Below are 71,864 nucleotides of genomic sequence, written 5' to 3'. Positions count from 1 at the left end.
TTGATGCTGCTAAGTCTTGATTCAAATATAAATTCGAGTCACTGATTGTTGATGCTGCTAAGTCTTGATTCAAATATAAGGATGATGTAGTGGTTATGTGGAAACCCGGGTTCAGTTCTGTTTCTTTTATAACTATAATGTTTATATAGGTTACACTAAGTTAGATTGGATACGTCGAAACACACGTTTTCATATGATTAACGCATCACATAACGTGTCATTAGCTATAAACAACGGCAACGTTGCCTCCAAAAGAGGGACATGTCATTAGGACTAAGATAATCTCTTAAAAAACCCAAAGTGCAAAAATCATCAAATGATACATAAAAAATGAGTTAGAGTCAAGTGATTCTTTCTTGTCTATTTATTTCTTTCACTTCCTTAGTTTCTTTCTTTATTTTACTTATTAAAAACCTTTTCTCAAAATTTGGTTAGATTAGACGTTGATAATATTCCGGCACTAAAAGCTCTTGTGTCCTTGGATGACCTCGGTATCTTACCATCACTATACTACGCCAACAATGGGTGCACTTGCCCTAGCATGTTGTAGAGAGTGATAGTGTTATATCGTGTTTTATAAATTTAAAACTTGATAAAAGAGTAAAAAATACTTAAAAATATACACACCCTCGCTCATGTCATCTTCTTTTTTAGTTAAATTTGCTCTTGCTTCAACCAATATTAATATAACACCTACTTTTATCAATCAAAAATAGACACATGGCAATTTAAAGAATTAAATAACTAATAGTTATCCCACACGTGAGACTTTTGTTATATTAACTAACATTAGGGTGAGATGGGTGGGTACGGGCAATCATGCGGTGACCCGTTTGCCTAGCGGTAACACCGTCGCCGTCAATATATTTGCCGCGCAATGGGTAGATTTTCAGTGACTACTTGCAATGTTTGAATGTTGAGGAGGCAACGACTAGATTTAGAATAGAGAGGGGTGTCCAATCAATCATAATATTCATGATGGCATAAAACTGTGTAGTTAATAATATTAATAGTTAATGTTTTATTAATTTTACCACCAAAAGAATATGTATTAGATCTCCTTGGTATTTAACTACTCAAAAGCATGTACATTGAAAAGGTAAAATAAAGCTAAGGTTTAACTTTTAGTCCATTAATTAATAATAATATTATGTAACAGTGTGTTTGTGTTCTAAATTAAATGAACGATTTGGTTCTTTATTAGTATAAACCCATGAGATTGGTTGCTTGAGTTTGAAGCGTCGTTGTCCGCTTTATGGAATTTATTCTCATCTTCTCGATGAATATATTCTCATTCGATGTTAAACTTTTGGTTGGTCACGTACCACTTATAGATGGACAGTTGAGATTTATGTACCTTTTCAACTCAAAGCCCTCCCTAATCAAACGATCATAATTTAACTCATTTACTTACTAAAATTGGATTTTCAATTTTGTAAATTCTTTTATGGTTTTTAATTTTGTAAACACTTTTTGTAATGTATATAAAACATTTATTTTCCGAATATAAACCATTCCTTTATAAAATTTTTGAAGTCTTTGAAAACTATTGACAATTATTAGATCTTGATATGTTCTTGAACATACAATTACGTCACAAGTTTTTATTTAGTAAATCTAAGAATGTAAAAAAATCTTTAAAAAAGCCAAGAAAAATGACGCCAAAATATATAATTGTGAAAATAAATTATCAACTGAAACACATGTTTTTATCCTTAAAACATTAAAAAAAACGTTAAAAATGATAACGAAATTGATATAATTAAGAATCTAAACTCCACAGCTTTTGAAATTGAAGATAAAATAAGAATATTTCAAAAGACACTAGTAAGGAGGGAAGAGATGGTGATTGATAGTAGTTGGGATCTTTGTAGTGTGAGGAGTAACGGGACTATGGTGGTCGTTTAGTCAAACCAATAATACTGAATTGTCTACGGTGATTACCGACGCATTTCACAAAATGCTAAAAAGAAAAAAAAAATAACTTTTAATTGTCGTCGTCTGGAGATGTGTCAGTGAATAACGACTAAATATTGATGGATCACCCAACTTTCAAAAAAGAAAAAAAATAACTAAAGTTGGAAATTGCATTGGAGATAAGCATTGTGCTTGTTAAGATTAGGTTGTTAAAACTGCTCGACGATCGATCGCTCGAAAAATGCCTGAAAAATGCTTGTTCGATTCTCGCTCAGTTTGTAAATGAGCCGCTCGGATCGGTTCGATTCAAATTCAATCCAAGCATAAGCAAAGGTCCGTTCGCTCGTCGATCGCTAGGTTTCGCTCGAACTATTTTTATTAATAATATATATATTATAGATTTTAAAGATTAAAAGCCCAAAATATATACTAGCCCAACTTAATAGTTAATATCAAAATCTAACCCTAAAAATTGTTATGTAATGTGTAGAAGTTGATGGTTTTGTTTAATGCTTGTTTATAGGTTATATGTTGATTTGAAATTGAATTTTGTGGATGGAGATGATCAAGCTTAAAGAAGAAGTTTATGGCTTTTGAGCTAAATGACAATTTGTATTTCGCACTTTATTTTGTGCTTTTTGATATGTTAAGAACATTTTTAGAATCATGATTTTAGTTATGTATTGCTTTTGTTAATAAGGTGTTGGATATGTTTTAATTAAGTTAAGATTTGTTTTTGTTGTTGAATGCAGCCTTATAATTCAATCGAGCGAAAACGATCCGCTCGATTTTAGTTAGGATTTGAGAAAAACCAAGCAAAACCGAGCGAAAACGATCCGCTCGATTCAAATTCAATCAGAGCATGAGCATCACTTTTGTGCCCGGTTTTGCAAATTCGATCAGATCGGATCGGTTGTAATTCAATTCGAGCATGAACAAACCCTCGATCGGATCGGATCGGCTCATGAACACCCCTAGTTCCAATCTTGAACTTTAATCTCTTTTTATTGCATGTATTCAAGTTGAATATTTTTATTTATTTATTATTTTTTTTGAACGGCTATCTGGTTTCCACGTGTAAACTCACCTTTTTGGAGCTATGTCCAAAGGCCGACTACTCGACCACCACTAGAAAGCGTAGCATACCCCAGATGCACAGAAACCCCGTGGAATAGGTAAAACCGCGCCCCCCTTCGGACTCGAACCCAGGTAAAACCCTGGGCCAAGCCCTCACCGAGATGTCCAATACCCAGCATCAGTCAGGGACGGACCGGCGCCTCAAATAGAGACAACCGGCCAACCAACCAACTGAACTGGGGTAATGGACAATGAATATTTTTATTTAGTTGCATGTAATCAAGATGAATAACAAAAGTCATTGCTTCTTTTAATTACATGTGCGAACGTTTGATAGACAACCACCAATCCTTGCAGTATATGTTTCGGTTGCAACCCTCGAGAAGAAAGTTCTAGAAAGAGTTCATTTGGAGCTTTAAGAATCCCAATTGCTAATGTGAAAAGATATGGATAACTTTTTAAACTTCTTCCGTCACTTCTAAAATAGCTAAAATTCAATCTTGTTTTTGTTTTTTTTATTATTGTTGAACTATATTTTTTGCGTGTTATTTGATCCCTTTTATGGTGTTCATCGTTTATCATAACAATTGATAACTTGGTAGCTCAAGTTTAATAAACTGGCTATAAGCACAATATAGCTTAAAGGGTTGAAAGGTAAAAGGGTTCGGAAGACGACCAGCTGCTGTCACACCCCCAAAATCCACACGCGGAGTTCCACCGCTTGAAGGCGTGACATGACCAGGATCAAGCCACCAATCATATCGAACATGTAATTAATAACAAGTAATAGTAAATGCAAACCAATCATTCAATACGATAGGTGTTCAAAACGTAAGTATAGTTTCAAAGTGTAGCGGAAGCATAGCATAAAACCAAAGCAAGTAATAAGTTTCTAATGTTTAAGTTTATAACATGGCATCCACGATCCATGTCCCACAACGACCTGCTCCTTCCTGTGCAAGCTCCATAAGTACCTAAGGTCCTGCAAGGCATGCAGCAGAGAGTCAACAACTAGTTGAGCGAGTTCACAGTTAATAGTTCAGTAATTGTAATAGTAGGATAAGCTTTATGTTCGTTCGTTAACTCATATATCGTATTAGTTTGCATCGCGGTCTCCAAGACATGTGTGCGAAGATTAGGGGAAATTTTTCCAAGTATTCTAGACTAGGTATATTTGTATCGCAGCCACCCGGCATGTGTGCGAAGTTTTAGTGTATGGTTCGCAGCCATCCCAGGCATGTGTGCGAAGATTAGTCATATTATCGCAGCCAAACCGCGGCGTGTATGCGAAGATCAGTTCTATTAGTATCACTAGTCTAGTGGTATCTTATCAATAACCTTCCTCACCCGAGGACCATATCATTAAATTCCATTAGCTAAGTAAGTACAAGTAAATCATCTAATCCCATTCCCACCCTGGGAACCCCATGCCTTGGCTGTGTGAACTCACCTTGGTTTGCTCGGTATGCTAAGTATGTGCTCACAGTTAATCAATCACGTCCTAAGGTACGCACGTACACATAATCAGTTCATGTTCATGTAGTTCACGTATAAGCACAATCAATGTTCACCAAGTAGTACACATCACTAAGCAACATCGTACAAGTCATGCATAGTATTTAACAGCAGTTAGTTAACTCAGTTAAGTTTAACAGAATAGTTAAGTTACTGTGCAGGTTATCCAGATCGGCGAAACACCCCTTTGTTTCGCCGTGAGCCCCTTTGACGAAACACTTTGATTTCGTCGTTCACATCCTTGGCGAAACACATCTTGTTTCGTCGTTCAATCCTTTGGCGAAACACAGTCTTGTTTCGTCAATTACCCTTGGCGAAAACCCCCTCCTGTTTCGCCGTAACTTCCGTTTCGTGAACCAGTAGTTACGTCAATTAATTAGTTACAGTTTACTGGAAACCCTAATCAGCCGTCAATCATCACACGAAGATCATACAGTCATCATCATGCAGAAATCATACAGTAATCATTCAGAAATCACGACATTCATTGATTATTAATCATAACATAATCATGGATTCACTTTAGATCATTCTAGCATATGATTTAACCCTAGCATGAGAGCATATTCCTAGATTCAATAGTATCCACATTTAAATCTAATCATCAACAGTAAACAACACACATCTCGATACACGGAAATTGTAACCGATAGCATATATCCTAGTGATCTCGATCTATCAAGCAAACATGTACACAAACCACTATTGAACATCAAATCCCACCATTTTCAAGCAAAACAGTTAGTAAAGATATAACTCAAATAATAATGTAACGCCCTGCTTTTTCATACTTTCCATAATTAGAAAGCTCGCCTTGTAATGCTATTTTTGGAAATCTTGTATTATTGTAGTCGTCTTTTCGTTGTAAAACCCGAGACTTGGATCATAAATAAAATTCGTATTTCTTTAAATTCACCATCTACATATTCATACATGTTCATACGTTCGAATTCATTGTACATCGAATCCTTATTTGTAATTCATACTTATACGATACTTATTCACGATGCATGTCCATGCTTGTCCTTAAATTTTTGATACCTAAAAACCCCTAATAATATGCTTATTTATACAACGGTTAATCATCTAATATGTGACATATACTTGTCACTTACAAACATGTTACATACTTGTACATTACACTTTTTACCTAGTTAAATCATGTTTTATTTCATATTTCACCTTGTTACAAGTTAGGGGAAACATTGTTGCATATTATTACACAACTTAATTAACAAAATTACTCATTATAATGTTTTAAAAAAATAAAAAAATAAAGAAATATGGCAGCCTCAATTCAGCAAAATTCAGCCCCATATAGTTGGGTTTTGTGGGCTAGTTTCAAGGTGTAACCCCTTCTAAACACTTCCAAAGCCCAACCCATTGAAACCCTAATCCTTCCCCCTATAAATACCACTTATAACCAGCCTCCCTACCACTTTTGCAACACTAAAAACTCTCAAAACATCCTCCAAACCGTAGCTGAAAGCAACGGTTCGAGCAGATTGACACCCCTTCACGAAAATGAGCATAACTCACTCAATTCTTTTCCGATTCACTCGATTCTTTTTCCTACTACTTTGTATTGACCTTATCTACGTTTCCATGGGTTTTTCACAGTAAATAAGTCCCTGAAATGTCCCCAAATAGGCTCCAAAGTGGGCTGTTCGTTTCTGTTTTTATCTAAACTTTGTTAAACTCATCCAACTTGTGTCTAACACATCTCACACCTATGTCCTAATGCTTACAACCTCACTTATGGTTGGTTAAGCTTAAAAACAAGGTTGAGACACTATAAATCAGAGGTTAAAACCTCAAATACTTTCTGTTTTGTTAGGGTATTTAACCCACAAATCATGTCAAGCTTAGATCTTGATGAATGAGTGATTATGGAACAACTTGGGTTGTCCTACATACAATCCTCACATGATTTGGTGATTTCTCTATAGTTTGGTTGTTTATGTTATTGTGCTAAACCTAGTTCGTGACCCTCCTTGGTTGTTTTTACATCAAGTGAAGTGGTGAACATTCAAGGGGTTCCTAAATGGAAGCATGTTCTTCCTACCCCATACATGACATCTATGATAACACGAGGTGCCTAAATGAAGATCCTAATCTTCTACCTCCTACTTGAATTATTGGACTAAATAATATGTAGTACTTAACCTAGATATATATATACACTCATTCGAACCTTTGATGTTGAACTTATGTTTATATGTTAAAGTAGTAGAACATCACCTAAGACCTAAACCTTGTTGTGATTCTTATGGGTGTTCAACTCATGAAAACATTATCATAACCCTTGTGGTTACCAAGTGTCATACAAGTGTTAAGTGTCGAAGATGATTATTTTCACATGCTATTCTCATATCTTACTTTAATGTTGTTTTAAATACCGAATCTCGACTCTAAGCATACTTGAACTTTAACCCTACACATTCAATCTTCTAACCTCATCAACTCGTCAATAATTGGATAATTGGAAAGCATATGCAAACTTTGTGAGTATACTCGTATTCCCCTTTTTGCTTTTACCACTTTTGGGGTGTAACATGTTTATCTATCAACAAACTTACACATGAACATTTTGCTTAAACACATGAACATTCCTATAACATGCTTGTATACGTGATGGCTTGATGCTTTAAACTTGGATTAATCTTATGTGTTGAATTTATCATTAACTTCGTACGAGCCAAACCGTGACATATTGATGACTGTCGTCAGGGTCAATCAAAAACCTAATTAAACTACGTAGATAGCGTAAGTAGGGTATCGTATCCACGGGGAATTTGTGGTTAGCGTAAAAGAAATTAATTAAAACTAAACTATCTAAATTGGGGGTTTGTTTGTTTAATTGTAAAGAAAACACAATTTGTCACGAAAAGTGTTATCAAGATGAGAAGAAGTAACCTCCACCCGGAATCCCGAATACCCATTTTAATATAAAAATCCGTTTTCTGATTCAAAACACCAGATAGACATGGCCTCGGAATTAATGAATTTGATTAGTTAATAGGGATAGTTTTTAAGATTCACTATGCAACCTAATAACCCGTTTGTTTGTATCAATTACCCACCGATTTACTATACGCTTAATAAACGACAAGTAATTCAAACACAAGAAACGTTTACCAAGAATCCAACACAAGTGGTCAAGCTGTACCAGTTTACAAGAATCAGAAAAACAGAAAATTATATCAAACCGTGTAAACGTTCATCCGGGCAGAAGTCACGGGAAGTTTAGCCGCTCATGGTCGTCTTCACCGCATCAGTTGTCATCCCGAATTGATCCGACTTCATTGATTGGCTTGAATAATAATGTGGAATGATGATGAAAACTGTCCCTCCGTTCGATATGTTGACGGCTGTTATCTCTTTTGTTATCAAAATTAATTCCCTCTTATGAATATCTCGGCCCAATCCATGTATACGTGTGTCTTTTCTGCCGTCAAAAACAAGTCCGAGCCCATCGATGATTCTTATTGTTCACGTGGCTTGCCTCTTCAATTCATATATGTTGGCCCAATATGCATAATGATGATGAGTGACTTTTCTTCAGAACCCCTTCACGTGATTGATGATATTTTATGAGGTATATATTCATAATAATAATGCACTACAACTCCCAATTTTGTCCCACATGTACACGTGCCACTTGTGATAATTCAATCCCACATAGTACGTGAATATTGATGATGATGGATGATGTGTGCGGCTCACTTTTTGGGTTTTAAGAAAACCTTGTTTAATTCCCTCACAAACAACCAACGTGTTGCCTTTATAATTATGCCGTAACCGTAACCTTTTGACTCGTAACGGCTCACAAACAATGTGTGTCTCGTTTATCAACCTGTCGAACCCGCTTTTAACTCGTTATCACTCGTTTACTTGTTTTAATACCTGTTAATTACAAAAACACTACAACACGATAAATATATAAAACATATGAATTAACATATTTAATACGCTAAAACCCGACACAATTTATTATATAATACTACATATTTTGATCTAACATCACATCCCCACACTTATCTTTTTTCGTCCTGAAAAAATTATTCGCAATGGAATCACAATCAAAACAAATGGCTTTCAATATATTCATTATTTTATTAAAACAAATCACATCACACGTTAACCAAGATTGTGAATATACGGTCCACTTAAACCCAACCGCCGGTTTCGAAGCCCTTATTTTCGATCTATTAAGTTCAAGTAATTTATAGTCATCTATGGATCCCACACTTAAAAGACTACGACTCCACCTAATCCTGTTTCAAGCTTATGAGATTGAAAGATTTATAATCTACCGCCTTATATAAAAAACTCTTATGTTATTCCGATTAAACTTTATGATGGATAGATGGATGATATTGTGAGCTTACATGCTTTTGTATACGATGAGTTCAGCGGACATACGCCACACGAGTCACTATCCCCATGGTTAATGCCATAAACTTCACGGTTTTTTTTACATGTGCTCAAATGGATGGATGGAATTTTTTCGGGCGCCACACTGTTTCGGATTTGTTTTCACAAAAAGAAACAGGTGTGCCAATTTAATCGGAAAAACTTATAAGTTTTTTACTTATGACGTACCCCTTATACTCTCTACAGTTTCAGTTTTACCATAGCTCCTAAGGCGGGAACCCACAAGACTCCTATTTTAAGTTATTTTATATCAAATCTAAGGAACCTTTCAACCGGCTGGGCCTACCCACATATCCTAAGTTAGACGTGTGACCGACTGTTTCGTTATCTCATATATATAGTAATTAAAAAGCCATTGATTCAATTACACCTATCATTTTCCATTTTGTGCAAAAACCTTAACGGGACATTTTCTATTTTTTCAATTTTTTGGATTTTTGATATTTCAATTTTATTTATTTTTTATTTTTTTACGACACGACTGACGACACTAATTTCCCCTCCCCACACTTATTTCCTTCATTGTCCTCAATGGAGCGAGAAACTATTGACTCAACGACAAATATAAATCAAAATACAGAGATAAATGGAACAGACTCCCCTGATTTGACGCGGTTGAGTCTTCTAAGCCTTGTTCCACCGCAACCGTATAGCATTTCGTTCGCGGTTGCATTTGACATGGGATGCTTGTCTTTAAATTGTTCGAATCACTTTCGTCCAAATGGAGATTGAGTATGGACAAAAGCGATCAACACCTGCAAAATAAATCTCACAAGCTCCCAAAACTGGTTAAACGGTTAGTAACAAAGAGAAACCGAGAGAAAAATCAGCTTCGGATGACATCAAACAAGATCGGGCATTAAAAAAAATTGATTTTCTCTCGGCCCGCACCCCGTCGCACGTTGCGACATACTCTCCAAATCCTTCCGCGTATCGCGGGACCGCACTAATTGACTTTTATTTTGACTCGATGCCCCGATTATCAACCGGCCTACTTTTCGCTCAACTTAATTCCCCTCGACACTAATCATCACCCTGCACATCTTAACACCTCACAAACATTCACCAAATGTAACGCCAGCTTCATCTTCAACCCTTTTGATATCCTTTAGCTTCTCAAACTAGCGCACACGCTTCGACCAGCCGCACATAGGCCCTTACCCATCTTAATTTCTCGCATAATAGCTAATCACAACGTAGTCACTACCTAACCTTTGCTTCATTAATTCGTACACGACCTTGCGACCTATGTTTGACTCAACTTCAACTAGACGGAACTACTGGTTCAATCGGAACCCAAATATCTCCAAATATGTTCACAGTATCATTATTCAAGCACTATCCATTCAAACAAACAACTTTTAACTATCCTTTGATCACAATTGCAACCTATAATCAAACTATATCCCTGTTTTCACACGTCTCCCAAGCCAAACTCAATTCTTTCACAATTTACATTCACTACCCTTTTGTAACAAAATCAAATCAAACCCCAGCAACTCTTATAATTTTTCTGAACTACACTCAGCCTAATTTGAAGTCCCTGGCCTATTTTCTCATTCAAACACCACCCTTTCACATTCAATTTCACCCCACTACTGCATCCCGCTGATAATATTTCAAATTTCAAGAACAAAACATAATCATCTTCAATAAATAAGTAAAAGTTCAAACTTTCATACCTGGATCGCGAATTAAACTCGAAATTAGAAGAAGATAATAAATAATCGCTGTTTAATCGGCTATGGGTGTTGGTCGGACGGAGGTAATCGGAGGTGGTCGACAGCCGTCGACGATGTTGGTGGTGATCGGAAAAGGTGGTCGGCGGTTGTTAAGTGGTGGTTGGTATTGTGGGAGACGGTGAATCGGAGAGAGGGGTGGTCGGCAGGAGCTAATCGAAGAAGGTGAGTGATCTCCAGCAGTCAATGATGTTCTCCGATGAGTAATCGGAGGTCGGTCGGCGGTTGTGAGGACAAAGGTTCACCTGCGAAGGTGAAAGAGACAGGAGAAAAAGGTTCTTTTTTTTTTTTAAATGGCTGACTTTAATGGAATGAAAAGGGTTTTTACTTGGGGTTCCAGGCCGCGCCACGCAGAAGAAAGGGGTGCTCCCTCGCGTCACGCGTGTGACCCAATTTTCCAGCAGCTTCAAGCAATTTTTGGCTTTAATGCCTTAGAAAAAATTTCATTTTTTCCGTGTTTTCATCTTCATAACCTCCCAAACAATTTTCTATGATAAATTGTATAATAAAGACATATCTGGGACTCCTTTTCTGCATGAATTTCCTTCTCCAATCATCTCTTTTTCCTGCGATACTCCGAAAATATACCGAAAAATTGTCCAAAAATGCTCAAAAATCATTTTTCCGACTGATTTTTTATGTAAACATATACGCACTTTGCCCTACCCCCCAAACGAATGTGTGTTGCCCTCAACTGCACTAAAGCTTAACCAAACCTCCTCAGACTTCCCCACACTTGAACGATTGCACGGTTTTGACATAAAAAAATAATAAAAATAAACTACACTAATACGAAAAATAAAATAAGCGACAAACCTTAGGCTGCCTCCTAAGAGCGCTAAGTTTTAGATCTTCAGCCAGATCATCCCTGCAATCTTCATGGTGGTTCAAAGATATGCTTACCTCCAGACTTCTCCAAATTACCTAGCTTCGCATAGTCTGGAAAGTTTGCATCTTCATAACAGTTAGGCTCAAGCTTGGCCTCATCGCTCCATACATTACCACCATCAGGTGGTTCACCTATTTTTCCTTTCTTCTTCACTTTCACCTTGTTCACCGATTCTTTGTTTATCTTATTTTCAAACTTATCACACTCAACACCTTTCTCATCAGTAGCAATTGCTTCATATAAATTAATAATTTCGTAAGTAATGGATTTTGAATAAACATTAAAAATCAACTTACGGTTTTCATAACTCATCGTAATCAATCCTTCTCTGCAGTTGATTTGAGCATTGGCAGTGTTCAAGAACGGACGTCCAAGAATTACCTTTTGTTGCTCGTTCGTTCTCGTGGGTGCATAATCCAACACCAAGAAATCTACCGAATAGTAAAATTCACCCAACTGGATCTTCACATCCTTAACAACCCCACGCGGTTGTTTCGAAGTATCGTCCGCCAGTATTACCTTCCTATCAAACTCATGCAACGAACCAAACTCGTACTGATCAAACAAGCTTCCAGGTAGAATGTTCATGCTCGCCCCATAATCCAACAATGCCTTGTGGATTTTCAGCTTCCCTACCTTAATAGGTATGTGCGGCGCTCCTAATTCACTTTCTTCACTTCCATCACTTATACCTGCAACTACTTGGGAAGAAGAAGTAAGATCTGTATTAACCATTTCACAAACAGGAATGGTACTTACCGAATTAACTCGTGCGTGATGTTGCGGATTCTTCGTGGTGTCACTCGGTAATTTCCCTGGATCTCTTCTCACCTCCTTCACATCGACTGCCAACTGAGCAACTTGTTTTTCTAATGCTTGATATGCCTTTGCTTGCAATTCTTGATCTTTTCTGATTTGCTTAAGTAACTCCATCACCTCGCTATTGGAAACTTCGCTTTGATTGTTGGATTTGCTTTGATCTTGGTTTTGTTGGTAGGTCCTTTGATTTCCCGGGTTATAGCCTCCTTGGTTGTAATTTTGATTATAATTCGGCTGCCGGTTTTGATATTGTTGGCTCCCTTGATTTGGTACCTGAAAAGTCGGATTCAACTGATTAGAAGTATTACTGTACCTAAAATTGGGATGATTACGCAAACCTGGATGATATGTGTTGGAATTCATATCATAATTCTTTTGATCACCATAGACTTGGTTAACTTCCTCATGAGCTGTACCAAACTGTACCGGGCATTCTTCCCAAACGTGGCCTAAATCACCACATGAATCACAAACCGGATATGACTGAGCCGCATTTAACGCATCTCTTCCTCCAATACCCTTAAACTTCGCCAACTGGCGTTCCAACGCCTCTTTCTCTCTTTCCAACTGAGCAACCCTAGCAGTAGACGTTCCCGTACTAGCTGATGTAGAGACCGGATACTTCTTTCCTCTATCCGATTGGGCTTGCCTTTTCGAATCAGCTGCTACGATATCCAAATAATCCCAATCAACATGCACATGATTTCTCAAAAAGGTACCCCCGGTGATCGCTTTAATATCTCGTCTATCTTCATTTGAAATCCCATCATGGAATGCAGTAATTAATTCCCATCTTTGAATACCATGGTGAGGACAATTACGGATCAATTGATTGAACCGCTTCCAAGACTCGTAAAGAAGCTCACCCGGTAATTGTTGGAACTCTCTAATTGCTGCTCTCCCCGTTTTGGTTCTTTGCGGGGTATAGTACTCATCCAAAAATTGTTGCTGCAACTCTTGCCATGTATAAATACTAGCATATGGCAACGATGTAAACCAATCCCTTGCAGCATCCTTTAATGAAAACTGAAATAATACTAACTTAACCTGATCTGGCGTGAACCCGTGTCCAGCAATTATACCACAAACTGCCTCAAAATCTGCTATGTGTGCATATGGCTCCTCACTACCCTTCCCGTGAAAGGTAGGTAGCATGTTCAGAATATGTGGTTTTGCTTCAAACGAACGTTCCACATTACCCGGTGCTACTGGCATCACTATCGGTGATGCATGCTCAGCAATGTGTGGTCTGAAGTGACTCTCAACCCCTCGAATAGTCGGATCCGGAAATCGAGGATCTCTTTGTCTTTGACGAGGTGCAGCTGGTGCTCTATGAACCTGTGGCGGGGTCTGATAAGCCTCTACTCCCCGTGGTTGCCTCTGTTGCTGATACATCAGTTGATTGCGATTAAATGCCTGAATTTGATACCCACCTGGATAACCCATATAACCCTCATTTATCCCCCACTCCTCATCTCCGTAACCATCATCCCATGTCTCTGTTCTCGCCCTATTGTCCACTTGCTCAAACATAGCACCCGACCGGTTCGGGTGTGGTACTAAATTCGGTTGATTCACGGCCCGCAACGGATCGGGCTGTGGTGGAATCGGCTTTCTAGAGAGTAAAGTGGTCCACCAATAACATGAAATTCTCCAGTTGGAGCAGAGGTTGGTTGGGTGGTTGTGCTTGATGATGGTGCACTGGGTGTGGTTTGTTGTTGTGGTTCAGATGTAAATGGAGGTGGTGGCATTGGTGGCAATTCCGTAGTCGATGTTGGTTGGGGTGGTTGCTGTTGTGGGGTGGATTGGTTTTCTGATGGATTCATGGTGGTTTGAACTGCTTTTCCTTTCAAGGCTGAACGAAGAAGCAGATTTTGGCGTGCGGTCTTTTCAATTTCAGGATCAAACAAGAGCGGAGAAGATCTTCCTGAAAACCGAGTATGCATGCAAAAAGATCACCTGCACACAAGGAAACAAGAAAACGAAGCGTAATACCGAACAAGACAAAAATAAACAAAAAGAAATATTTTTGGGTTTTTATGATTTTTCAAAAACAATAAAAGAAACAACTATTACTAAACTAACACTAAGCGCACGAATTCCCCGGCAACGGCGCCATTTTGATGACTGTCGTCAGGGTCAATCAAAAACCTAATTAAACTACGTAGATAGCGTAAGTAGGGTATCGTATCCACGGGGAATTTGTGGTTAGCGTAAAAGAAATTAATTAAAACTAAACTATCTAAATTGGGGGTTTGTTTGTTTAATTGTAAAGAAAACACAATTTGTCACGAAAAGTGTTATCAAGATGAGAAAAAGTAACCTCCACCCGGAATCCCGAATACCCGTTTTAATATAAAAATCCGTTTTCTGATTCAAAACACCAGATAGACATGGCCTCGGAATTAATGAATTTGATTAGTTAATAGGGATAGTTTTTAAGATTCACTATGCAACCTAATAACCCGTTTGTTTGTATCAATTACCCACCGATTTACTATACGCTTAATAAACGACAAGTAATTCAAACACAAGAAACGTTTACCAAGAATCCAACACAAGTGGTCAAGCTGTACCAGTTTACAAGAATCAGAAAAACAGAAAATTATATCAAACCGTGTAAACGTTCATCCGGGCAGAAGTCACGGGAAGTTTAGCCGCTCATGGTTGTCTTCACTGCATCAGTTGTCATCCCGAATTGATCCGACTTCATTGATTGGCTTGAATAAAAATGTGGAATGATGATGAAAACTGTCCCTCCGTTCGATATGTTGACGGCTGTTATCTCTTTTGTTATCAAAATTAATTCCCTCTTATGAATATCTCGGCCCAATCCATGTATACGTGTGTCTTTTCTGCCGTCAAAAACAAGTCCGAGCCCATCGATGATTCTTATTGTTCACGTGGCTTGCCTCTTCAATTCATATATGTTGGCCCAATATGCATAATGATGATGAGTGACTTTTCTTCAGAACCCCTTCACGTGATTGATGATATTTTATGAGGTATATATTCATAATAATAATGCACTACAACTCCCAATTTTGTCCCACATGTACACGTGCCACTTGTGATAATTCAATCCCACATAGTACGTGAATATTGATGATGATGGATGATGTGTGCGGCTCACTTTTTGGGTTTTAAGAAAACCTTGTTTAATTCCCTCACAAACAACCAACGTGTTGCCTTTATAATTATGCCGTAACCGTAACCTTTTGACTCGTAACGGCTCACAAACAATGTGTGTCTCGTTTATCAACCTGTCGAACCCGCTTTTAACTAGTTATCACTCGTTTACTTGTTTTAATACCTGTTAATTACAAAAACACTACAACACGATAAATATATAAAACATATGAATTAACATATTTAATACGCTAAAACCCGACACAATTTATTATATAATACTACATATTTTGATCTAACATCACATATGTAGCGCTATAGGATTAACCACCCGCCTCTTTATCTTCGGTTATGTCATGAGCATATTGCGTTTCCTTGGTTTGATATGTTAGACACATACCATATTTAAATGTTCATCTTGAATCACATGCTTGCTATGAGGAATTGTTTAAAACTTATCTCTTGCTATGTATGTATCAAACTTGTATACTCGCCTTTGCTTTTGCATTGAATTGTATTTTTAAACATGTTACAGGTTGATGATGACGATGCTATGAAAAGAAGTAGCGTTAATGCCTAGATACACATATAGACGTTTAGGTTTAATATGTTGTATCAATTTTGCTTATGATGTTATGTATTACTTTTGGAACTTGTTGTCATTTGAGTTTATGTAATGTTGACTATTTGAAGTTATGAAATGAAATTGGGATTATTTAAATATTGTCACAAATAGCGTTATGATGTCTCTAGCAATCTTCACACTTCGTCTCATCCCGATGTTTCCGCCATTGGTTGGGGCGTGACAGATTGGTATCAGAGCCATAACTATAGGGAATTAGGAAAAGTAGGAATGCTTTAACCTAGTCTATAGTTTTAGAGCTTTATTCTTATGTTTTGCTTGAAACTACTTGCATGCTACCTTATTTGTTCTTATTTATTCCTTTTTATCTTTTAAGCATATATGTCGCTTATGTGTTAACACTTGGCATGCTATATTTGCTTTATTATGTGCTAATACATGTTTTATTGTCCCATTCATTATGTGCTATTCTTAATATGCTTCATTGTGCGTTTAATTATTTGTTTATTCCTTTAACATACTCTTTCCCTCATGCATTTTACTCGACTATTCTAAATCCGTAAACACTCGCATTATACAAATGAGACGAATTCACCAAAATAGGCGTGAAACCCACAATTTGGTGAACGACTCTCAATCTATCTATTCTTCTTTTTACACGAGATATCGCCATTAAGCTAGGAGTGAAATCCACATCTTAATGGTAAATCTCAAATTTCAAATTCTAGTGGACCCTTGTCAACATGTCGAAACTAAATTTTGACCCGACGAGTACCAAGCACACTTAGGATACGAAATCGTCAAGTTAGGGGTGAAACCCGCACCTTGGTGACTAGTTCCACTCCTTGATATTTTTTTTTAATCCCGCCAAGTCTCGAAATTTCGATTGATTTGGGACATGTAGTAACCGGAAGGGTAAATACCGTTAACCGACTTGTCGGCGAGAGTATTTTACCTATTAGGCCAAAGCATGCTCCTCAAATTCAAAAGACTTTTCGACCACTTTGGTTAGTCAAAGTTCCGTTTTGGAACCATCCAAATTTTGATCAAACATGTGTTTCTATTATTTATTTTATACGATGCAATCTTTCAAACTCGAGTATACTTTCGATATTCTCTTTTCATGCACACAACATATTGAACCTTTTCCACACATTTATATATATGCATGATTTCATATAATTTAAATTCATATTCCTTGTAACGACGAGTGGAGACATATCATTAAGATTGGAGTGATTTCCTTACCTTGACGATTAACTCCACTCCCCTTTTCTTAAAAAAAAAGGGACATCACCAACGAGTTAGGGGTGATCCCTTACCTAGGTGATCGTTACCAAAACGTCTCTTCAAAATATCTTATTATGCAAACTCGATCATATCTTATACCCAAATTGTTTATCATTATTCAAAATACCCACTCATACCGATTTCAAAATGCATTGTTTTGTCAAACGTACTTCTTATTCTACAATTTAGTTTCACTCAACTCATATACGCGAGATTCATAATCATGTCTTAAAACGTTTTATTGCTCGAACTTCAAAACCTTACGAAATGCTACCTATCAATTTAATCGGCTCAATGAAACTCTTGCCCATGAACTTCATATTCGACTTAATCACTAAAACATGCTCACCTTCTACTTTTAATCAAAATCCAACCAACCTTTCTCAAATACTTATAAGATCTTATAGAAGTTATATGATTGTTTTACCAAATACCCTTTTCAACATCAACAAATCATTTGTTAATTTTTTTAATCACTAAGTGCTTTTGCTAAATTTCTCTTCTAAGAATCCTAGTTTTCACAAGAACCTCCTAAATTCATAATTTCTTATTTGATGAAACGAACTTACTTTTTAATGAAAACCTTTTTCCTACACCAATTTACAAAACACGTGGGCAAGAAGACTTCATAGGGACCGACCATTTTTTCGGATAACGTAAACCCTTTTAAACAAAATTAGCATTTCTATTTGTTACAAAATACGTTATGCATAACCAACGAGTACTTTATGTTCCTTTACATATACAAACTATATTCTACCTTTCAAACCAAGCTCAATCTAATTTTGATTTGACAAACTCAACGTTTTGTTTAAACAACTATACATGCACATCATCATACACATTTTAGTCGATATCTCGCGATAACATCATTTATATCGTTCGTATCTACATACTTAACCTTTTTTTTACCGCAATGTCTCAACGTACACTATATATGCAATATTTATTATTCATACCTACACTTATGTTCATACGTTTATGCTTGTACTTATACACATACTACTTACACGTTTATGTTTATGCTCATACTTTCATCCATACTCATGATTCATACATTCGTACCTATACGCGAGGGTAATCCAAGAGATTTGCTTGCGTGGGTCCCATACATACTTAAGCATGGAATTGCTTACATACTATATTCTTATACGTACACATTCTTATTCTTTTTATGTATCCCCTGATTCATACACAACTAGTACAAGCTATGCAGATCATGCGACGATCAAAATAATCGCGGGTGCACACGGGATTATAGTGATAGGCGTATGAGAACCATAGAGTGTACTACAGTGTATGGTAAGACACGGAACGTAGCCTGACACCGAATACGAGACAGACGTGACATGGTCAAAACATGGTGGATACGCCGCTGGTACTTCCTATATATAAGTGTTTCACCATATTACCAAACTTTCGTAAAACGTGCCACGAGAAATTCAGTGTTTTGCAGACCCTTTGACCTAATACAAACTTTAAATAACTCACAAACGCATTATATCCGGTTATCCATGACGAGACTTCATCTTTAACACGCTACTTTCGTCTATCTAATACTTATATCATTCATATACTTGCATTCATTTAGTGTCAATTGTTCACCCCATACTCCTATTATTCTCCATTATCCTTTCTTTCATATGAACCCCGTTTGCAATCAAGCTTGTTTAAACATTCAAATCCTAACTTATCTCATCACCTTTAAAACCGTCTTCCTATTCTTTATTCTTATGTAAATGTACTTAGTATACCTTTAACAAATCTTTTCGTTACTCTCAATAAACAATTTTTACGAAAATGTGATTTTTATACTATCCTTTAGACTCCCCATGCAAACTACCACACTTTTCATCGAAATACTAAACGCATTATACGAAAGTTATACTTCTTGGATATCATATTTTAAAGATACCTCTCCATTCTGGGACATTCAAACTTATTTAAACTCCTTTGCCTATGCGCACGCATACACGTTTTACCTATGCTTAAACGCCTCAACTCATTTTAGTCAAACAAATTCCTATCCTATCGTTCTTCAAAATTTCGTACTTTTCTAAACGTTTCAAAACTCCCAAGTCTCGATTCTTTTAGCCAAAATGCTTTTTCTCCAAGGTCTTCCTCTTGAACAAATTTCGGGACGAAATTTCCTAAAGGAGGGGAGACTGTAACGCCCTGCTTTTTCATACTTTCCATAATTAGAAAGCTCGCCTTGTAATGCTATTTTTGGAAATCTTGTATTATTGTAGTCGTCTTTTCGTTGTAAAGCCCGAGACTTGGATCATAAATAAAATTCGTATTTCTTTAAATTCACCATCTACATATTCATACATGTTCATACGTTCGAATTCATTGTACGTCGAATCCTTATTTGTAATTCATACTTATACGATACTTATTCACGATGCATGTCCATGCTTGTCCTTAAATTTTTGATACCTAAAAACCCCTAATAATATGCTTATTTATACAACGGTTAACCATCTAATATGTGACATATACTTGTCACTTACAAACATGTTACATACTTGTACATTACACTTTTTACCTAGTTAAATCATGTTTTATTTCATATTTCACCTTGTTACAAGTTAGGGGAAACATTGTTGCATATTATTACACAACTTAATTAACAAAATTACTCATTATAATGTTTTAAAAAAATAAAAAAATAAAGAAATATGGCAGCCCCAATTCAGCAAAATTCAGCCCCATATAGTTGGGTTTTGTGGGCTAGTTTCAAGGTGTAACCCCTTCTAAACACTTCCAAAGCCCAACCCATTGAAACCCTAATCCTTCCCCCTATAAATACCACTTATAACCAGCCTCCCTACCACTTTTGCAACACTAAAAACTCTCAGAACATCCTCCAAACCGTAGCTGAAAGCAACGGTTCGAGCAGATTGACACCCCTTCACGAAAATGAGCATAACTCACTCAATTCTTATCCGATTCACTCGATTCTTTTTCCTACTACTTTGTATTGAACTTATCTACGTTTCCATGGGTTTTTCACAGTAAATAAGTCCCTGGAATGTTCCCAAAAAGGCTCCAAATTGGGCTATTCGTTTATGTTTTTATCTAAACTTTGTTAAACTCATCCAACTTGTGTCTAACACATCTCACACCTATGTCCTAATGCTTACAACCTCACTTATGGTTGGTTAAGCTTAAAAACAAGGTTGAGACACTATAAATCAGAGGTTAAAACCTCAAATACTTTCTGTTTTGTTAGGGTATTTAACCCACAAATCATGTCAAGCTTAGATCTTGATGAATGAGTGATTATGGAACAACTTGGGTTGTCCTACATACAATCCTCACATGATTTGGTGATTTCTCTATAGTTTGGTTGTTTATGTTATTGTGCTAAACCTAGTTCGTGACCCTCCTTGGTTGTTTTTACATCAAGTGAAGTGGTGAACATTCAAGGGGTTCCTAAATGGAAGCATGTTCTTCCTACCCCATACATGACATCTATGATAACACGAGGTGCCTAAATGAAGATCCTAATCTTCTACCTCCTACTTGAATTATTGGACTAAATAATATGTAGTACTTAACCTAGATATATATATATACACTCATTCGAACCTTTGATGTTGAACTTATGTTTATATGTTAAAGTAGTAGAACATCACCTAAGACCTAAACCTTGTTGTGATTCTTATGGGTGTTCAACTCATGAAAACATTATCATAACCCTTGTGGTTACCAAGTGTCGTACAAGTGTTAAGTGTCGAAGATGATTATTTTCACATGCGATTCTCATATCTTACTTTTATGTTGTTTTAAATACCGAATCTCGACTCTAAGCATACTTGAACTTTAACCCTACACATTCAATCTTCTAACCTCATCAACTCGTCAATAATTGGATAATTGGAAAGCATATGCAAACTTCGTGAGTATACTCGTATTCCCCTTTTTGGTTTTACCACTTTTGGGGTGTAACATGTTTATCTATCAACAAACTTACACATGAACATTTTGCTTAAACACATGAACATTCCTATAACATGCTTGTATACGTGATGGCTTGATGCTTTAAACTTGGATTAATCTTATGTGTTGAATTTATCATTAACTTCGTACGAGCCAAACCGTGACATATGTAGCGCTATAGGATTAACGACCCGCCTCTTTATCTTCGGTTATGTCATGAGCATATTGCGTTTCCTTGGTTTGATATGTTAGACACATACCATATTTAAATGTTCATCTTGAATCACATGCGTGCTATGAGGAATTGTTTAAAACTTATCTCTTGCTATGTATGTATCAAACTTGTATACTCGCCTTTGCTTTTGCATTGAATTGTATTTTTAAACATGTTACAGGTTGATGATGACAATGCTATGAAAAGAAGTAGCATTGATGCCTAGATACACATATAGACGTTTAGGTTTAATATGTTGTATCAATTTTGCTTATGATGTTATGTATTACTTTTGGAACTTGTTGTCATTTGAGTTTATGTAATGTTGACTATTTGAAGTTATGAAATGAAATTGGGATTATTTAAATATTGTCACAAATAGCGTTATGATGTCTCTAGCAATCTTCACACTTCGTCTCATCCCGATGTTTCCGCCATTGGTTGGGGTGTGACAAATAACGCCAAGATTAAATACTAACCGCGAAGAATAGAATAATAACAAGATTGATACGGGGTTTCCGGGAACACACGATTGCCGTCAACAGAGAACATGAAGCTCTAGGGTTTCGGTGGTTTTGATAAAAGTGTGAAACTGAAGCTGTTTCACGTTTTTAATATTCGATTTAACGTTTTGGGCCAGTAATGGGCTTCGGCGAGATACTGGGCCGGCGAAACGCCCGTTTCGTCGAGATGTAGGTGGCGAAACAAAATCTGTTTCGTCAAATTGCATACGACGAATGGCACTTGTTTCGTCGAGTCCATTCATGTGTTAAGCGTTTAAGTTTCTAAAGAAGTCTCATGTTATAACAACCAACACATAATCATGCAACCACAATACGTTTCATTAAAGCACAACGTGTACATTACAAGTCAAACAAGTCAAATAACTAAACAGTCAAAGTCAATAGTCAAAGTCAACGTGCAATAAATGCGAAAGTGAAAGTCGGAAACTCGAGTTGTCACAGCTGCAGTGAACAGCAAAAAGCATGAAACAGTGTCATGTCTCATCACACTTTACGTGTGACTTCTCTCACTCAGCCTCAAAAGACCATGTGAGAAACGACACTCTTTACCCGCAGGTCTGAAGCCTTCAACCTACCAAAAAGGGAAACCCTCTCACTGTAATCTCGAATCACTAGTCAAAGGTTTCTTTATATGGCTGATTCATCTATATATATTAATAAATGAGATGATTTGGGTCATGTGTCATTGGATGGTGGAGCTATTTTGCTTATGTGGCATCCTATGGTGGAGTAGAGGGTGATTTTGGGAGGGAATCCATTCTAAATAACATATTTTCTTTTTGGACGCGGGATCCATTTTATTTCGCGTCATACCACACCCGTGATATAAACACGCTTATTCTCTTCGTGCACCTTAAACCCTAATTTAAATATCCTATCATTCTGGCCGTTTCACTTCGTTTCGCAAAGAAGATATCGATCGTTCATCCCCACAAACCCGAATTTCATCAACAATCATCAGGCATGAGCATAATTTGGTGTAAATCTTTGATTCTTGCTTCCAATTTATGATTCTCGGTATGTTTCTTCAACTTCTAAGTTTTTTTCTCAAAGTTTTTTTTTTTTTTTTTTTGAGTTTCAAACCCTATATCATTTGTTCTGAGCATAATCCGATGTAAATCCGCTTTCATTCTTCATTATGGCAATCAGAGGTAACATAGTTGGATTCACACCCATCTCGCAAATCCGGATCGTATCATTTTTCTCAAACGTACAAGCTAACTTCTCTCAAACCCTAAATCCGAAGACGCCATTCATCTTCAGCCGTTCATCATTGATTCAAGTTTGATAAACAAAGGTATGTTCTAAATTTCATTCATCTATGATTTTAATTGTTACTCTCATTGCTTTTCAATCAAATATTTATAGATTTTCAATCGAATCTTTGTTGATTTGAGATTTTTTTGTTTGGTTTTGGTTTCTGTAGTATAGGGGTTCAATTATTCAGTTTCAATTCCATTGTCTTATGATTTTTGCAACGAATTACATTCTAGGATTTGAATAGACGAATCTGGAAACCCTAATTAAATCTCTCTGAGATTTTTTTTTCTATCACCTCTTCCTTAGTTGGATCCTTTTTTTTGGTTGAAACCCTACTTTTTGTCTTCAGGTATTTAGTTTTCACATTACGATTTCAAAGGGTGGTATTGATTTCGCCTTTTGTTAATTATTTTGCTTTTTAGTATTCGTTCAGTATTTTGATTAAATGAACTAATATTTGAAAATTTGGAATATATTAATAGTTAATTAACTTTTTGAATAAAAAACACAAAGGTAAATAAAACATGAAACTTGGTCTTTGAGTTAAGAAAACCATTTGCATAGCATTAGTAGTTTTAGAAATTATAACTGCAAAGAAGAGCAATCTATAGGAGCTACACGATTAACATAATCATAGAATATTTGTTTTATTATTATCTAACATCTTATAATTTTTTTAAATCGCAAGATTTCAAGATCAATTCTACAAGGAATAACACATGTAAAGGTGACCCGTTTATAGTAAACTTTATCCTCAAATTCAATTATTTTTGCTATTGTTTCTCCTTTTTAGTGTTTTCACATGTTGATGTGTGTAGTAAATTTTGTGTACTTTTTTATGCAGACATTGCAACATCCGTTACTAAGAAACCCTAAAGGGAGAGAAGCTATATTTGTATATCAAGAATATGTGTTGATACGGATTAGGCAGGGAGGATTAGGAGGTGGTGTTGCCTCAGGTTCGGATCATGGCCAACCTCATCATAACTCTGAGCACATGAATGATATTAACACATTCTCGAGAAGTTGATTTAATTAATTAGATTTTTTATGTTAATCTTAGACTAAATTGCATAAAACGTGTGGGACTCAGAAAACTTAAACGAACTAATGACATATAATATATAATAAAAACAGGGGTTTTGTTGAAAGGGGATGACAAAAGAAGACGGTAATGATTTTGTTTTCTGTTCATGTGAGGGTGGGGAATTCTCAGATCCGCCATTTATGGTGGTCTTTTCCCAGCTGGTGGTATTGTTCAAATTGTTGTGGTGGCTGGAGGTGGGGCTTGGTTGAATAAGAGATAGATAAAGGTATGTGTGTGTTCTCACCACTTGACTTTATTCACAATCCACACACGTTTGTTAGTTTTTTCACCTGATTTTATAAAAATTGTAATTGATTTATAAAAATTATAAAATTAAAAAGTGTTATATCTTAGTTTATAATAATTTTTTGTGCTATTCAAATGTTACACCAGTTCTTTTAAATTTCTTCAAAACTTCAAAGGTAAACATTTAGATTTATGGTAAAACCTTATCTTTTAGGAGGTTTCAAATAGACCCACTGAATATTTTCCCAAATTCATTACGCTTTGATTCTTAAATGACATTCAAAAAGAAGATTCAAGCCAATTAACCTTCGATTGATTTGATACTTGAAATTCAAATCCACTTTATTTGTTTCTAACAAGAAGATTCAACCCGGTTAACCAGATTGTCTATTTGTTCAATTTTAGTAATGGTTTTTAGAATATTCTTAAACGAGTGTTGGACGTTGTGTTGGTAAATCAGTTTAAAGAGTTTGTGTTTTTATTTTTAAAATTTGATGAAGGATTTGCGTTTTCTTAGTGCATGTTTGGCTTTCCTTATTTTGCCTCAAAAGTCCTTATTTTGCCTCAAAAGTCCTTATTTTGAGTGTTTGGCTTTCAATTTTTAGGACAAAAGTCCTTTTTCTCAGGCAAAAGTCATGTTTTTGTGACTTTTTTTTTTCCAAAAGGACTTCTGGAGAAGTTGGAAATAAGTTAAGCCAAACATGCCCTTAATGTGTTTCAAAACATGGTGTAATCAGATTGTGTTTTCTTTCTATGTAGCACCGATTACAGAGACCTTGAGCACAAGGGGTTGCACTCCTTGGTGGATTCCGTTTGTCTTCTACACGCGGATTCTTTTGAGTCTGGCCCGGTTTAATTCGATAATCTTCGTTGTAAGTTATGCTTTGGATTCAGTAGTTATTTTATTTTTGGATTTATAAAATTTCACCTTCACCATTGGAGTGTGAAATTAGAGTTTTCTGAACCTCTTTTTACAATTGCTTCTGGTCTATTGCCCTTTGAGTCGAAAGAGTTTGCTTTTAAAATCATCAAGCATGATAGGTATAATCTAATATCATATATATTTTGTTATAAAAGGTGACAGTGGGCTGTTCAGATGGAGCAGCGGCGGTCGCCAAAAAGTGACACCCGACGATTGAATACGGAGCAACGTTTCAGGTGGTTTCTAGACCCTATCGAGTTGTTAAAAGCTTTGGTGTGATTTGGTGATGAGAGGCCATCACTCGTGTTCAATTTATAGGTATTTAGGGGCTGTGTGGATGGTTAAAAAGTCCTGAAAGGACAGCGGTAATGGCTCTCAAAACTAGACAACAAAGTCACACTTTTAGGCGTGATTTCGAGACAGCATTGTGAGGTACAATGCAGCAGTGAGTTGGGATCTTTTGCAGTCGTTCGAGAGGTGCTTCACGGTCCGAAACTCTCTACAAACAACCACGACAAGTGTTGGTAAGGGCTGCCAAAACAGATCGAGAACGTGAAGAAAACCATGATTGCGATTTTCATTTTTCCATTCAGGTGTTGAACGAAAAAGTGGTTTTCTAAAATATAAGTTCTTCAGTATGATTTAGATTTTGGTAAAGGTAAAGAATACATATATATTTACATATAATAAATGACTAGGTTTCCAAGAACATAATCCGTTAGAAGTAAGATTTCCTGTGCAAGTTTTATGATCATTAGCTAATTTTGGTTAACTATACCAGTCTTATATTTTTTTTATTAATTGCTTAGGGGCGAATATGTTTCTGAACTTGAAGAGAGGAATAATGAGGTAACTCAGTTACGGGTAAAGGTTGAAAGCTTTACTATGCAAGAGAATACATTGGATGAAAGAATGAGGTTAATTGATTAATTCTTACATTTTCCTTCTACAGATTCCATACTACAGATCAACTCACCTGAAGTTGTTCTTGGATATCTGTATTCTTGAAATCGAAATTTGTTTTTATATTTTTATTATCATGAGTTTTTGTGTTTTGCTAACCAGATCCCTGCCCTAAAACGGCCATGGTTAACACCAACTTTATAAAATAAAATTTTTTTAAATAATATATTTTTTGTTAATTATTAACCACCAACCATATTCTAAGGTTGCTCTTTCTGTTATCCAAACTCTTTTTGAAGTCAAGGCAGAAAAGGTCTGTTTAGTGGCGTCATGGTTTAGACATGGGTTGGATGGAATTACGTGGGGTATGGTGCTGGAAAAGACAGGTATTAACTCACGATGAAGCTGTTGAACTGCAGAAAATGATGGTTGTTCTGCTGAATGTATGCATGTCTTTAACTAAGGATCGCTGTTAATGGGGTCTTCACTCATCAACCGATTGAATATAAAAAAAATTAAGTAGAGACGATGAATTCATCAAGTGAAGTCTCTGAATTTTGCTTGATCTATATTATCTCATATTTACATTTGTTGTTGTAGTTTGAGTGAGAATGTTGTGTGTAGAGATTCTAAGTGATATTACAGAATTAAACTCTCTTACTTTCTATAGAATGATGCCAATATGTTATTGAATATTGTAGGATAGTCGCAGTGGGAACTTAAAGAGGCTTTGATGTACTAAAACTTATCCAAAAATTAAAGGTTTGCAAAGTTTGACTTTTTTCAGGTCAAAATAGATAAGTTTCAAAATCAGTTGACATGATATTTCTTTAATTTCCAAATAAATTTAGTCAACTACTTGAGCTTTAGAATAAGAAATGAAATCTCGAAGTTGAAAGTAATATATAGAATGAAAATCATATAAACTAATTGAAAAAAAAAATGAAATTGGCCTCAAAAGTCAACATGTACTACTGTATTGTAATGGCAGGATAGAAGGACAATAAAAGCCAACATTAAGCTGATGTACAGTCTCGATGACAAATAGATGATATTTCTTATGAATGAGCTCAAGAAGTATATTGTTATTTCTAATGATATCGTATTTTAATGTATTTCTGGGCTAACCTGACCCGAAATTCTAATGTTGGTTCTAAAAAATTTGACCACCGGAAAAAAAAGTGAATCCATAAGAAAAAAATTGGATCCGCTACTGGCCACATGTAACAAAAAAAATCTAATGGATTAATAGCTTTATAAACTATTTTTTTAGGTAAAGAAACAACTAAAATGGCTCCTGGGGCTTCCGGTGAAGTAACTACACGGCTACACATGTAACTGAGAAAATATGGTGATTAGTTTTTGTTGTAAAAAGTATTCTTCAGAGGCTAATAACTTTAAATTGGGTACCATCAATTACATTCCCACCTACCGTAATGCGCGGGTCACATTACTATTATTATGTTTTAACGTTTAGCTTTTGGATATCTATGATATTTTGAAATCGCGACATCACCTATCCAGTGATTGATTCAGTATTCTTCTTCATTGAGCCATTTCTTGGATTTTATAGGTATATTTTATATGTTATGGTTCATGAATAATTCACTTAATTGTCCTTGGATTTTATAGGTATATTTTATATGCTATGGTTCATGAAGAATTCGCTTAATTGTCCATAATAATAACAATAAAAATGGAATATTAAACTTTCAATAATTAATATTTTTTAATCAATTAATATACTTATTTTGCCATGTATCATTTATTTTAAATAAAAGTTTACATTTGTTTGTTTTCAAAATTCAAAGTCATGCCCATGAAGTTCACATTTGATGTAATACTTCATTAATAGTTTTTTGTTCGTCCTCCAGAAATGCATATGTTAAGCAAGAAGTTGGAGTTCCAGTAATTTAAGATTCTTTTAATAATCTTATAAACGAGAATATGATCAAGTTTGTTTTCATTCTCTTATATTTGATAAGTATTTTTAATTTTGAAGACGTAAACGTTTAATTAATATACCTTATTAATTACGCATTATTCATTTTTTAAAATATATACACATTTGTGTTTAATAAAATTTGAATATCTAACCCGTGAGTATTCACGGGTGATAACCTAGTTCTTTATAAAGGAGAACACTTGTCCATTCAGCCAAACATTCCTAAAATCTCATTCTCTCCCTCTAGAACTCGTACTCTATTCTTCACTCACTTCAACACTATCACATTGCATGCAAACATTCTGGGTTAAATCCATTTCAATCCAGATTTCAAAGCAATCAATAGTAAGTGATCCGACCCTACGTATTACATACGTAGGAGGACCCCATGAATTGCGTTAGGCTAATCAGGACTCTTGAACACTTTTACCTAGCCAGTATAACCACTATCCTTAGTCTTATATTGGTCTTATAGCAACAACATAACATAAAATTGTCAAAATAGTAAACACATGCCTCAGATACTTTAACCTAGTAATAAAGCTACTCGATGCCTCAGATATTTTAACACTTTTTTAGTTTTTGTTAAAATATCGATGACCAACTAGTCAAAAGTGCATTTTTTTATTTAAAAGAAATTGAGAGTAATCTTTATTTCTTATAACCGAATACATCATACGGAGGCTAGAACGGCGGATCATATTTTTTGTCCGCGCTACATGGCCTCCGTGGTTTGGAGTCAGGTTAGTTCTTGGAGCTTCATGAGTTCTCGGGTGTGGGAGGTAGAGCTAGGGAGGCCCTGCAAGGAATTGTGATGGTTGGTTGCTGGTGTTTATGGAGAGCGAGAAATGATAAAAGGATTTCAAATAAAGGTGTCGCTATTGATAAAATTATCCAAGATGTTATGGTTGTTAGTTTTTATGGTATAGTAATAGGTCTAAAAATAGATCCATTACTTGAGAAAAGCGGTGTAGTTTTGATGTAATGTAGGTTGTTTTGTTGTGGCCCCCGTTTTTGAGGTCGCAACTGTGAATTTGTGAATAAAGCTTACATTTAATAATAATAATAATAATAATAATAATAATAATAATAATAATAATAATAATAATAATAAATACAATTAGAAGGCTACAATTCAGATACAAGTAAAAGGTAACTACAATAAACAAGGAAACATATAACACGGAATGATATGTTTACTCTTCTTAAAGTTGGAGCATAAAGGTTTCAAATGTTCAACTTGTAAAGTAGCAATCGTAGTTGTCGAGCCCTAAGTGGTTTGGTAAACAAATCTACAATTTGCATCTTGTTATTAACGTGCAATGGCTATGTTTCCTTTGATTTCACTCATTCTCTTACAAAGTAACAATCCATTTCTACAAGCTTTGTGCATTCATGAAAACTAGGCTATTAGCAATAGATTTAACTGTCAGCTTGTCACAAATCAGTTGAGTCAGACCACTTTGACGAACTCCAAGATCCTTTAGAAGCCATCGTAACCACAAAACTTTACTTATCGTGGTACTTATCTCTACAGAGGACCGTGACACCACTGATTTGTTTCTTTGATTTCCATGGTATTGGTGCTCCCCTTAAAAGCAACAAATAAATCGTCCTAGATCTTCTTTTGTTTTGATAACCAAGCCAATCTAAGTCGGTGTAAGCTGTGAGATTCATTCCTCCTTCTTTAGGTAATAAATTACCTCGTCTTAGAGTCGCCTTTAAGTAACTTAAAACACTAATAGCAATGTCCTTTAGGTAACGTAAAACACTAATAGCAGGCTTAGCAGCGTCCTTTAAGTAATGTAGAACAGTAGAACACTAATAGCAGCGTCCATGTGGTTTTGTCTAGGGTCAAATACAAATTGGCTTGAAGAAGTGTAGAACATGACTTGGGCTCACTCATCCGGCCCATGGGCTTTATTCTTTTTCTCTCTATTATGACAATTCTTTATATACGTATCAAATGAGAAGAGTTTCTTTATGATAATGTGAAAATATTGTATGGTCCTACAAATTTAATTTTCATACTAAACCTAAACGATAAATTAGATAATATAACTCCTCTAACTTGTTCATATAACAGATAAATCGATACTTTTATCTTCTTTCATTGTTCTCCCTCAATAGTCAATATGCATCATTCTTTAAGGTCTTATAGACATTTTATCTTAGTGAGACTGAATTTTGCTTATCATCATTATGGTGGCGACGATGACGACTCACATGCTCTTAAGAAAAGATGATTTACAGTTGATATTTTTGTATTAGGTCTTTGATTCACATTTGAACGTGTTGCTAACGACAATCATCGTCTTCATGTAGGTTGATATGTGTAGGAGATGTTTTGTCCTTTTTAATTTAGGATTGGTTTTAAGAAAATAATACGACATTGGTAGCACAAAATGGCTAGAATGTATTAGATGATTTATTGAAAGAAAGAGATTTTGGTGGAAGAAAACAAGGACTAAGTATTTTACTAGGTATTTATGCCAGCCTATTTTGATAAGTTATAAACTCGTACTAAAATGATTAATATATTATCTACTCTTCTTCCCTAGCGCTCACTATTGGGGAGAATATGTATTATTATAAAACAATGGTTGGCTAACACTATTGTATTGTATTGTTAACATTGGTTGTCAATTAATATGGTGAAAACAAACACTTTCAACTTGGCATAATGTAAGAATGTATGAATGCTTACAACATGTTCAACGTAAAAGTTGTTGAAAATGTTCAAAGCGTTTCAAATTTATGGTGATTCAACGTAAAAGTTGTTGAAGGTACAAAGCATTTCAAATTTAAGGTGATTAGATTGGTGTGTTGTCACTTTTATAGTAGTACCCATCGTCTACGGTCTCCTTGTATGATGTAGTGGTTAAGGAAAATTGGAGGACTCTAAATTGTATTAAATTGCATGAAACAATGAAGACGCATTTGTAAGGTTATTAACAGGGAAGTAAGACTCAACCACTGGGGACACGCATTTGAGATACATTACAAAATGGCAAGAAGACTAAACCCTTTATAACGAATGTCAAACTGGACAAAGACCACACCCTTTTCTACCACGTGTTACGAACACCTGCAACGCAGGAAATGTTGCAAAACACCATTATAAATCTTATGAGGCAATTACACATATATATTGCGAATTCTTAATAAGGGGCGGACCTATGTACATACAAGGGGCAACGCCCGCTACCGCTTAGCGCTCCGGCGGTAGTGTAAAAGTAGTGTAAATATTGGAAAATTTTGACATTTTTTCGATTTCGTTACCACTTATTTATAAAACGTTACTGCTACGAACGAATCCTAGATCCGCCATTGCTTAATATCCCTATTTGTCTGGCTCACCTTACTCATATGGGTACAAACGAGCCAAGCCGGACCCAAGCTTGATTTAGCTTATAACTTGGCTTGTTTAACTACCAAAGCTAAAGCTTGGCTCGTTTTGAGCTCTACTTTTTAAACTCAAGTTCTGCTCACGGGTAGTTTTTCAATCTCAAGCTCCACTTGTTTATTCTTTCTTAATTGAATTATATACATTATTAATTATTACTTTTTTTTATAAAAAAACATAATGTGTAATGTAGTTAACAGTACGTAGAGTATGCCGATCAAAAAAATAACAGTACGTAGAGTATATAACATATATTACGCCTAGTGGCTAGTTTGTACGTACCAATAGTATAGCCGGCCAAGCCAGAAACAGACAGGAGGTTACTTTCTTGTTGATTGAAGCTGTAGATAAGAAAGACATCACAACCTCTTAACTAACCACTCTCGGTTTCCCCTCCATCTGTCTGTCTATCTGTCTGTTACTCGTCTTCATGAGTAATGCTGCAACGGCTCCGATGAACTCCACTTCTACCCAACTCCAGGATCCATCTGCTCCGGGAAGATACTCCAAGCGACCCCAATGTATGCCATTCTTCTTCTCTTCGCATTCTTCATTAACTAAAATTAAATTAGTAATAATAGCAATCTCACTTTCCTATTTCAGATTCTAGGTTTACCCAGCAGGAACTTCCAGCTTGTAAACCCATTCTTACCCCAAGATGGGTACATACACATCTTTGTTTGTTTTCTTCTACCTTAACAATCAATTGATTAAATCAAGATTTTCGGTTTAACCTTTTCTTCTTCATTGCATTGCAGGTGATTTCTGTATTCATGCTTTTGACAATAGTCTTTATACCCATAGGGCTTGCATCCCTTTTTGCTTCCCAAGATGTATGTATGCATAAACCACTGGATTCATCACCGTTTTCTCTGTTTGGAGGTTTTTTTTTTATATTTTTTGAACGGCAGAGTACTAATTTTTTAGTTTCATTTTTTCTGGTGTTTAAATAGGTAGTTGAGATTGTTAATCGTTATGACGATGCGTGTGCACCATCTGGAACAAAAACGGACAAGGTTCGATTTATACAGTCCGATGCAAGCAAAACTTGCAACATAACACTAACTGTAAGAGATGACCCTCTTCGTCACTTTGTTACACATGCATTTGTGCAGACAAAATTCTAATCCGGCTAATGCTTTTTCAGGTGCCGAAACATATGAAGCAGCCGATTTACGTCTACTATCAGCTTGACAACTTTTATCAAAATCATCGAAGGTACATTACCCATATATAATAATACACTTCCTTCCATGATTTTTGTGTTTTTGCAGGTATGTTAAGAGCCGAAGTGATAAGCAATTGAGGAGCCGAAAGAATGAGAACATCATAAGTACATGTAACCCTGAAGATAAAGCGAATGGGATGACAATTGTGCCTTGTGGTCTTGTAGCATGGAGTATGTTTAATGATACTTTCAGTTTCTCCACTGGCAACGATGTGCATTTGCCGGTAACAAAGAAAGGTATTTCATGGAAAAGTGATAGGGATCATAAGTTTGGCAAAGATGTCTTCCCTAAGAATTTCCAAAACGGAAGTTTTATCGGCGGTGCACGTCTCAATGAATCTATACCAGTAAGCCTCATAACCGTTAACGATTCAGAACGGTTTTAGCTTTTAGATATGTTTGGTAGCTAACAAGGACTTTGTATATAGTTAAGTGAGCAGGAAGACCTTATTGTGTGGATGAGAACCGCAGCTCTTCCAACTTTTAGGAAGTTGTTTGGGAAGATAGAGGTGGATCTTCAAGCAGGTGATACGATAAATGTGGTTGTGCAGAACAATTATAACACTTATAGTTTTAATGGGAAGAAGAAACTTGTGCTCTCAACCGCCAGCTGGCTTGGCGGAAAGAACAGCTTCATTGGCATTGCGTATCTTGCTGTTGGTGGCTTGTGCTTCGTATTAGCTGTGGCTTTCACCATTATATATTTGGCTAAGCCGAGGTAATTTCATCACCAATGCTGGTTTTCGTTATTATATAGCTACGTGTTGTATAATTTGCTCTCGTTACTTGATGCAGGCGTCTTGGAGATCCATCTTATTTGTCCTGGAACGGTAATCCAAGTGGTCACTGATTGATTCGTGCACAAAATGGGGTAAATGGATCCATGTTTAGTGTCATATGTAACATCTATTTCTTTTTGAGGTTTTGGGACGAAGATCATCCTTCAAGTTTAAATATTATGCTAGAAATTAGCAAGTCGGCCAATACTGTAACAATATGTTGTTTCAAGGATGTTACCGATTACTTATTCAATTTGCATATAATTATATGTTAATATTAAACTTGTTAATGTATAAAACTGTGAAGGTAAACTAGTTTTGTTGAGATTGATAGTATGTTACAATCTACTAATCCTAATGGGCTATGCTAATTAGGCCTAACCCCTAATGATGGCACATACTCTACCAAAAAAACAATAAGCGATCCTGCAAAACTGATACTTGCCGACAATACAATGTTCAAAGTTTCAAGCTACTCTCAACAAAATGTTGGTAAGGTAGGCCCCTTCAGGATAAGATGGGTCAATAGGATGGTCACAGGCTGCACCAGTCTGGCGTACCAATGTTATCTTCCTACCAGCCATTGAAGCAGCACCCTGTAACAAACATAAATCAGGCATAAATGGCAAACAAATTGGCACTACAGTAACCGATAAGAGTTATCTGATGACATAAATGTGCGAAATAGAAATGAGTAGAAGACTGGCCTGAAGAACGGGCAAGAACTGCCCACTTTGAGTCATTGCACCTGAACACGAGCAAGTCATCAGAAACCCACCTGGTTTTGTTAACCGCATGGCCAGTGAGTTTAAGTTCCTATACATTCCACTTGCACTTTGTAGAACCTGGATCAACCAGTAACTTAGCAAAACACAGTATACCATATGATCAAGTAGCAATCAATTTATGTCAAAAAGTCTTGCAATACCTTCCTTCGAGGTGCTAGTTTAGGGGGATCCAGTATTACTATATCCCATGCTTCATTTCTAGAAGCAGCATTCTTCATGAAACTAGTTGCATCTTGTTTCAGGAACGATATTCTCTTTGGATCCAGATTGTTAAGAACAATATTCTGGTTAGCTAGTTCCAAAGCAGGGGATGACGAATCAACGCCTGTACACCAAACAACATAAGAAAATGAATAAAAGTAGAGCATTAGAACATATTCCTGCACCATAGATTACCTCAAATATCAAAACAAACTTCAATATTACCAGTGACATCCAAAGCATGACCGCAAGCAGCATTTAGTGCAAAACCACCAGTATAGCAGCACATGTCAAGTACCTTTTGACCATCACAGATGGTAGATATAAATCGACGGTTTTCACGTTGGTCAGCATAGAATCCTGTCTTTTGTCCATCCAATGATATCATATAGGATATCCCATTCTCCACAACCTAAAATGAAGCAGGAAAAGTGCTCTTTAAACAGAATCATTCCATCAGTAGATCTATTTAACATATTTGTAAACAGCTAGTCAGATACTTTCATGGTTACAAAGTCAGGCATTGATTAAAAATGAAGCTTTAAAAAGTTACGAAATGCTTTTACCTTCACCCTATCAGTAGATCCGGATACTTCTTGATCAAGATCAGTCAGATCCAATCCTTCTTCTTTCAATATATCCGTTGATGGCCTCCAAACAACACTGTTAATCACACCAAGTCCACTAATGCACTTCTTAATATGTTCCTTATACTTCTCAACCCAAGCAGCCGACGAGGCGATCACAGCTATATCCCCAAAGACATCAATTATAAGGCCCGACAGTCTGTGACATGCATATTTGTTCAAGTAGTTGACATGTTTTCATTAAGATAATCCCCAAAAGATACATATACATATACGAAGATGCAATACCTATCTCCTTCACTATTTACAAGACGGTAAGCATTTGTAGTGGCGGACGGAAGCCCCAAGTTCTTGCGTAGATTAACAGCTGCGTCGATTCGTGTTTCCAGAAGCTTCTCCACATTCAATGCACAAGAAGGATCTCTGCAGAATTTAACCTAAACATTTAAATGACAGCATTTTTTATACTTTCAACACCAATATTATATTACCAAATAATCTTATAGATTATATGATATCATACATACATACCCTGACACTTCCTGCTCTAGCTGCATGAGTCTAACACAAAACATAGAGGAAGAATTATACAATCCCCAACCTATTGGCTTCTGTGCCCCATCAGCTACCAGCACAACATCACCTGTTTTCGGCGGCGGTCTACCAATAATACTATCAACCGCACCACTGTAAACCATCGGACTTCCATCACGAAACAGCTGTGTTTTCCCCTTTTTTAGAATAACCTTTGCAACACCTACAAACAACATCTAAATATGTATTATCCAATGTGAAGATCAACAAGCTGAGTAAATCTCAACAATACAAAGCCTCCTATAAATCTAATATCCTAACAGAATATAACAGAAACCATAACTAACTGATACAAGATCTGCATAGAAAGCGCTAGGGCTATATATACAGACTGATATATCTAAACAATAAACATATACATTTCAATTTCACACAATTAGGTGCATTATTCGCCATAATATCTCCCTTATCCCCAAAATCATGTAAAAAAACAAACTGCCAAACCGCAATTGAAAACAAAAACGGCACAATTTCATCGAACGACGTCGTTTAAACAATTGAATCGCCTCAGTACATAGAGTTTATTGTGTGCATGAAAGAGAGATTACTTTTGGCTTGATTTGAAGCGATATCGTGAAGAACGGTGGTTGTGGTGGCCGGTGGAAGAGCCAGACACCTCGTTAGCCGGCTTGAAAGTAACATCGCCGACGTTCTGCTCGACTAGCTGTTAGCCTCGAGATATATCGCATCCGAAACTAGAATTGAAAATGTTAATTTTCTACAGGCAAACACACCATATGTTTCTCACGTGTAAAATATTTGATTTTAAGAGTTTGACTTCCACTAATTTGGATTTTGAGAGTCTGGCGCGTCTACTTAGTTTCCGTTCAAGCTTCGTCACTGATTATTATGATCATTTATAACTACTTTAAATAAGGACAATGAGCAAAATATGTTTTTTTTAACGGCAAATTTGGATCACTGACGGACCACTGGAGTATCATCGTGCCACCAGCAGAACCACCCGATCATATCTATCTCCACTAGGCAATAATGTCTATACACCAATTCAGGAGGAAACCCAATAAATCTGGAAAAACCTCCCTTTGTGGGAATCGAACCCATGACCTAATGGTCATAAGCCTTATCCCACCACCAAGATACCACTAGGCTATAATGCCATAGGTTGAGCAAAATATGTGAGTGGTTCTCGAAAATTAACAAAATAAACATTGAATTTTATATTTGTTTAAATAGGCAATTCAAGGAGCTGGATTTTTCAAAGTGTGGGTTGTGAAGGAGTCAGATTATTCAAGTGTAGGTTATGAAAGAGCCGAATTGGAATTGACTTTACATTTGTTCAAGTGGGTTGTATTCGAGCCGGATTATCGGAGTGTAGGTTGTGGAGTAGCTAGATTGTCAAAATTGGGATGTGAAGGAGTCAAATTATCTAAGTATGGGCCATGAAAGGGCCGTCCATGCTTATTTGTCCTCATCTATTGGATCGCCTAATGAGCAAATGTAAAAGTCAATGCCTATTTTGTTAATTTAGGAATAAAAATATGTTTATGTTAATTAAATTACATAAGCGAAATATGATAATTAAATTACAAATGCCGATTCATCTCGAGAATAGATGATGTGGGTTCAAACACAAAACTTTATTAATCAACAAGCCTAAATTCTATGATGAAGAAAGTGAACCACAGTCAGTCCATCATCTTCTCTGTCAGTCTCCTCCATTTGAAAGTCAGGTTAGTGATTTTATAGTTTCAAGTTTCAACGTTCAAATAATCAATCGTCAATTTAGATTTCAAATCCAATGATATACGGGCATATATTTGTTTTCTTGTATTCATTTTTTTCCTTCTCATTTATTGCTTTATCATTTGTTAATATAAGATTTAAGTATGGTAGGTAAGATGGCGGTGTTATTCATCTTCATTTCGCGTGTTTATGTTTAATCTGTCCATTCTGACGTGTTGGATATTTGACGGGAGAACATCTTAACCCATTTTGACCCGTTGATAAACTAGTAGTCCAAATCAACCCAGACTTCTGACCTGGTCAATGTTATAAAACAAGGTCTCGGATACTCACTTAGTAATTGTTACAAGGTTGGATGTCGAGGCGGCTTTCTTCAATTCCACCAAATTACTCGAAATCGATCAATCTCGGCCAGAATCGGATCTAGTAGTCAGCTCGGGGCCGAGTTTGACTTAAAAAAATAATGAATATCTATTTTTGCAATATCATTTTTCAAGGAAGGAATGAATATCATTTTTCCAAGGAATAAATATCAATTTTTAAAAATATTTTAACATTTGAACATGTATTTTTTTATTTATATTGATATTCATGTATATTGTTATAAATATTAGTAAACTTAGGATTGATATTCATGTATTTTGTTATAAATATTAGTAAACTTACGATATTTGACATATATATTATTTTCCAAAAACTAATTTCTTTATAATTTAACATGTCCGGGTACTGTTCGAGTACTCTCCGCCTAGATGGAGTACTCGCAACTCCCCAGTAAACCGATTAGGGAGTACCTATCGACTTATACAACCATGTTCTTGGCTACGACTACGAGTTAGGATTGCCAACTCTAATAAATATATTAGTAAAAAGATTTAGTATAGTTGTTATTTTTGCATTTAAATTCAGTTAAAATATAAATAACATATCTTTAACTCTAAATTAAATAAAAAAGCTTTAATTTGAACTTTAATCTTAATAAAAACCTAATATTCAAAACCCCAAAAACATAAATAAGATAACATACCCACAAGAATGCCTAAATGTTTTTAGTAGTAAAAACGCTCAAATCGTTCTGGCTTCTCCGATAACTCATGTGAAATAGTAAATCCAAGTCGATATGGGTTGCAAACGGGGTGTTTGAGTCAAAAGCATCGTTAATCATCGCTTATCACAATACCTTCAATCCAATCAACACATCTTTATTAGAGTAGCTATCTTGTCAACATTACGTTAAACATGTTCGTCTTTACACATTGTCATCTAAACACTGTATGCTCTCCTTGTCGCTCTTCCCTCGATGGTAAGTACAGTTCGAGCTCGTCTATTAAACGAGCTTATTCTTTGGCTCGGCCTCAAGCTCATTTAGCCCAGCTTGATTCGACCTTTCGATCTCACGTACTTCACACACGGTTTGGCTCGTATAGTGGTGCACAAAAAACCCGGACCCGGAAAAAAAAACCTGGAACCGGGTATTATAAAAACCGGGTTTTCTATACCCGAACCTACCCATAGGGTAGGGACCGGGTATTCATATTTGATCTAAACGAACCCGGAACCGGGTTTTTTTATACCTGGTTTATACCCGAAACCCGGTCTTTATAAATACTCGGAACCGGTTTTTATAAATACCCGGAACTGGGTTTTTTTATACCCGGTTATATAGCTACCTCTAGTTTTAAGTGGATGCATCTTTGAAAATATGATTAAACACACCTAATTATGGACATTCCACTTCTGTTTAAGTTTATGGGCTTCGTGTGGGCTTTAAGCTTTGGGGGAATATCACTCCCCTTGTTTATGTAATCCAAAAGGATTCAAATCAGGACTATTCCTTCGATCTAGCACTATCGAATTTAAATTTAGAAATGTCATTAAAATTTCAATAGGCACCATCCACTAAAACATATAAAGAAGCATTAATACCCGGTCGGGTTTTTTTAATACCCGGTGCGGGTTTTTTCCCAACCCGATGAATACCCGAACCCGAAAATAGGGTATTATAATACCCGGGTTTTATAAAACCCGACCCGAACCCTACCCGAACCCGGGTATATAGGGTATACATTTTTGGTAGAAAACCCGGACCCGGACCCGACCCGGTTTTTAAAAAAAAACCGATCTTGTAAAACCCGATCCTACCCGAACCTAGTTCCATACCCAGAACCGGTTTTTAAAAAAACCCGATTTGTGCACCACTAAGCTCGTATACACATCTATATCATATCATAGAAAGGAATAAAGTAAAAAAGAAATAAATCACTGAAAATTCAACTTCAGCCCGTACAAATTTGGGCCCCCAGTTAGGCCGAACCATCAAAGGTTGTTTGCTTGCATGCCTGGCCCGTCATAAGCTCTCTAGGTCCTAGCCTATTTGCACTTAACTAACTCCCATTATCCATTTTTCCCTCATCACCAATAGTGGCTGCTGATCACACACAAACAGTACACAATCCCACTAAAACAGTAAAACACGCATGAAAATGTGAAACAAGACAGGATACGTACTTCCACTTCCGCCGGTGAAGAATCAATTGGTGATTAATAAATAATTACTTTTTCTTTTCTTTTCTTTCTTTTCGTTTTTCTAACGACAACTTTTATTAGAAACAACCCCACTAGCTAGACACTAGCAAAGGCAAACAACCAACGGGAAACGAAAAACACATCGAAAACTTGCGGTATGCCCCACTTAAAAAATTAGTAGTTGATTGTTGGTTCCAGGGTGGGCGGGCGCACCCTTGGAAAAAATAATTTAGTGTATTTTTTAGGCAAAAACCCGACCACGCGCTTTGACTCAACCATTCTTCCGCATCCCTAGCATAATTCCTAAGCCGCCCATGGTTGGTTCCTGTTTAATAGGTTTTTTTTAATTTCCTTTGACATTTTTTTGCTTTTTCCAAAATAGATTTTTAGTGGGAGGTGAATTTATCCTAAGAACTCAGAGAAATTTCTTTACAAAAATATTTATGATATTTGTTAAGTATGAAATAATAAACAGCTATCTATTCTTTCCACTGATTAATTAAAATGATATTTGGTCAAAAGAGTAAATGCTTTGTTTACATAATTTGATTCCAATGTCCTCCACTTCAAATGCTGGATGCTACTTGAATGAACCTACTCACTTGCTTGCCTTTTTTACATGTTGCTTTGAACAATTCCATAATATATCAAAATTAAAAATGGGAATTTAGTCAATCTAATCTTAATTAATTAATTAATTAATTAAGCCCATATAGCCAAAAAAGACATACACCCAGCCCCTAAAAGAAGTGACACATTTGCCCCTAACTGAAGCCTCAAATTACTCTGCATCCTTGGGTTCATGAAGTCTGCAGCCAGCAGGTCCACAAGTGCCATGTAAATCAGTATCCCAGCTGAACAAGAATTCAAGACTCCTTCCACTATTAGAGATGTTGTGCTCTCTTCCCTGTAAATTTTCGATATTCCGATGCCTATCGCAATTCCTACTGGCGTCGTCAGCGAGAAAAATATCGCCATTATTGCCGTTGCCAAAGATTTATATTTTGCCTGTGTATATGGCAGACAGTTGGTTAGCTTTATCATTAAATTCATTATCCTTTTCATTGTTTACAGTTATTTAATACACATAAAATATTATTCACCAATACAGTTTTTCAGTTCTTTTGAATTCTTTCGTTACCTGAGAGATGCATCCACCAAGTCCCATGCCTTCAAAAAACTGATGAAATGACAAGGCTGCAAGTAAAGACTTTATGGTGGATATATGTTGCGAAGCGCCCAACGAGAGTCCGATTATAACCGAGTGAACGATTATTCCAAGCTCCAAAACCTAATTAAATAAAAAAAAGTGTCAGTGTCAAGTGTCAACATGTTGCTACTAAAAATGTAAACTAACAAAATAAACTACAAAGTTAGAAAAAACAATAAGTTGTGATAAAAATTACTTGTGATATGATACGATGCCTCATGAGTTGATATTCATGAGATGATAAAACGGAGCCATGAGCATGGCCATCGGTGGCATGTGCATGGACATGAACATGACCAGCATGATCATCAACAACATGATCATCACTATGACTATGACTATGAGTCTCCACATCCATAACTTGTTTGGTCTTTTGCTTGTTGAAGTGCATCTTTGTATAAAAGCTGGTGGCAAAGGTGTCCAACATAAGGGCCCCGATGGCGCAGCTCATGGCGATAAATCCTGCGAACGGGAACTTACCCCACGGGCTGTTAGGAAGACAAGGGGACGCCAGATGGTCGAAAGCATCCGGTAATATGTGGATAAAACCAGTTCCTAGGATCACACCCGCCGCGAATGCTTTGATCATGAAAAAGATGTCGTTGTCCGGGTTTAGAGCTTCTACTTTATTGCCTAGTTGAGGGATGCTTACGCCGATTCCTCCGGCTAAAAGGATGGTTAGGATTGCGACTATTTTGTATTTTAGGGACTCGTGTATGTTGGTGTTGTTATAGCTATTGTCTTCCATGTTGCATTGTGGTGTTACCATGGTAGGAAGTAGTGCAAGAAGAAGAAAGAGTAGGTAGATGGATGTTTTGTTGGAAGAGATGGTCATGGTGATTGAATGGGTATGTTTGTTTGTGTTGGATTACAACTTCTAGTTGTTTTCACGAAGAAGGTTGTGTGTGTTTATCATCTATATATATGTGTTAATATATGTATATATGTGTGTATATATATGTATAGAGAGAGAGAGATGGGTGGGTTGGGAGGAGAATAAAAAAGGGATGGTGTGAGTGGGAAGAATCCATGAAGAAAGATGGAGGGACAGAAACGAAAGAGAGGCTGGTGTTAGGAATTAGGATTAGCATAGTACTTGCCTCTTCTATTTCTTATTTCTATAAACAAAATTTATAAGACTAACATACTTTTTGATTTAAATTTAAAAACATGGTATGCCGGTTTGTTTAACATACAAATATTTGTAATATCAACCCCAAACTATGGTTAATATCACATTCTATACGTGTTAAAGAGGGGTGCTATACACATGTCACTGACAATCTAGTCTTACATTGTTTTTAAACGGCCGTTTGAGTTTGCACTGAACAACAGTTTGAAGGTTAGAGCTTGCACCATAGTCCCCAACTTTCACATGGTTGTTTCAAGATTCATCAAACGGTCATTTGAAAGTTAGAGCTTACGTCATAGTTCATACTTTTAGAGGGTTGCTTTGAGATTTTCGTTGAACAACCGTTTGAGCATAAGGGTGAGGTAGGATTCGTAGGACCCATTATAGAATATATAGATGACGTTTATCAATGTGCTTAGTATAGATTCTTTTGCTTATGTGATACTATCTTATTTATCGCCTTAAATAAAAATCTATTATGTTGTTAACTAGAAATCAATAAAAAAATCTTTACCATCATTTTAACTAAAAATTAATGGACATGTAGTCTAGCAGTATAAAGGTTTGTAGAAAAGTGTCTCTTTGTATCTCATTGAGGGTTTAAGTCAGTGTTGGACTATAATTTTTTAATGGGGGCGGAAATTATACGTTTATCTATCACTCTATGATAACTATTTTTGGTTCGGTTCAGGTCAGATCACACCAAGGACGGGTCATATAAAAGGGAGATAGTTAAACTATAAATATTATATAATCAACAAAAGTATGTCAAACATCATTACAAATGCATAACTAAATTCTAAAATCTAATATATCTAATTCATTTTTTGACTTAATCATAACTTATAAGCATTTAATGTTCTAATCCACATTAACTATTCGTCTATTCATACAAACAATGATATTTTTCTTTGTAGTTGTCGCTAGGTATTTTTTACTTTAGAGTAAACTGCCATTTTGGTCCCTGTGGTTTGGCCAGTTTTGCCACTTTAGTCCAAATCTCAAACTTATTACATCTGGGTCCCTGTGGTTTGGTTTTTGTTGCCATTTTAGTCCAAAATCCAAAAATCCCCCTTTTTGACTGTTAAAAGCTGACTATTTTGTCCTTTAGTGCAGGGGCATTTTGGTCATTTTTTAAATTTTATTTTTTTTCAATAAAACCCAAATCAAAATAATCATCTTTCTCTTCTCTCTCTCTCTCTCTCTCTCTCTATAGCAGCACCACCACCACCGCCACCTCCTCCCCCTCTCTCTCTTCTCTCTCTCTATAGCACCACCACCACCGCCACTCCAAACATCATCATCAAAACCCAGATCAAGAACATCATCAAAACCCAGACAAGAACATCATCAAAACATCATCAAAACCCAGACATCATCAAAACCATCATCAGAACATCATCAAAACCCAGATCAAGAACATCATCAAAACATCATATTTGCAATAAAACCCAGATCAAGAACATCATTAAAACCCAGATTCCAACACCACCCACAAACTTAAAAAACAAACCCACAAACAAAATCAAATCTTGATCAAAACCCAATAACCGTATCCAAATTACAAAATGCCCACTAAATCAAATCGAAATCAGATCAACTATCAATACCGATTTCAAAACAAAAGAAAAAAAATGAAAAGTTCACCTGCCGCCACCTGACCACCGTCACAACCTGCTGAGCACCACCACCACCGTTAACTGCCTGAGCTTGACTAACCTGCGCCGCCATCTCAAAACCCTAACAGATTTTCCCTTTTTTCCAAATTTTTCACCGTTAACTGCCTCATCTACCACCACCACCCCCATCTACCACCACCGCCCCCATCTACCACTACCGCCGCCGTGAGCGGAAGCGTCGCTGCCACTGTTGCTGTAAACTGGGTGTCGGCCATCCTCCTTTCTCCGATTCTCTCTCTCTGTTTCAGGTGTGTTTGTGGAGAGATAAAAGGGTGGTTGAGGGAGGAGATGAGTGGTCGTGGTGTGTGTGACCGGAATAATGTCGCCGGTTCTCAGAGAAGAGAGAGAGAGCTGGTCGATGATGAAGATGAACTCAGATCTGTGATGTGTGTATATTAATATATATATATAGGTAGAGGTTCAACTAAGAATTTAATCTTCCCTAAGTTTCCTAAGAAGCAATCTTGAGCTTACATGTGGCAATCTCATTAATTTAGATGAAAGGGTAATATTGGAAAATGCAAATTTCAAACAGATCTGTACTTAGTTTTAATCACACGATTTTCATTCCTTCTTTCATATTTTTCATTCATTCATTCATTGAGCTTACCAATTTCATCGAGATCGTTTTCATCTAAATCAATCGCAAATCTCAATCTCAATCCTGCTGAATCGTTGATCGTTTTCATCGATTTGCCAGTACCTGCGAGATTGAGATCAATCCTGCTGAATCGTTCATCGTTTTCATCGATTTGCTGGAACCCTAGCTCCTCTGTTCATTCATTGATTTGCTGATTTATCCTCCTCTATTTTAATGATGTCTACTACTGTCGATGGTAAAATACCTTCTAGTTTTAATTTCATCTACTTTTTAGGTTTTTAGTTTTGATCTAAGTTGTGCTGGTTTTTATTTAAAAGTGTAGTTCTGAAGTTGTGCTGGTTTTTTGAAGTTGTGCTGGTTTTTTTATATTACATCATATTTTAAAGTGTAGGTTTGTAAAGTTGTGCTGATATCTTTATTTTGTGCTAGTTTGTCTGGTAAAGTTGTGCTTGTTTTTTGTGCTGGTTTATTGTAAAGTTTGTGCTGATATCTTTTATTTGTTCTGGTTTTTTGATTTGTTCAGGAGTTCGTATCTGTCCAACTACTGGTAATCAGTATTATACTCCTATTGTTCCAGATTCTTCCAAACCTGTAGTTGGTATGCATTTCCAGTCAATTGATTCTGCCTTTAATTTCTATAAGAAGTATGCTAAGTTATCTGGGTTTGAGGCTCGGAAGCATACTCAATCTTCAAAAAATGGTGTTGTGATTAGAAAGTACTTTGTTTGTGCGAAAGAGGGTTCAGCGACATCCTGTGCTGTTGACACGGTAAATGATAGTGTTGGTGCTGATAAAAAGTTAAATGACCGAAGGAGGAGACCTTCTAAACGTACCGGATGTAAGGCACACATCCGTATGTCTTTAACTCCAAAAAATACTTATAGAATTTCTCATGTATTTGAGGAGCATAATCATTCTTTTGTTGATGAAGAGGATTATCATCTTTTAGCTTCGGCTAGAAAGTTGACATTCACTGAAGAGCAACTGCTTTCTGATTTTTCTGAGATGAATATTGGTCCAGTTAGGGCATTCAACCTTATGAGAAAGATTCGTGGTGGATTTGATAAGGTTGGAGTGACGTCTATTGATTGTAAAAATTTTAAAAGAAATATTAATTTGTTCATTGGAGAGTTTGATGTGGATATGGCTGTCCAACGTCTTATGAAGAAGAAGCTGTATTTGCCGAATTTTTCTTGTGAATTTTATTGTGATGAAAAAGGTGCTCTTGCTGGATTATTTTGGGCTGATGAAGAAATGAAACTGAATTATGAGGTCTTTGGGGATGTTATGTCTTTTGATGCTACGTTCCATACGAACAGGTATTTTATTCACTTTTTGTAGATCATTTATTCATATTTTTATTAAACTAGCACAATTCAGCAAGCAGTTGTAATATAATCAATTCAATTTTTAGGTATGACTTGGTATTTGTTCCGTTCACTGGAATCGATAATCATCATCACAATGTCACGTTTGCTGGTTCTTTGTTAGCATCTGAAACTGCTGAATCATATAAATGGCTTCTTCAAAGTTTTTTGAAGGCTTTTGGTGTTGCACCTAAGGTGGTTGTGACTGATCAGGACGCTGCAATGAAAATTGCCATCCGAGATGTTTTCCCAGATACCAGACATCGTTTGTGTATGTGGCATATAATGATCAAAGTTTCTGAAAAGATAACTTTCTTAAACCAGCACACTTTTAGCATATAAACCAGCACACTTTAAACAATCCATTTAAACCAGCACACGTTAGCATATAAACCAGCACACTTTTAAACCAGCACACTTTGGCATATAACTCAGCACACTTTTAAACCAGCACACTTTCTTTAAACCATCACAGTTTAAGCATCATAGTTTAAGTTTATACATCAACTAGCACACTTTAACATATAAACCAGCACATTTTAGTATTTGTTTGCTGTTTTAATATACTAATTATTTTTTTTTGTTATAGGTTGGTACTGAGCTATCACAAGATGAGGTTTTTAAAGAAGATATATGTGATGTTGTATGGACTGATGCTCTTGAACCAGCACAGTTTGAGACACAATGGTGTGATTTAATGATTAAGTACAACCTTACTAGTAACAGCTGGCTGTCTGATATGTACAACCTCAGATCAGATTGGATTCCTGCATACTATCGTCATGAACATATGTCCGGTCTTATGCGTACAACATCTAGGTCTGAGAGTGAAAATCATTTTTTTGGTCAATTAACCAACACAAAATTGTCATTAGTTGAGTTTTTGAGCCATTTTGATACTGCAATGGAATCTCAGAGGTTTAAGCGCAGCAAACGTGATCATGATACCAAATACACACAACCTCGCATGAAAACCAGTTATGAATTGGAACTGGAAGCTGCAAAGATTTATACTCGGGGGATATTTTTTGATGTTCAAGAAGAAATTCGACTTGCTTGCAAGAATTGTATGTGCAGGCGTGAAGAAGAAGTTGGTGATTCAATTAAGTTTTATATTCTACAGGTCAATCTTCCTGGCCTTCATGAGGTATTTATTTATACCTTTAGTAGCACAAACATGTTCTGCTTTTTACAATACATTTTAAGTAGCACAGTGATTTATATTTACAATTAGAATTTTACATATATAAACCAGCACACTTTTGTTATAAACTAGCACAATATAAGCATTTGTTATTTGTGTAGGTTCTTTTTACTCCTAAGGATATGGTAATTAAATGCAGCTGCAACCGATATGAGCAGTATGGTTTGCTATGTAGGCATGCCTTTTGTGTTCTTCGTCTTTGTGGTATAAAGGAGTTCCCTAAAAAATATGTTATGAGGCGTTGGACAAGAGATGTTGTTCCAAAAAAGACAAAAGTTTCGAGTTTTGATCAAAATGCTGCTGGTAATCAAGTTGAACGTGCTTCCAGCATTATGCGTGAGATAATGACTGCAACTGAACATATTGTTAACCGTCTTGTTACAAATATTGACCTGTTATCGTTGTATAGAGACCAAGTGATCGAGTCGAAGTTGAAGGTTGATTCTGCTGACCTTCCTGCAGAATCACTTGACAAGAATGCAAGATTAGCTAATATTCTTCATGCTGATCAGCCATGTTCATCGTCTTCTGCTACCATTCTTCCACCTAGTGGTATTAGAAACAAGGGGTGTGGTTCAAACAAACGCTTAAAGTCTTTTCGTGAGGTATCATCTTCAAGAATATCAAAGAAAACTAAAACTAGAGGTTGTTTGATATGTGGAGGTCATGGACATAATAGTCGGACTTGTAAGATGAAGACTACTGTTGCTGATTCCCAGAAGAGTAGTTAGTCGTGTGTCTTGGAAATCATGATATTTGGATTTGTTATTTTTTTCATTTCAGTTTGGATTTCTTGGATTTCTTTACAACATTCAACCAGCACAATTTTAAACTTTGTTCTTTAAAACCAGCACAATTTTAAACTTTGTTCTTTAAAACCAGCACAATTATAAAACCAGCACAATTTTAAACTTCTTCTATGAAACCATCACATATTGTCATAGTGAAACCAGCACAATTTTAAACTTTGTTCTTTAAAACCAGCACAATTATAAAACCAGCACAATTTTAAACTTTGTTCTTTAAAACCAGCACAATTTTAAAATTTGTTCTTTAAAACCAGCACAATTATAAAACCAGCACAATTTTAAACTTCTTCTATGAAACCATCACATATTGTAATAGTGAAACCAGCACAATATTAATTGTAAAACCAGCATAAAATTAACTTTCCTAATATAACTGTTAAAGCAGTACAATGTAATTGTTAAACCAGCACCATATTAATTGTTAAACCAGCACAAAATATTACAGACAACTACCAAACTAATGTTATATTGTTCAACCAACACAATCAATATTTCTGGTTCAATCTGTCATTGATTTTCGTTTCCGCATTTTTCTTGCATTCCTCTTTCTTTTCAGGCTCCATCTTCTCATACTTCTCTAACAGTTCCATCATTTCACCTTTCGCTAAGTTGATGTCGGATAAAAGTATTTTGCTTAAATACTTGTATCTCAGTTCAACCAACTCTTTGTCTTGTTCCGGTGACTCTTTCGACAGCCCACTATCCCATTCCTTCTTGCTCACATGATTCCCTGTGTATGTCTCCATGTGTCTCATTGCAAAGACACCACAATCTACAAAGTTCTTTTCCGTTTGCCACGACATTTTCATTATTTCTGGTTCCAAGGGTGACATCTTTGTGTGCATTGTTGGGTATTCAACTTCAAGGTAATCACATACAATTTCTTTCTGTAATTTGTAAATTTTCAAAATCAAAATCCCTAAGCATCACAAATATAATTAAAATAAACAGCACAGAATTAATGGGCATCAATATATTACCACTCTTTTAGCACGTGCCATTTTTTGTGCTTTTGCTTTCCCTTTCATGTTGTCTATAATCTTGATGGCTTCTCCCTTGAAATCAAAACATACAATGTAGTAGTGCTTGTGTTGTAGTATTGGAATGAACAACATGTCCACTTTCCTAATAGTTCCAAACTCGGTAGTCATCAATGTCGCGACAATGTTTTCTCTGAAATTTTGTGTGCAGGTCTTTTTGTTCAGTTTTGGTTTGAAGTTGTTTTCTCCCTGCACAGAAACCAGCACAATGTGTTATAAACCAGCACCAGCACAATGTGTTATGAACCAGCACAATAATAGCATTTCATATATTAGACTAACCAGCTATTAATAAAACAATAATATTTCAAAACCAGCACAATGTGTAATAATCCAGCACATTTTGTTAAATGTGCTTTTTCTAATCTGTTATTAAAACCAGCACATATTAGAAAACATACCAGCATGTTGCATGGGCAGAAAACTCTTGCCGGCGAACCTTTGCTTCTGTAGACCTCTTCACTGTTTAGTACCAATGACCAAGCTGTTAGGACTTGGACATGTATGTATAAGTTCGGGTGAAGCGACTCCAGACATACCCTTGAAAGGTTTGTGTTAAATGCTGTCTCAAATATAAACACCCTGCATTGTTGTAATACACATTAGTTTAAATACTTATTTTTATCCAATTAAGATTTTGTTGGTTTTTATACTTACCAGGGGTCGTCAACTGTCGAGAACATCCATTAGGCTATCCTTACTTCAATTTTTTCAGTTTTTGTTTTTATTTGTACAACTCGCTGCATATATGGTGAACATAAAGGTTCGGCAGGGTGAGTTGTACGTTTGCTTTTCTTCTGGTCTCCGGCGTTTAGGTCTTCACCTATGAATTCTTGTTTTTCACTGTCTGTTTTGGGTTCCTTTTCTGGTGTTTTAAAAACCTCTCCTTGCTGTGCTGGTTGACCAGCAGCCTCATTTCCTTCTTTCTTTGCTGGGTGGCCAGCAGTGTCACTTTCTCCCTTTGGTGGTTCATTAGCATCTTCACCTCCTTTCTTTGTTGTTTCCCCATCAGGTTTACCATCTTTAACCTTTTCTCCACCTGCATCATTTTCTTCTTCACCTATGAATTCTTGTTTTTCACTGTCTTTTTTGGTTTCATTTTCTGGTGTTTTAAAAACCTCTCCTTGCTGTGCTGGTTGACCAGCAGCCTCATTTCCTTCTTTCTTTGGTGGTTCATTAGCATCTTCACCTCCTTTCTTTGTTGTTTCCCCATCAGGTTTACCATCTTTAACCTTTTCTCCACCTGCATCCTTTTCTTCTTCACCACCAACTCCATGATCAGCACCATCTTTTTTGCTGCTTGCTACCTGTTCTGCCTTTTCTATTTCTTTTATAATCTCTGGCCACATTGAACTGGTGATTCTGAAAGGAGTTGAATCAAATTGTGAGACCACCATTTTTTTTTTGTGATTGGGTAAGTTTAACTTCATTCCCTTCTTCCTTTTCATTTCCTCCTTCTGTCTTCTCTCCACTTCCTCCTTTTTTCTTTTCTTCATTCCCTGCTTCTGATTCTTGCTTCTCGAAATTGTACTTTTCACCATATACTACCAATATTTTTCTCCACTCATCCACAGCATCCACAACCTCCTCACCTTTGTACTTTGTTAAACATTCTGCAATAATTTCGTGTGTTTCTTTGACATGCATGTCCAGCTCTTTTGTTTTGGATTTTATCAGACAAATCCATTCCTGAAAAGATAACCAGCACATTCTTTTTATAAAGTAGCACAAATTGTAAAAGTAGCACATTCTTTTTATAAAGTAGCACAAATTGTAAAAGTAGCACATTTTCCATTTTTATTTTTACATACACATGATAAAAGTTTACAATAAAAGTAGCACATTTCAAACTAGCACAGTTTTATAATCCATTTAAACCAGCACACTTTAGCACATAAATCAGCACAATTTCACATTCCAAATTCTAACATTAAACTAACATATACTAGGTATAAACTAGCACAATTTAACATTCCAAACACTAAATGTCATAAAAGTAGCACATTTTTTCAATAACCATCTAAACCAACACTTTTTTCAGTAATACTACAGATAAACACAATAAAATAGAAATTACCACTCCACTTGTTGGATTTGTAGGTGGAATTTGTGAGAGTTTTTCCTGGGATTGTGGAATGTCCAAACTTTGTGTAATGTCTAGAGATTCTGGGAAGTCACTAAAGTAATGATTTCTAGCTTCATCAGTTTCCTTTGAGATTTGTTGATATGTGGATAGAGGTTGTTCAGCTGGTGCTTTTTTCTTTATCTTCAGTTTTACCTTCAAATTCTTTCGTTTTTCACCAGTTGTTGCTGCTTTCAAACTTGTTTTCTTCTTACTCTTCACCACCTTTTGAGTAGGTGTTTGTGTTGTCAAGGTGAGTTTTTGTGCTGGTTTCCCATCTTTTTCACTTCTCTTTCTTTTATTGCTTTTCACCACCGGACCAAGCTTTTTAATTGTATCATTTTTATGATACATTACAGCTGGTATCATCTTCTGTGTTGGATTTGTTCTTTGGTATGTATCATGCGCATAAACCAACTGATTGATTTACAAGTTAGTTTTTGTTATTATGTTTGATAAAAAACAATAAATATAAATCATTTTTAGATAACTACAACATACCGCTAGAAATGTTATCGGTCCGATGTAATGTGCTGCTTTAGATTGGAACCAGCTTGTTGTCTTTCTGTTCAAGCAGTCGATCACGTAGCTGCACCAGTCAACATCCTTAATATCTACATCAGGTTGCAATGTTGTAAGGAATTTCATGTTGACGTTGCCACCGTGTGTGAGCTCTGCCATTATTGAGTTGAACATTACAAGAAAGTTCAGTTGAAATAGCCTTCCACTCTCCTTCTGTTCTTTCACAACATGAATAATATGATGCATTTTTGGCAGTTCATCATCAATTTCAAATTGATTTCTAAACTCTGCAACAACTGGATCACTCATTGATGGTTTACTCAACTCCTTAACCTTCACTTTACCCATTGGTATGCCAAGAACTTCTTGTACTAGGTTTGGTGTTATCACTACATTATGTGTACCTAGATTCAGTGTGTTGATTGTAGGTTCATAATTGTTAGTGAGCCAGTATCCCAGATCAGTTGGTATTTTTGTTATATCAAAGTTCTTCATGCTTTCAAATCCCATGTTATCTACTTCTGCTTTCTGTTCGTCAGATAACACTTGCATGAATTCAACAAGGTTTTTTGGGCTGTTCCTGATTCTAATTCTTTTTTTCTTATCAAATCCTTGAAAAGTGTTGATCGTATAGGTTCAACGTTTGTGGCAACAGCTTTTAGTGCTGTTTTTTGTTTCTTTTCCGGTTGTTCGAAGTCACTGTCTGATGAGCCTGCAAGTAATTTCAGAAGAAACATAGTAACCAGCACAAGTTATAAAGTGTACTATATATTAAAAAAACAATAACCAGTACCATTTTGATCATTTAATACATAATAAACCATGATTTTTATAATTCAAAACATCATTGTTACATAAGGTTCAGAAAAACATGATCATAATACATAACAGCATTGATAACATTAGCAAACTAAAACAAACAACATAAACATGATGATCATAGCAGGAGCTGGCTAGATTGCTACTTCCTTCCAAAATTCTTGACTGAGATTATAGGTTTTTCCTCATCTTCTTCATGTTTAGGTTGTAGGATGGGGATCTTTTGTTTTTCATCATCTTCTTCTTTTTTGGGTTGTACAACTGAGATTTCAGGTTTCTCATCAATCTCTTCTTTTATGGGATCTGAAGGTTCACCACCAGAAGTAGGATTATTGGTATAGCTTGGCCCCCAGATTGCTACTTCATTCCAAAATTTCGGACTCATATAATATTCCTTTTTTGTTGGTCTTACAACTTTTAGTGGAATGGGATGCAAAGGTTCATTATCAAAAGTAGGGATTGGTTCTCCTGGTTGTACAATTTGTAGTGGTTTGGGATTGTACAGCTCTGTTTTCACACACAAAAAAGCAACTGAAACTTATATTACTTATCTCCTGAATTTAAAAGTAGCACAGTCGGTAAACCAGCACAGATTTGGAACCCAAAAAACCACTTGTGCTAGTTTCTTCTAAAACACTAAAGTAGCACAGACGGTAAAGCAACTAGAATTTGTGCTAGTTTACTAGAAAACACTAAACCCTTTGTGCTAGTTTCTTCTAAAGCAATAAACTAGCACAGATAGTAAACCAGCACATATTTGGAACCCAAAAAACCAACTAGAACTTTGTGCTAGTTTCTTAAAAAACACTAAACTAGCACGGAAGTTAAACCAGCACCGATTTCAAAACCAGAAAACCAACCACAACTTTGTGCTAGATATTTCTAAAACACTAAACTAGCACATAGGTTAAACCAGCACATAAAATAAACCAGCACAAAAAATAAACCAGCACTATTTCATTAAAACACAACGATGGATCTGTTTTATAAAATGCAGAACATGAATCAGTTTAGACATATTAAAACCCTAGAAATCTGTTCGTTTACAGATCCTTAACAAACCTTCGAAATCGCCATCAGGTTTTGTTTCTTTATGCTTCTGGCTTCTTGTAGATCTCTTAGAACCTGTGTAATCGATTTGATTTCGAAGAAACTTAGAAAAACCGTACAAAATTGAAACGAATACACCAAAATGCAAAAAAAAAAAAATGGAACGTACTCTCTGAATCCATCGTTGATGTTGTTTTTGTTGTTGTTTGTTCGATTTTCGTCTCTCTTATTGTCGATTTTAGGGGACGTTTCTTACCCATTGGGAAGTTTTGAGAGAGAGTGAAGAAGAACTGTTTTGAATCGTCAATAACTGCTTTTCTTTTTGTCCAGTACTATTTTATGTTTATGGCGAAAATACTCCCGCGCGTTTTAATTGTTTACTTATCTAGTTTAATATTAGGGATTTAATCTGGTCCATTGGTTGTTTAAAAACATGGTGTAGATTGCTTCTTAGGCAACTTAGGCAAAATAGGCTTCTTAGGGGAACCGCCCCCTATATATATATATATATTAATTTTTGAATTAAGAAAATGTTAAATGAAAAGCAAAATGACCAAAATGCCCCTGAACTAAAAGACAAAATAGGAGTTTGCAACAGTCAAAAAATAGGGTTTTTAAATTTTGGACCAAAATGGCAACAAAATGCAAACCACAGGGACCCAGATTAATAAGTTTGAGATTTCGACTAAAGTGGCAAAACTGGCCAAAACCACAGGGACCAAAATGGCAGTTTACTCTTTACTTTATTTGAGTTTTTTTTTTTTCCAAAATGGTGTGAGTGGAAAAAGTATTAATCAAAATGGTGTTGTATGAAATATATTTACCAAAATAGTGTTTTGAAGAATTTATGTATTTCTCACTCCTAATCTTATTAAATAACTTCAATTCCCTTAAATAATATTTGATTTAATCATAAATTATCATATAACTATATTTTTTCATGAATCATAAATTAAACTTTTTTTATTACAAAACTTACTTTGAAAAAAAATACTTATTTTGGAGAACTGTTTTTAAACGTGTGATTATAATCATTTCAGTTATACCCTCGTGATTTTATAATTAATAAAAAAAGTCGTTCAAAAAAAATTAATTAAAAAAGTATGTTATTTTTATTTTTATAATATCAACAAATGAGGTAAGAACTACATTCAAATTCAGTTACTATTTCTTGTGTTTGAACGCTAAATACATTAGTTTTCTTCTGGGTTACGGTTATAAAATATTTTTTAAAAAAAAGTGTTTCAAATGAAAACCATTTTTATTGTGAAAACTCAAAAACTAACTAAAAAAAGCCTAAAAAACACACCAAAAAAAAATTCAATTTTTTTTATAAAAATCGCAGGTTTTTATATTTAAAAAAAATTCAAAAAAAAATAATAAAGTTTGTAGCACACATATTACACATGTGTAGTATTACTATGTGCACAACAACAAAAAAATTGAATTTTTTTATATACATAAATCTGAGAAAATTGGTATGCAAAAAAAAATTTGGTATGTTTTTTTGGCTTTTTTCATTAGTTTTTGAGTTTTTACAATAACTAGTAGTTTTCATTTGAACATTCCCCTATATATTTTAAATATCTTTTGTAGTAGTTAAACCATAAAATATTGATCGTTGTGTATGTTTATGAATATACATATATCATTCTACATGGATGAATAACTAGATAATAAATTACATTTTGCAAAACATTAAGGTTCGTTCTTGTCGTCTTGAAAAGTTGTTATTGATTTGAGTAAATTACCATATTTTGAAAATTCGTTAGCAAAATATTTAGTTTTTTTTAAAATACTATATTTGTTAAATACATATCTAATAGGGCATAACTTTTTTTAAAGACCGACATAAAATATTGCATAACTAAAATTTCTAGAATAACATGCTAAATACATATTTTTAAAGCAAGTATTTTTTTTTTTTTGTTTTCAAAGTAGGTTTTATAAAAAAGAAAAAAAAAAAAAGATAAAAGAAAGAAGGATAGGTTTATAATTTTTGAATGAATTGGAGTCATCCAATAAGATTATGAGTGATAAACAATTAAATCTTCACAAAACACTACTTTAGTAAATACTTTTCTTACAACACCATTTTGGTAAATACTTTTTTCACCAACACCATTTTAGAAAAAAACTCACATGTAAATTTTTAAACAATGGGCTAATGCTTAAGAATAATTTTAACATTTGGATATTGGTAATTATATGATTATATGGAAAATTAGTGTGTAAATATTTATATAAAAAAATTAAGAAAATTCTAATTTGGTTTTTCTTTGGGGTCAATTTCCAAATTTAATAAGGGTTGGTTTCCAAATTCTATCAAATTTTAACCAATATAAAATGTAACAGCTTCTTTCTTTAGAATGCGTCAAGGGACTTTTAACATACTTGAATTGATGAGTTTGTAAAAGTAAAAACTCCAACACCACAACTTTTCAGTTTCTAAAAGTGTAGATATTTGCATGTAAAGTGTAAATTTGATTCATTTGTTGTAGTGAAGTGAATCCGTCTTGAAAGACCAAAAAAGAACATGCATTAGTCGACACCATGAATCTTGCTACTAATGCAAATGTCGTGATTATTTTAAAGCACATTTTCTAACACAAAATACTACTGTAAGGGTGTCGGGCGTCCCATGGTGAAGCCCCCACCACGCGTGGAACAAAACAACACACCGCCGCCACCAAATGTTATAAAACATTAAATTTTTGACGCGTGAAAAAGTTGAAAAATTGGACCGTTGATGTTTGACCGTTTCAATATTACCGTTGATTAGGGGTGCAAACGAGTCGAGCGGCTCGCGAGCCACTCGAGATCGGCTCGAGAAAAAGCTCGAAACAAAGCTCGTTTGTTTATCGAGCTCGAGCTCGAGCCTCGCATGTGATGCTCGTTAGGCTCGGCGAGCCTTATCGAGCCTTAGTGTAAACGAGCCGTGTCGAGCCAAGCTTTTATAAACTTGTTTACAAGCCGACCTCGAACCTAAAAATAAGTATTTAGTAAACGAGCCCGAGCCTGAGCTTCACTTATCGAGCTCGCGAGCCTAAAAAGTCTATTATTTATATTATTTTTATTTAATATACTAATTAATAGATAATAAACGAGCCGAGCCGAGCCGAGCTCGAGCTTGAGAAAATACAAACGAGCCGAGCTCGAGCTTTGAAAACAAAGCTCGAATCGAGCCGAGCCCGAGCTCTCATAAGTTAATCAAGCTCGGGCTCGGCTCGTTTGCACCCCTACCATTGATAAAAAAAAAAAAAAAAAACCTTAAACAATCTATATATACTTCACATTTTTATACCATTTCACCCACACCAAAACACAAACACATATCACACATTCTACATATTTCATAAATGGATTTTCCTACATCTTCGTCGTCTCCGATTGACAGTGATAGTGATAGCCAATCGTCTTCCGACAATGAGACGGTTGAATTTTTCGAGTCGGTGTATAACGAACTTGAAGCAAATTCGAGCCGCCTAAAGAAGAAAATGGTGGATCGTGATCGTATACAAGCCAACGAAGTGTTAATGAACGATTATTTTGTGGAGAATCCGTCTACAATGCCGAAAGGTTTAGAGATCGGTTTCGTTTACCAAAAGAATTATTTTTAAAGATTGTTGGAAACATCGAAGCAACTGAAGAATGGTTTCAAGAACGTTACGACATGAGGGGCAAAGGAAGTTTCACACCGATACAAAAATGCAAGTCCGCCATTCGCCAACTAGCAACAGGTAACCCTCTCGATCAATTTCATGAATACTTAGCTATGCCGGACAGAACTTGTAACACCTCGAAATTTTGCATCCTATAAAGTAATGACACGTGTCATAAGTTTGCACGTGGTAATAAATACTACAGAGGGACTAAAGTTGACAAACATAGAAAGTATGTGAATTCAAGGGGTTCAAGATGTCAACAAGGGATAAATATACTTTACAGTAACCCTACATGATGCTCGTACCTTCGAACGAATGAATCATGGATCATACGGAACGAAACGTGGAAGAAAGTGAGAGATTACAAGCTACAGGGGTTAAATGTGTCAACATGTTTAAGTTGTACCTCTGAGTGACCCTTTAACAAATCTGAGGCTTTGTAACGATAAAATATGCTCACTAGAATGCACGATATAAATTTCATCAAGTTCCGTTATAAAATGGGAAAGTTATGATCGAATTCGTATGAGAGGGGTGAAAAGCGTCAAACATTGAAAGTTATGACTTTTCGGGTAATAATAAAATAACCGAGGATTAATAAGTTGGTAAAAGTCCCGAGGCCCTTATACGTAAATAAGAAAGGCCCAAAATGCAAAGTTACCCCTTCGAAACGCCAAGAGCCGACTGTAATAATTGAAAAAGATTTGAAAATCTTACAGCAGGTCTCACGCGGGCCGCGCTAGCAGTAAAAGATATGGGTCTGTCAGAAAGATTCAGACGGGCCGCGTAAAGGTTAGAAGAACCTTACGCGGGCCGTGTCAGACTCCCAGATGCAGAAAACGTGGACAGAAGCACTGTTTGGTGTTTTAACCGACTCTAGACATTATTGCAAGAGCATGGGCGCCCCCTAAGCGACCCATAGAACTCAGGGACACTTGTTGATGATCTGGTTACACTTGTGGAGTTGTGTGGCATGATCTAATGCATCTAAATTCACTATAAAAGGCCATGAGATGCACACATTGTAACCACACCTCATTTCAACACTTCTGATCATTTCTGGAGCTCAAGTGTTCTCTCTACTCATCTCTGGTCGTGCATAGGACATCAGTAAGTGTGCTTAACCCTTCTTAGTTAAGTTTTTGCTTAGTTATAGCTTAAAAGTCAATCCGTCGTAATTAACGATTGACTTAACGATTAATCACAAATGGTCCAGTGATTAGTCGAATCAAAGGTAGTTATATGTTGGTAATTATGTCGGCATTAAACCCTTAAAAGGGCACCATCTGATTCCCACTCTAACTAGTCCAAATGTCGGGTCAAAGTTGCTTAGAAAAAGTTAACAGAATGCTAATTTTCGATTTAACGCATAATTAACAATGTAGATGGCATGTAACCTGTTTTATCACTCATATAACTTGATAATAAGTATTATAACTGGTCTAAGCTTGTTTGATCCGACCATTTACTGTTTAGACCCGGATTGGAATCGAAAGTCGCAAAACTTTGACTTTTGCTTTGACTTCAGTTCTGACCCGTTTTGGTATGATTTAGATATGCCTTAGGACTCTCTTAGGACCAGGTTACATGACGGTATAACCCTCTGTGGCTGGTTCGTTGTTTGTCCAAGTCATTTGCACATTTCCGTTATATGCTTAAATGTTGACCATAATGCCCTTTTGACTTTAAAACGAGAATTTTGGATATGCGAAAGGACAATAACCTTAGTTACTGATTTCTAAACATGTCCCTAAAATTTCATGTCAATCCGAGGTCTAGAATAGGAGTTATGCTAAATAGCGCAATTAAGAAAACTTTAATGATTAAACGGCGCAATTAGCATAAAGCCTATCTAAACCCAAAGTTCGACACCAAACCTTTTACACCCTGATGTAAAATAATATTTTGGGATTTTTAAAGATTTTTAATTATTTTTAACTTGCTCATAACCTACGGTTATAACCTTGATTCGGTGAATACCAAATATACCCTTTTCGAACATAAAATGAGTTCTACATGGTATTTTGACCCGAATCCAGTTGCTACTGATTTTAAATAATAAATAAAGTATTTTGAACTTTATAACCTGTTCAGAAAACTCAGATTTCCTGTAGAACCCGGAAATCTCTTTTATAATCTTTAAAATGACCAAAATACCCCTACGGGGCGTATATTGGGATTAAACTCGTTATGGGCATAATGGAAGGTATCCTAATGATACCACAACCTCTTCAGAGCATATTAACTTAGGAAACCTGTGTAGGACTCTTACGGTTACCCGTTACGCCATTTACGCGTTCGGTCCGGTTTATGTAACTAGTTTACATAAATTAGCCGAAACGGGTCCAACCTTGTCATTTTTATCTCAAAATCCAGAATGTGTTTAGTTTACCCATAATATACAAGTCTCCGAACTTGTTGGGTCCAAACCACATTCCATTCCCGGTTTTCGCCTTTCATGCGATTAAACCGTATTTATCCTTTGAAACTAACCGGTCTAAGCTTAGGCTAAATTAAAGACCCGTTAGGATTCTAATAGGTTATTATAAACATTCGTTCCAGAATAGGAGACCAGTAAAAGATACTTGCATTTGCTTGTTGTGGTTATTACTTGCTCAGGTAAATACTTTTAACTTATTTTCCCTTATACGGGCTTGGGGTACGGTATATAAAATACCGCTTGGTCGGGCAATTGACCCTAACTCATTAGTAGTTGGGTATTATCAATGTGACCCGTTTAAAAATCTGGTTTTGTTTGTTTTACGCCTTTGGGAGCTTAATGACCATGTCCCGGATATGCTTGGCATCATTTTACGAAATGGCCACGACCTTGACACGCGGGTGTAGGCGTACACCCGACAATGTGTCCATACTTATAAAGGTATAACCGTTGGTTTTCCCGCCGCGGTTTTGTACTATGTGGTGTGTCAATTAACCTTAAATCCGGCACGAACCGGGCAACTGAACGCATAACGAACTTGTAATTCTCTTACAAGATTAGATTTAATTAATTATCCCAAGTTATAAAAGTTTGTGCCTCGTGCATTCAAATCAATTTTATTAAACTCTTTTGTTAAAGTGTCGGTTGAATGTATTTACCAGTGTAAACTGACGTATTTTCCCCAAAAAGATTAAATGCAGGTTCTACACGAAATAGGCTAGCCACTCCTTAGCATCGTTAGAGTCTCGCAAGCTTGGATGCCATTATCTGTTGAACATTATTTCCTATTTTATTTTTGATCCCCTGTGGATTATTTCGACTACTTGTGATACTTGGATATTACATTTGTTGGTTGAAATATATCTATCTTTATGCTTCCGCTGTGCATTTAAATATTGTGTTGTTTGACTATATTGTTGCCAACTACGTCACGGTAATCCCCCACCGGGCCCACCGGTGAAACGTGTGGAAATCGGGGTGTGACAGGTTGGTATCAGAGCCAACGTTGAGTGAATTAAACACTATCCTTATGTGTTTAATCTCAATGACACAATTGCACATACTCGAGTCTAGACAAGAACATAGGACAAATTCGAATTGTTGTTCTAGTTGTCCTTTATTGTTTGTTGTTGATTTAAAATTGTTTAAGCAGGAAATATGCCACCAGCAATCAGAAGAGGAGGAAGAGGCAAAGGGCCAATCACTACCCACAATGATCACGAGGCCGGGCCTTCACACATGCGAGCTCCTTCCAGCACAAGGAGTGAAGAACCTCAGAGGCGTAGGAGGAACCTCTTTGAGCCCGCTAGACGGTCTACCTCGCACAGTTCGACACCTTCGTACCGTCACCCTTTTGGACCGAATTCGGAGAACGAGCCCGATAACCCTCAACCTTCATTTATACCTCTCCAGCGTTCTGCTTCGCACCGTTCTTTTGGCGACCCTACTCCTGTCTTTCAGGGCCGATTCAACCCGGCAAACTTTATCCAAGAACCAGTAGGTTTTAACCCACTAGGACCAGAGGACCATTTCTCCGAAGACAATGCGATGGATATGGACGAGGACACGGATCCCGTCGAGCCTGCAAGAGGTACCCCCAACCATCCAATCGAGATCTCTGATGGGTCATCCTTCCACGGAACACCCTATCAGGGTCCAGACAGTTATCAAGCAAGGTTCAACCAGTGTGAGTGGTACTTTACACCCTCTCACCATTCTTCACCTCACCAGCAACAACAACAGCAGCAGGATCCTTCCGAGGATTCGCGTTTCGTGGCAGTCACGCCACCGCCTCCACCGCCTCCACCGCCACCAGTTCATCAAGCACCTCCAGATCCGCCAAGGCGTAGGAGATCAGGCGCGCGGATGTCCACACGAGGAGGGGATTTTCATTTCAGCACCCCTCGACACTCAAGTGGAAGTCACTTTCCGCCATTACCAGAAGTCCCACAAATGGGTGGACCTTCGAGTCACCCTGCAGAGGTGAATTCTGCACCAGTTGCACCACCTCCGCCACCGTTCGGCTATGATAACCCGATACCTGCGTACGCGGGTTCCACAGCGTACAACCCATTTGAGCAGCCAGCTCACACCCACTACAACTATATGGGTGGCGACCCATACATAGAAGCGGCGGCAAACTACCACGCCCTTCACCCTGAAGTACCATATGAAACACCTTGGGGAATGGGATACTCAACTCATGGGTATCCAATACCTGCTAGACCTCCGGCTCAGCACTTATCGCAGCAGCCGCGTTTTTCCCCACCGGAGCAGGAAGAAATCCTCCACCGTTTAAACAGAGTGGAGCGAGACTTTGAGCAAGAGCGTAAGAACAATCGTGGATTCATCAAAGGCCTAGCAAACCTGTTAAAAGGGAAGAAGAAGCGAGATCATTAGTCTCTAGATGTACTATTGTATTTCCTATTTTAATCAAATCCCTGTGTGGACATTTATTTGTTTTAGTCCCTGCGTGGACATTTATTGCGTGTTTAGTCCCTGCGTAGGACTTGTCTTTAAATCCCTGCGCGGACATCTATCCTAGTATTTGGTCCCTGCGAGGACTTGTTTTCTGCATAACCTCTGCGTAGGTATTTCGTCTTTTAAAAGTCCCGTTTAGGGCAGTGTGTAATCTTTTAATATGTATTAGAATGTTAAGTTTATAAATTTTATTTTTGTCATTATATACATTATATATGAAATAAATAAATCAAAAATCATTCCTTTTAAATTAATCTGCCTACCAATTATTAAATAAAGAATCTTAGTGGTGAAACCTAGCCTGGTGTCGTTATAAGACCCGGCCAAGATGGTAAGACCTAATCAAAGGATTCAGATTCCGGTTAACCTCTGTAAACATGTTAACACTCCTGGCAGACGTGATTCGTTAAAATCACACGTGTCATTTTACACAAGGATCCTTCTAAGGATTCCAAAACCTAAATTAATGATTTATAAATCATGGGTTTACATCATCAAGTAGATGATCACTTATCAAACATCCATTAGTGATGTAGTGCCTGCGGGCTATACTCATTGTCATATAAGACAAAGGACAGCTGTAGTCTATGACTCCCTGTCAGAAAGGTAAGGAACTATGTTCACACCTGCATGCCTTGATTCTCGGAAATCATGGCTTATAATATAAAAATGTCCCTGTGACTAGGCTTTTGTGCCACTAACAAAATTATTTGTAATTAGGATAAGTTATATTAAAATCCTAAATAAATGTGAGTGACAAATTAACCAGATATGGTCTATGTTTACCATGGTTGATGAATTACCCAATAAGAGTAATTCCATAATAAACTCCCGAATAAGACTTCTGTTATTATCTTTTGTAGCAGATCAAGATTTCAATGGCTGAATCGGACGAAAATAACAGTCATCCAAAGGAGAATGAGAATGATAACGCCCAAATTAATATAACGGGTGCGGAATTAAAAGCGTTAGTAGACGACGCTGTTAAAACGGCCTTAGAACGGCAGTATGAAGATTATAGCGAGTCTCGAAGTAGGACCCGATCTGCACCACACTCTAAACCAAGAACCCATTCTGAATCTCATAGCAAACCACCCTCGACCCAGTCTAAACCTAAGAAAGATGATGATCGGCACTCATCAAATGAGAATAGTGTCCGCCCCAAGAAAACAGGGTTCGATGATGCACCTCGCGCCAAGGGTTGCACATATAAGAATTTTTTTTTCCTGCAAGCCCCGAGATTTTAATGGGGAAAAAGGCGCTGTGGATTGCATGACCTGGCTGGATGAAATGGACACTGTTGTGGACATTAGTGGTTGTGCTGAGAAGGATGTGGTAAAGTTTGTATCCCAATCATTTAAGGGTGAAGCCCTAGCGTGGTGGAGGTCATTGGTTCAAGCCTCAGGAAAGGTTGCTTTGTACAGCATGTCATGGGAGCAATTTGTTGCTCTCATCAAAGAAAACTACTGCCCTCAACATGAAGTCGAGAAGATAGAATCTGATTTCCTATCACTGGTCATGAAGAACTTGGATTGCCAGGCATATCTTACAAGTTTCAACACCCTGTCCAGATTGGTTCCGTACCTTGTGACCCCGGAACCCAAAAGGATCGCGCGCTTCATTGGGGGTCTGGCCCCAGAAATCAAAGCTAGCGTGAAGGCCTCTCGGCCCGCTACATTTAGATCCGTAGCAGATATATCCCTGTCTCTCACATTAGATGCAGTGAGACAGAGATCATTGAGGAATGCTGACACTAAGAAAAGGAAACGTGAAGATGATAATTCACGTCGGTCAAGCAAGAAGCATCGGGGGAACCGTGACCACAAGAAGGGGTCTAAGACCAAGAAGGGTGATCAGCAGTCGGGCGATAGGCCCAAGTGCAAGGTTTGCAAGAAGCACCATTTCGGGAGGTGCAGGTATGAACAGAAATCCCAGCCGAAGGCGTGTGGGATTTGCAAGTCCTCTGAGCATAGGACCCTCGAATGTAAGAAACTAAATGATGCAACTTGTTATAGTTGCAATGAAAAAGGGCACATCAAGACTAACTGCCCAAAGCTGGTGAAGCAGGCTGTAGAAGGGAAAAAGACCAATGCCAGGGTCTTTCAGATGAATGTTCAAGAGGCTATCCAGAACGACAACGTCATAACCGGTACGTTTCTCATTAATGATGTATTCGCAAGAGTATTATTTGATTCTGGAGCAGAAAAATCCTTTGTGGATAGTAAGTTTTGTGAGTTGTTAAAATTGCCTGTTAAAGCCTTGAGTGTGAATTATGAGGTAGAGTTAGCAGATGGGACTATGGAAACAGTCTCAACTGTGTTAGATGGATGTGTCATATCCATTAGGAACCACTCATTTCCTTTATCCCTGTTACCCTTTAAGCTAGCTGGTTTCGACATAGTGTTGGGTATGGATTGGTTATCGCATAACCAAGCTCAGATTGTGTGCAACAAGAAACAAGTAGTGATCAAGACTCCGTCTGGAGAACCACTAACCATTCAGGGAGATACTCGGCATGGATTGCCTGCCCAAGTGTCTATGCTAAAGGCATCCAGATGTTTGAAGAAGGGATGTGTCATTTATATGGCACAGGTGACCATTGGTGAGGGAAAACCCAAGATTGAAGACATCCCAGTCATCTCTGACTACCCTGAAGTTTTCCCGGAAGAACTGCCTGCTTTGCCACCAGATAGGCAAGTGGAATTCAGTATCGACATCATTCCAGGAGCAGCGCCTATTGCAAGAGCGCCTTATAGATTGGCACCAACAGAAATGAAAGAATTGAGGACGCAGCTAGATGATCTGCTAGCCAAAGGTTTTGTTAGACCTAGTTCGTCTCCATGGGGAGCACCAATCTTGTTCGTCAAAAAGAAAGATGGTTCGATGCGTCTATGCATCGATTACCGTGAGCTTAATAAGGTTACTATCAAGAATAGGTATCCTTTACCCAGGATCGACGATCTGTTCGATCAGTTGCAAGGAGCAAGCTATTTTTCCAAGATTGATCTAAGGTCAGGCTACCATCAATTGAAGGTCAAGGACGAAGATGTGCACAAGACTGCATTTAGGACTCGTTATGGTCATTTCGAGTTCCTAGTGATGCCTTTTGGGCTCACTAATGCACCTGTCGCATTCATGGATCTCATGAATCGCGTCTGCAAGCCGTATTTGGATAAATTTGTCATTGTCTTCATCGATGACATCCTCATCTACTCAAAGAGTCAAGCTGACCACGAGAAGCACCTTCGATGTATTCTTAAACTGCTTCATCAAGAAAAGCTTTATGCCAAATTCTCTAAATGTGAATTTTGGCTACGAGAAGTTCAATTCCTTGGACATGTAGTCAGTGAGTGTGGTATCCAAGTGGATCCCGCCAAGGTTGAAGCCGTCATGAATTGGCAGGAGCCGAAGACGCCTACGGAGATTCGCAGTTTCCTAGGTCTAGCAGGATACTACAGACGCTTCATCGAAAATTTCTCAAGAATTGCAGCACCCCTAACTTTGATGACTCGCAAGAATAGCAAGTTTAATTGGGGCCCTAAGCAGCAAGAAGCTTTTGATATCCTTAAGCAGAAGCTAAGCAATGCTCCTGTGTTGACATTGCCGGACGGAATGGAAGAATTTGTAGTATACTGTGATGCATCACACACCGTGATGGGATGTGTGCTTATGCAGAAAGGCAAGGTCATTGCCTATGCTTCACGTCAGTTAAAAGTGCATGAAAAGAATTACACCACCCATGACTTGGAGTTGGGTGCCGTTGTATTTGCACTAAAGCTATGGAGGCACTATTTGTATGGCATTAAATTCGTGATCTATTCTGATCACAAGAGCCTCCAGCACCTGTTCAATCAGAAAGATTTGAATATGAGGCAGCGACGTTAGATGGAAACTCTGAACGATTATGACTGTGAAATAAGATACCATCCAGGAAAAACCAACGTAGTCGCAGATGCCTTGAGCAGAAAAGAAAGAGTGAAACCAATAAGGATCAATGCCAAGAGCATTGAAATCAAAAACCGTCTGAATGAACGATTGTTAGCTGCACAGAAGGAAGCTGTGTCAGAAGCTAACTATCCTAACGAAAATCTGGGAGTAACTGAAGAACAGTTATCCTATGGCAAAGACGGAATTCTGAGATTAAATGGAAGGATATGGGTTCCTGTTTATGGAGGTCTTCGGGACGTTATCCTTCAGCCCACAGTTCCAGATATTCCGTTCATCCTGGAGCTGACAAGATGTACCAGGATTTGAAGGCAAACTTTTGGTGGATAGGCTTGAAGAAGTCTTTAGCCACCTATGTGGCAAAGTGTTTGACTTGTGCGCAAGTAAAAGCTGAACATCAAAAGCCGTCAGGCTTGCTGCAACAGCCTGAACTTCCCGAGTGGAAGTGAGAAATGGTGACGATGGATTTCATCACCAAGTTGCCAAAGACAAGGAAGGGAAACGATACGATATGGGTAATAGTTGATAGACTGACTAAGTCAGCACATTTCTTACCCATTAAGGAGACTTATAGCTCCGATGTGTTAGCCCAGTTGTTCGTAGATAAGATTGTATCCCTTCATGGCGTGCCTGTGTCTATTATCTCTGACAGAGATACCAGATACACGTCACACTTTTGGAAAAGTTTCCAACAATCCTTGGGCACGCGCTTAAACTTCAGTACGGCTTACCACCCTCAGACGGACGGACAGAGTGAGCGTACAATCCAAACTTTGGAAGACATGCTTCGTGCATGTGTGATTGATTTAGGTGGTAGTTGGGATAGGCACCTACCATTAGTCGAGTTCTCATATAACAATAGCTACCATACGAGCATTAAGGCTGCTCCTTTCGAAGCCTTGTATGGTAGAAAGTGTAGGACGCCCGTTTGTTGGGCAGAAGTTGGAGATGTCCAGATGACAGGACCTGAAATAATTTTTGAAACGACGGACAAGATTGTCCAAATTCGTGACCGTTTGAAAGCTGCCCGAGATAGGCAGAAAAGCTACGCAGATTTGAAGCGTAAACCTTTTAATTTCGAAGTAGGAGACAGGGTATTGCTTAAAGTATCACCCTGGAAAGGAGTGATGCGATTTGGTAAGAAAGGCAAGTTAAGCCCGAGATACATTGGACCCTTCGAGATAATCGAACGTGTCGGATCGGTTGCCTATAAGTTAAACTTACCAGAAGAGCTCAGTGGTATCCACAATGTGTTCCACATCTGCAATCTAAAGAAGTGTTTCGCTGATGAATCGCTAGTTATACCGCATAAAGATGTGCACATCGATGAGAGCTTAAAGTTTGTTGAAAAACAGGTGTCAATCGAGGATCGACAGGTTAAGAAGCTTCGAAGGAAGTATATACCGACTGTAAAGGTAAAATGGGATGCCCGTAGAGGTCCCGAGTACACGTGGGAGGTAGAATCCACGATGAAAGAAAAGTACCCTCATTTGTTCCAGTAAATCTCGAGGTCGAGATTTCTTTTAAGGGGGTGAGAATGTAACACCTCGAAATTTTGCGTCCTATAAAGTAATGACACGTGTCATAAGTTTGCACGTGGTAATAAATACTACTGAGGGACTAAAGTTGACAAACATAGAAAGTATGTGAATTCAAGGGTTCAAGATGTCAACAAGGGATAAATATACTTTACAGTAACCCTACATGATGCTCGTACCTTCGAACGAATGAATCATGGATCATACGGAACGAAACGTGGAAGAAAGTGAGAGATTACAAGCTACAGGGGTTAAATGTGTCAACATGTTTAAGTTGTACCTCTGAGTGACCCTTTAACAAACCCGAGGCTTTGTAACGATAAATATACTCACTAGAATGCACGATAAAAATTTCATCAAGTTCCGTTATAAAATGGGAAAGTTATGATCGAATTCGTATGAGAGGGGTGAAAAGCGTCAAACATTGAAAGTTATGACTTTTCGGGTAATAATAAAATAACCGAGGATTAATAAGTTGGGTAAAAGTCCCGAGGCCCTTATACGTAAATAAGAAAGGCCCAAAATGCAAAGTTACCCCCTCGAAACGCCAAGAGCCGACTGTAATAATTGAAAAAGATTTGAAAATCTTACAGCAGGTCTCAGGCGGGCCGCGTAAAGGTTGCAAAGGGCTTTACGCGGGCCGCGCTAGCAGTAAAAGATATGGGTCTGTCAGAAAGATTCAGACGGGCCACGTAAAGGTTAGAAGAACCTTACGCGGGCCGCGTCAGACTCCCAGATGCAGAAAACGTGGAAAGAAGCACTGTTTGGTGTTTTAACCGACTCTAGACATTATTGCAAGAGCATGGGCGCCCCCTAAACGACCCCTAGAACTCAGGGACACTTGTTGATGATCTGGTTACACTTGTAGAGTTGTGTGGCATGATCTAATGCGTCTAAATTCACTATAAAAGGCCATGAGATGCACACATTGTAACCACACCTCATTTCAACACTTCTGATCATTTCTGGAGCTCAAGTGTTCTCTCTACTCATCTCTGGTCGTGCATAGGACATCAGTAAGTGTGCTTAACCCTTCTTAGTTAAGTTTTTGCTTAGTTATAGCTTAAAAGTCAATCCGTCGTAATTAACGATTGACTTAACGATTAATCACAAATGATCCAGTGATTAGTCGAATCAAAGGTAGTTATATGTTGGTAATTATGTGGGCATTAAACCCTTAAAAGGGCACCATCTGATTCCCACTCTAACTAGTCCAAATGTCGGGTCAAAGTTGCTCTTTTGCTTTGACTTCAGTTCTGACCCGTTTTGTTATGATTTAGATATGCCTTAGGACTCTCTTAGGACCAGGTTACATGATGGTATAACCCTCTGTGGCTGGTTCGTTGTTTGTCCAAGTCATTTGCACATTTCCGTTATATGCTTAAATGTTGACCATAATGCCCTTTTGACTTTAAAACGAGAATTTTGGATATGCGAAAGGACAATAACCTTAGTTACTGATTTCTAAACATGTCCCTAAAATTTCATGTCAATCCGAGGTCTAGAATAGGAGTTATGCTAAATAGCGCAATTAAGAAAACTTTAATGATTAAACGGCGCAATTAGCATAAAGCCTATCTAAACCCAAAGTTCGACACCAAACCTTTTACACCCTGATGTAAAATAATATTTTGGGATTTATAAAGATTTTTAATTATTTTTAACCTACTCATAACCTACGGTTATAACCTTGATTCGGTGAATACCAAATATACCTTTTCGAACATAAAATGAGTTCTACATGGTATTTTGACCCGAATCCAGTTGCTACTGATTTTAAATAATAAATAAAGTATTTTGAACTTTATAACCTGTTCAGAAAACTTAGATTTCCTGTAGAACCCGGAAATCTCTTTTATAATCTTTAAAATGACCAAAATACCCCTACGGGGCGTATATTGGGATTAAACTCGTTATGGGCATAATGGAAGGTATCCTAATGATACCACAACCTCTTCAGAGCATATTAACTTAGGAAACCTGTGTAGGACTCTTACGGTTACCCGTTACGCCATTTACGCGTTCGGTTCGGTTTATGTAACTAGTTTACATAAATTAGCCGAAACGGGTCCAACCTTGTCATTTTTATCTCAAAATCCAGAATGTGTTTAGTTTACCCATAATATACAAGTCTCCGAACTTGTTGGGTCCAAACCACATTCCATTCCCGGTTTTCGCCTTTCATGCGATTAAACCGTATTTATCCTTTGAAACTAACCGGTCTAAGCTTAGGCTAAATTAAAGACCCGTTAGGATTCTAATAGGTTATTATAAACCTTCGTTCCAGAATAGGAGTGATGCGTGTGTAGTGTAATATATTTTTAATATATAATTAAGCCCTTTTTACACCTTTAGCCAAGTTTTAAATTTATAAAACACGATATTCACTAACACTAAACACACATATGGGCAAGTGCACCCATCGTGGACGTAGTATATAGTGTTGGTAAGATACCGAGGTCGTCCAAGGACACAAGAGCTTTTAATACCGGTTTATCCTCAACGTCTAATCAAATCAAAAAGTGAGAAAAATGTTTTTAAACTAAGAAAATAAAAACTAACTAAATGCTGAAAAATAAAATAAAAATAAAAACAGATAGACAAGATGAATCACTTGGATCCGACTCGTGTATTAGTATAACCTTTGATTATTTTCGCACTTTTGCACTTGTTTAAGAGATTATCTTAGTTATTGTAGTAGGCCCCTCTTTTGAAGGCGACGTTACCCTCAACCCAGTAGTTTGAGTCAGCAAGGATACAATCCTAAAGGGTTGGATTATTGGAAGATAATGAATTAAGTTATTAATGCAAATTATGGTAGGCCCCGCTTTTGGCGGTGACGTTACCCTCGGCTAAGTAGTCTGAGTCAGCAGGGATACAGTCCTAAATAGCTGGGTTATAGTATTAATAGTAGTTAACTTATGAGGGGGTCAAAGAGTTTGGATCCCCGCCATCCAATACCTATGGGCATTGAAGGAGATCCTACTAAATTTGACCCAGGTCCCTTGCAGGACCTCTAAACGCTGAACAAGGGCAAGATCCTTACCAAACCGTTCCCTTAACCCCCGACCAGGTAGCCAACATACCTCCATATAGACCGTGGAGATATGAATGGTGAAAATCTTTTATTTTATATAGACAGTAAAATAATGCCAAGACACCACGGACAAACGATAAGGAAAGATCACCTTCAACATAAGCAACTAGTTATTAAAGTCATTAATACAAAACCAAATAAAAAGTGCAAAAGATTAAAAATAAAAAGTATTATACTAAACACTTGTCTTCACCAAGTGATGTAAGAGACTTAGGCAAACATGGCCTTGATTGTCAAGAACTCTTACTATCAATCTTGGATCCCGAGACGACTCACACACTCTACGATGGACAATGGATGATGGTGGTGGATGATGGTGTTATGATGGTGGTGGGTGGTGGATGAAGTGTGAGAGAGGTGGTGTGCCAAGGGATGAGATGGAATGAAACCAAGCACTCCTATTTATAGGCTGAACAGAAGGCTGGGCACGGCCCCGTGTCCGCTGGACACGCCCCCGTGCCCGTCTGACACTCTCTCTCCTCATTAATTGTAATTCGCAATTACAATTAATGCGCCTGCTGTACTTTCACCACGCCCCCGTGCTCACTGGACACGGCCCCGTGGTGGGCAATAGAAGCTTCTACAAGTTTGTCTTTTCTGCTGCTTCTTGGGCACGGCCCCGTGCTGGCTGAGCACGGGGCGTGTTCAGGCTTCTGTTTTCTCTTCTTTGCTTTGGAGGATGCCGTTGAGGGTTCGGGCAGTCTACTTTTATTCCTTTTCTTGTATTTATGCTAGAATTAGTTGTCTTTTTGCTTCTTTTGTGAATTTGAGCTCATTTCATCCTGAAAATACAAAAGGAAGACAAAAACACTCTTTTTCCAACATTAGTACTTAAAAAGGGTTAGTTTTATGCCTTAATTGATGTAATTTATATGTTGCATTTTAC

General features: G+C 36.9%; 5 protein-coding genes and 2 long non-coding RNA genes across 17 annotated transcripts; 4 read left to right on the top strand and 3 right to left on the bottom strand.

Annotated features, from left to right (window-relative positions):
• The first annotated feature begins 22,886 nt into the window (after positions 1-22,886).
• LOC110929977 lies at positions 22,887-27,189 on the top strand. Of its 11 annotated transcripts, none has more exons than XR_004889503.1 (8): positions 22,891-23,095; positions 23,228-23,375; positions 24,027-24,065; positions 24,183-24,651; positions 25,431-25,543; positions 25,749-26,117; positions 26,403-26,510; positions 26,801-27,189. It is a non-coding gene; the product is annotated as an uncharacterized LOC110929977 (long non-coding RNA). The 11 variants fall into 11 exon arrangements; XR_004889498.1 differs by having other exon boundaries at positions 22,893-23,095; positions 24,183-24,297; positions 24,476-24,651; positions 26,403-27,189; XR_002587563.2 differs by having other exon boundaries at positions 22,888-23,095; positions 25,749-25,829; positions 25,912-27,189.
• Positions 27,190-32,124: 4,935 nt separating this feature from the next.
• On the top strand, positions 32,125-34,136 carry LOC110929976 (ALA-interacting subunit 3). The gene is made up of 8 exons (XM_022173174.2): positions 32,125-32,368; positions 32,451-32,509; positions 32,606-32,680; positions 32,801-32,914; positions 32,995-33,065; positions 33,122-33,422; positions 33,504-33,793; positions 33,871-34,136. Exons 1-8 carry the CDS (start codon positions 32,278-32,280, stop codon positions 33,923-33,925), a joined length of 1,056 nt encoding a protein of 351 aa, XP_022028866.1. The 5' UTR covers positions 32,125-32,277; the 3' UTR covers positions 33,926-34,136.
• Positions 34,137-34,146: 10 nt separating this feature from the next.
• Positions 34,147-36,757, bottom strand: LOC110929975 (ribosomal RNA large subunit methyltransferase I). The gene is made up of 8 exons (XM_022173173.2): positions 36,573-36,757; positions 35,962-36,187; positions 35,719-35,853; positions 35,410-35,629; positions 35,069-35,255; positions 34,783-34,967; positions 34,562-34,699; positions 34,147-34,450 (listed from the first exon to the last, which is right to left on the bottom strand). Exons 1-8 carry the CDS (start codon positions 36,664-36,666, stop codon positions 34,322-34,324), a joined length of 1,314 nt encoding a protein of 437 aa, XP_022028865.1. The 5' UTR covers positions 36,667-36,757; the 3' UTR covers positions 34,147-34,321.
• A 3,995-nt stretch (positions 36,758-40,752) lies between these two features.
• LOC110929974 (zinc transporter 1) lies at positions 40,753-42,406 on the bottom strand. Its single transcript, XM_022173172.2, has 3 exons — positions 41,664-42,406; positions 41,399-41,548; positions 40,753-41,265 (listed from the first exon to the last, which is right to left on the bottom strand). Exons 1-3 carry the CDS (start codon positions 42,300-42,302, stop codon positions 40,960-40,962), a joined length of 1,095 nt encoding a protein of 364 aa, XP_022028864.1. The 5' UTR covers positions 42,303-42,406; the 3' UTR covers positions 40,753-40,959.
• Positions 42,407-44,984: 2,578 nt separating this feature from the next.
• On the top strand, positions 44,985-45,544 carry LOC110928081. Its single transcript, XR_002586122.2, has 2 exons — positions 44,985-45,114; positions 45,403-45,544. It is a non-coding gene; the product is annotated as an uncharacterized LOC110928081 (long non-coding RNA).
• A 190-nt stretch (positions 45,545-45,734) lies between these two features.
• Positions 45,735-48,232, top strand: LOC110932212 (protein FAR1-RELATED SEQUENCE 5-like). Its single transcript, XM_022175564.1, has 4 exons — positions 45,735-46,198; positions 46,294-46,552; positions 46,836-47,393; positions 47,552-48,232. The coding sequence occupies exons 1-4, from the start codon at positions 45,735-45,737 to the stop codon at positions 48,179-48,181; spliced, it is 1,911 nt and encodes a 636-aa protein (XP_022031256.1). The 3' UTR covers positions 48,182-48,232.
• Positions 48,233-52,904: 4,672 nt separating this feature from the next.
• LOC110932211 lies at positions 52,905-53,994 on the bottom strand. The gene is made up of 3 exons (XM_022175563.1): positions 53,982-53,994; positions 53,825-53,887; positions 52,905-53,269 (listed from the first exon to the last, which is right to left on the bottom strand). The coding sequence occupies exons 1-3, from the start codon at positions 53,992-53,994 to the stop codon at positions 52,905-52,907; spliced, it is 441 nt and encodes a 146-aa protein (XP_022031255.1).
• Positions 53,995-71,864: the final 17,870 nt, after the last annotated feature.

Source organism: Helianthus annuus, chromosome 3 (assembly GCF_002127325.2).
Source record: "Helianthus annuus cultivar XRQ/B chromosome 3, HanXRQr2.0-SUNRISE, whole genome shotgun sequence".
NCBI classification, from domain to species: Eukaryota; Viridiplantae; Streptophyta; class Magnoliopsida; order Asterales; family Asteraceae; genus Helianthus; species Helianthus annuus.
The sequence above is the reverse complement of the archived record's forward strand: the minus strand, read 5'-3'. Positions and strand labels throughout refer to the sequence as shown.

Excerpts from the sequence above, each read along its gene's own strand:
- LOC110929975 (XM_022173173.2), bottom strand. The coding sequence starts at position 36,666 with ATGTTACTTTCAAGCCGGCTAACGAGGTGTCTGGCTCTTCCACCGGCC. Across the intron at positions 35,630-35,718 it reads GTAAATAGTGAAGGAGATAG|ACTGTCGGGCCTTATAATTG; the intron begins GTATTGCATCTT and ends TGCATGTCACAG. Across the intron at positions 35,256-35,409 it reads GATCTACTGATAGGGTGAAG|GTTGTGGAGAATGGGATATC; the intron begins GTAAAAGCATTT and ends GCTTCATTTTAG.
- LOC110932211 (XM_022175563.1), bottom strand. Across the intron at positions 53,270-53,824 it reads ACCTGATGGCGATTTCGAAG|AGCTGTACAATCCCAAACCA; the intron begins GTTTGTTAAGGA and ends GTGTGAAAACAG.
- LOC110929974 (XM_022173172.2), bottom strand. The coding sequence starts at position 42,302 with ATGACCATCTCTTCCAACAAAACATCCATCTACCTACTCTTTCTTCTT. Across the intron at positions 41,549-41,663 it reads GGCATCGTATCATATCACAA|GTTTTGGAGCTTGGAATAAT; the intron begins GTAATTTTTATC and ends TTATTTAATTAG. Across the intron at positions 41,266-41,398 it reads TTGGTGGATGCATCTCTCAG|GCAAAATATAAATCTTTGGC; the intron begins GTAACGAAAGAA and ends CCATATACACAG.
- LOC110929976 (XM_022173174.2), top strand. The coding sequence starts at position 32,278 with ATGAGTAATGCTGCAACGGCTCCGATGAACTCCACTTCTACCCAACTC. Across the intron at positions 32,369-32,450 it reads ATACTCCAAGCGACCCCAAT|ATTCTAGGTTTACCCAGCAG; the intron begins GTATGCCATTCT and ends TTCCTATTTCAG. Across the intron at positions 33,794-33,870 it reads ATATATTTGGCTAAGCCGAG|GCGTCTTGGAGATCCATCTT; the intron begins GTAATTTCATCA and ends TACTTGATGCAG.
- LOC110932212 (XM_022175564.1), top strand. The coding sequence starts at position 45,735 with ATGTCTTTAACTCCAAAAAATACTTATAGAATTTCTCATGTATTTGAG. Across the intron at positions 46,199-46,293 it reads GCTACGTTCCATACGAACAG|GTATGACTTGGTATTTGTTC; the intron begins GTATTTTATTCA and ends TTCAATTTTTAG. Across the intron at positions 47,394-47,551 it reads ATCTTCCTGGCCTTCATGAG|GTTCTTTTTACTCCTAAGGA; the intron begins GTATTTATTTAT and ends TTATTTGTGTAG.